Genomic DNA, 61,793 nt, shown 5'->3' on the forward strand with positions numbered 1-61,793 from the left:
AATTATTTTTATAATCTGTGTACTGGTCAGTGTGCCAAACCAATGAGGAAATGATCTTCAGTGTTTTTGCCTTACATTTGATTATGAGATTTCATAATTTTCAACTCATTTTATTAATCATTACACTATATCCTTGAACGCCGGCACATATTTTATAATATACATTTGCATATTCAATATTGAGTCCAATGAATCATCTCAGTATAACTTGTTCACCAACCAAACAACCTCAAAAAAAAATAAAAAAAAATATATATATATATATAAAGAGGAAAGATCTCTAGTGAGACTAAAACATGCACCTAATTGATGCATGTCAAATTGCCCTAATTTTTCATTTAGATACGTGTCTTTCTTACTCAAAATGAGATGGCAACGTGTCATTTTTTAATTTGGTGTTTTGCCAATAAAAACGTATGTAAATCATGCATTTCACTTGAGGTGTTAATAGGCACACATTTTGCATACATTAGATGTCTAATAATAGATAACAAACTTAGTTGAGGTGTCTAAATGAAAATTTGAGTAACTTTAGGTGGCCATCATGTATTTGGTCTTAAAAGATTAATTCCCACACAAGTGCTAATTATTATTGTTAGTCGCTTTCTTGATAGTTACATGAGATTATATATATATATATATATATATAGTTAAAAGTAGTTAAGTTTTCTTGTTGAATCAAACTAACAAAGAACAAATTTTCAGTGGAGGGAGTAATATCTAAGTAGTTGGAAAATGGCTTTCTAGATGCCTCGTATCTACTAGTCAAACCCGTTAATGCTTAGTTAAAAGGGGGTGTCATTAACTTGACTTCTTGGGTTAGGCTGACTTCACTCTTACGCAAATTTAGAAAAATTGTACTAATACTTTATTGAATTTACTTATACTACACTATTGATGTTATTTAACACGTTGTAGCGGATTGGCTGCATTATCTTTTATGTTATTGATTCCACTACGTATGTAATTTAAATTTACGAAATTATGAAAGCTATCATTCTCCACAATTGTCCACTATACAAAATCTGCAGATGAAGCCACAATATTATCACTGTTAGGGTATTCAGGCTTCATTGTTCCTTTTTCCATTGTGCAGACTATCAACATGGAAAAATATTTACTTTGCATTCAGTATTTGTATCAAGTCAATAAATTCGTGAAATATGTCATTTAAAATTCAACATTGCCACGTATATCAAGTTTTGTCTGACCTGTAAGTCAAGCTGTTGATACATTCATTATTTAAATAGAGTTCATTGGATTTGCTTTCATGAGAATTGATTTTATTGCAAAGTATTGGTAAACGGAATTGTTAAGTAGGTGATAACATATAACATATTGAATAGCTATTAGAAGAATAAATTAGGAAGCTTTGATTGGAAAGATGACTTCCTTTTCATTTTAACTCTACTGAAGTATCAAATACACAGGAACAAGTGTGACTTTTAACTCTATTTGGGTGCTAACGCCTAACTTCGCCAATTTTGAGCCTTGTTCCTCCACACAACTTTGTTATAATGGAATTTTTACCTTCATAAATCCTGCATTATCGCGCAACAGTACTAGCTCATTGAGTTAGCAACTGCCTTTTATTTTCCCTTCATCCGGGATGATTCATACCTTTATTTGAAAAGGTGTTAATAATAGAAGCATCTCAAGTTCAATAACTCTTTTACTCAACTTCTGTTTTTTACTTTGGGTGAGCAGGAGGTTTTGGAAGCTATCTGTTTGCGATGAGTGAAGTTGCTGCCAAACAGTCAACTGAAGCTAATAATGCATTTAATATTAAGAATCCTTCTTTGGGATGGATGATAGGGTTTCTTTTCGTTGTTAGCTTTCTTGGCCTTTTCTCAGTTGTTCCTCTTCGTAAGGTATTTTCTTTTCTCAAGATATGGAGTTATCAGTTTTACTTCTCTTTATAATTAAATTCTGTTCTTCTAAACTATACTTGATAATTATGTTTCAGATTATGATCGTAGACTTCAAACTGACTTATCCAAGTGGCACTGCAACTGCTCACCTGATCAATAGTTTCCATACGCCACAAGGAGCTAAGCTAGCAAAGTAAGCTAGTTACACAACTTCAGTAATTTCTTTCAGCATTACAGATAGAATGCTTACAATTTTATCGTCTCTTTCTAATTGATCACTACAGGAAACAAGTAAAAACTCTGGCAAAGTTCTTCAGCTTCAGCTTCGTATGGGGTTTCTTCCAATGGTTTTTCACTGCTGGGGATGACTGTGGATTTGCGAGCTTCCCCACGTTTGGTCTCAAAGCATATGAGAACAAGTAGGTTTTAATTCCAAACTGCCTACATGGTAGAGGTTCAGTTCCAGTCATCTCTTTCGCAATTGAAAGAGATGATATATGTTGATGTGTGGGGTTCAGTAACATCTCAATGTCTCCTTTCAACTTTTGTTTTGCCTATATTTAACATTCTAATTTTTTTTTCCAATCAACCAGGTTTTACTTTGACTTCTCAGCAACATATGTTGGTGTTGGGATGATTTGTCCTTATCTAATCAACATATCTTTGCTACTTGGATCTATCCTTTCTTGGGGTATAATGTGGCCTCTGATTCAGGAAAGAAAGGGTCATTGGTTCCCTGCAGATCAGAGTCCCAGCAGCCTTCATGGCTTGCAGGGCTATAAGGTAATCTCCTCATTATTTGTTTAAAGCAGAAAGACCAAAATGAAGCACAGTTTTAACTCTTAAGATATATTTTCCATACTTCTCTTCTTTTGCAGGTCTTCATAGCAATAGCCATGATCCTTGGTGATGGTCTCTACAATTTCTGCAAGGTATTTGGACGAACATTATATGGTTTGTATTTGCAATTTCGCAGTAAAAATGAAGGAGCAGTCCTGCCAGTTGGTGCTCCTACAGAGCCTTCCATGTCTTTTGATGACCAGCGACGAACAGAGCTTTTCCTCAAGGATCAAATTCCAACATGGGTTTCCATAGTTGGTTATGTTGGCATTGCCGTCATCTCTACTATAACACTTCCACACATTTTCCCTCAACTTAAGTGGTACCATATCATCGTGATTTATATTTTTGCACCGGTATTAGCCTTCTGTAATGCTTATGGTTGTGGTCTAACTGACTGGTCTTTGGCATCCACCTACGGAAAGCTGGCAATCTTTACGATTGGTGCATGGGCCGGGCTTTCTCATGGAGGGGTTCTTGCTGGACTAGCCGCATGTGGTGTCATGATGAACATAGTCTCCACTGCATCTGACCTAACGCAGGACTTCAAAACCGGTTACATGACTTTAGCTTCTCCAAGGTCCATGTTCATAAGCCAGATTATTGGCACAGCAATGGGTTGTGTCATCTCGCCATGTGTATTTTGGCTCTTCTATAAGGCGTTCCCTGACTTAGGTACCCAAGGTTCAGCATACCCAGCCCCTTATGCCTTGGTGTATCGTAACATGTCTATCATCGGAGTTGAAGGTTTCTCAGCTCTTCCGAAGAACTGCCTCACCCTGTGCTACGTATTCTTCATAGGAGCAATTGTAATCAATGGCATCAGAGATCTCGCAGGAAAGAACAAGGCAAAGTACATTCCTCTCCCAATGGCTATGGCTATACCCTTTTATCTTGGATCCTACTTTGCTATTGATATGTGTCTCGGTAGCTTGATATTGTTTGTTTGGACAAAGATTAACAAGGCCAAGGCTGATGCATTTGGCCCTGCCGTGGCTTCTGGTCTGATTTGTGGTGATGGGATATGGACCTTACCCAGTTCAGTTCTGGCTTTGGCAGGAGTGAATCCACCCATTTGCATGAAGTTTCTGTCTAGGAATGCTAACGCTAGGGTCGATAGTTTCTTAAGTTCTTGAACTCCCTTCTAGACTAGTAGGTGTTTATCATTCTCTCTTATTCTGTTAGTATTGTCAGTGTAAATCTGTTAGTATGGTCACATTTACACTGAAACTGTTGGTGTATATATCTAGTGCTACAATTGTTTTAAATCATGTCAGATCAATTTGAACAGGAATGCTATGCTGACTTAATGTGCCCCTAAAATATACAAGCACAGAAAGGCCGCACCCCCCACCCTCTCCCCCCCTCCTTTTTTTTATTTTTTTATTTTTTTATTTGCAATGACTAGCATATATACTTCTTAAATTTCATTGTATTTTATCCATTCTCATTAAATGGTTAACTATGGATTGAAGGATAATATTACAGACCCCAACAAATCTATGTTACTTAAAGCTGAAAAATAAGCATTGAAGAAAGAAGAAAAGATATTAAAGAAAAGCCAACCTTACCTTATTTCTGTATAAACTTTATTTATTATTATTTGTTTTTGTTGGATTGATAATTATGTTGTTTCTTTACTGTTGGAAGGACAAATAGGAAAAGCGAATGCTATCCAGAAGCATAAATAAAAGATTGAATACGTCAACACGTTTTATTCTCGAGTCCCTTCCTTCTAGATATTACTACTTAGCTTTTTCCAGATTCCCATATATTTTTTGTGAATATATATGTCTCCTTTGTCTTAATCCGACAACCCCACCTTTGTGGCTCTATTCTGGTGTTCTGTTCTGCCATATCTTTGTTACTTCCTAGTGATCTAAGCTACTTTATTGTCAACCTGCAAGTCAATAGACACCCATTAAAAAGAAGAAGAAAAAAAGAAAAAAGAAAAAAAAGGTTTGCTGCTAATCTTGAATCAGAGAGAAGGGAAGGTATACAAAGAATAAGCTGAAGATGTGTTTGGTGTTTGTATGTGATGAAGATGAGAGGGTGTTACAAAGACAAGCAGCTCCAGGGGCTTGTCCTTACTGTGGAGGGATGGTTCAAGCCTTGGATGTGGAGAGCCAGTGGAGATTCTGCTTTCTCCCTCTTTATTTCAAGACTAAACGCAGATATTACTGTACCCTTTGCACTAGGCGTCTCATCATCCAATAATTTTCCCTATCATATGACATAGGGAAAAGGCTGTGTATATGTTAATCTAAGTTTTTGTAGTTTGATTTATGAAATGATCGGCAAAAGATTGTTTTGGTGCAACTGAGCAACTGTTCTTGTTATATCAAGACTTCGTTCTTCTTTTTTAATACGTTTAGTTTTCTTTTCTGAATTCTTGGTTGGTCATCTGTAGACTACATACTCTGTTCTGGTTCCAAAATCTTTACTCACGGGGTAAATTAAGGCTTAGAGTTTGTCTTTCCTCGCAAACATGCCCTTCAAAAAATCACAGGAAAATTGCTGTGGTTTGGCTGATATGGTGGAAGCCACATATGGGTATATTTGTTCAAACATATTGTCTAGAAAACTAATCCAAATAGACAGCAGTTCAGCATACTCTTGAATTTTTTTAAACTAATTTGCTTGAGTTAAACCTTAGTAAATAGTATAAATGAAGGGCGAGGGTGGAGCTGAGGGAGGTTATGAATGATCGATTATAATTGTAACTAGCAAAGATTATAAGTAATTTTTACTCAAGTAAAAAGTGAATATTACCAAGATTCCAGTGGAAAATGACTTAAACCAATAATAATATTAAGCTGTTCTGGTGTAAAATATTTTCCTCTTAACAATATCAACTATCAAATACCATAATTAGAGCATTTTAGTTGCTAGAAGTATACCCTTCTCCATTTTCCTTTTGGAATCGTTATATTGCATTCCTATAAAAGAAAAGGTCCAAACTTGGATATGGTCTGCACCAGGAATCTAAATCATCCAATAACTGTTCCAATCTATATGAGATGAGGTTCTTTCCATCTTTGCCTTTGCACTTTCAGAATAAAAAAAAAAAAAAAAAAAAAAAAGATGATCGCCGTGTATATTGTTAATTCGTTATCTACGTATATTTGTTATAGAAGCTTTATTTTGTGAAAAGATTTTATCAGTTGGAACTTATAGTAGCATGATTTTGGTGCAATTATGCAGTTGCTCTCATTATTTTAAGACTTTCTTTCCTCTTTTCCATTTATTTCTTAGTGTTAAGTAACGTACGTACTCTCTTTTGGTTCCTAAGTAGTCACCGTTGAAGTGTCCATTTGGTGTGTGGCAAACTAAAATGTTTTTATTGGAAAGGATAGATCTTTGCACAGAAAGTAAATGAATATTATATTACATTGATGTTACTATCTGCGCTATATTATACACGTAAAATCTGGCGAAAGTATTTAGTTTCTGCAGCTGTACATTGGAAGTAACGTTGCTTAGGCCTCAATCAGTTCTCTAATTGGTTTACTCTTTATGTTATCTGATGGGATATTAGTAAATTCCGAGAGTATCGCTCTGAACTCATCTCCTGTAAGAGTCTCCCTTTCTAGCAGCAAGTCTACTAATTTATCGATTGCCTCTCTGTTATTCCTTATGTGGCTCTTGGCAATTTCATATGCTCTTTCAATTATGTGCCTTACAGATGCATCTATGTCTTCTGCTAGTTTCTCCGACATTTGATTCCTCGCTAGCATTCTCATCACCAAATCGCCACTTTGTGATGCTGGATCCATTAACGCCCATGGTCCTATCTCAGACATCCCAAACATTGTCACCATCTGCTCAGGATACAGAAACATTGAAAAGTTAATACTTGTGAGCATTCAACTATGTTCTTTTATTTGGTGCGACGAGAAAATGTGTTAAGTAAATACCTGTTTTGCTATTTGAGTTATTTGTTGCAAGTCTGCTGCTGCACCAGTAGTGATCTCTGGTTCACCAAAAATTATTTCCTCTGCTGCTCTACCTCCTAAGCCTCCCACTATTCTAGCAAAAAGTTGCTTCTTAGAGACTAAGGTTGGATCTTCACCAGGAATGAACCATGTAAGACCGCGAGCTTGCCCTCTTGGGATCAATGTGACTTTTTGTACTGCATCATGGCCCGGGGTCAATGTCCTACAAGCACAAGAACTCACTATTAGTACTTTGTCTTTTGATTACAAATAACAAACTGAAAAAACAAATAAACAGCAAACTACTCCCTTTATTTGCTTCCTGAAAAGTAGTCCAATTTTGATGAAAACAATTTTAATGATTGTTAACTTACGCGCTGACAGCATGTCCAACTTCATGGTATGCTACTAAAATCTTATTCTTTCCATCTGTCATCTTTGTTCCTTCCATACCAGCAACAATTCTATCGATGGAATCATCTATCTCTTTCGAGGTAATCTTATCTTTTCCTCTCCTTCCAGCTAGAATGGCAGCTTCATTCATAAGGTTTGCAAGATCAGCACCACTGAATCCTGGTGTTCTCATTGCAATAACACTTAGAGACACGTCTTTATCAAGCTTCTTGTTGTTACTGTGAACCTTCAATATTTCTTCCCTTCCTCTTATATCAGGAAGTCCAACACTTACCTAGTGAATTACAACATAAATGTAACATCAATATTAGTGAAGTCTATCCTAGAAACTGTAATCTTTTTGCTTCAAATTTTTGTGAAAACTCATTTCTTACCTGTCTATCAAACCTTCCAGGTCTAAGCAAAGCTTGATCAAGAATTTCAGGCCTATTAGTAGCAGCAATGACAATGACTCCAGTATTTCCCGTAAAACCATCCAATTCAGTGAGAAGTTGGTTAAGAGTCTGTTCTCTTTCATCATTTCCTCCACCAATACCAGTTCCTCTCTGCCTTCCAACAGCATCAATTTCATCAATAAAGATTATGCAAGGCGAATTTTGTTTCGCCTTGTTGAACAAGTCCCTAACTCTAGAAGCTCCTACACCAACAAACATCTCAATGAACTCTGAACCAGATAGAGAAAAGAATGGCACCCCTGCTTCTCCGGCGATCGCCTTAGCTAGCAATGTCTTCCCTGTCCCTGGTGGCCCTACTAAGAGCACTCCCTTTGGTATATTTGCCCCAACTGCAGCAAACTTTTCTGGGGTCTTCAAGAATTCAACAATTTCTTGAAAATCTTGTTTTGCTTCATCAACTCCAGCCACGTCATCAAATGTTACTCCTGTATTTGGTTCCATCTGGAATTTGGCTTTGCTCCTGCATTGTTCACAAACAAGTACGTAGTTGATACTTGTTAATAGTTATGAAGATCAATTCATTAAACATACGGTGTGCTTGGTATGGAAGAAAACATTTTCGGGAAGATGGTTTCCAATTTTCTTATTTGAATGGTCAAAACAAATTCTCCGAGAAAACAAATTCCTATAGGGAAAACAAATTTTATAAGTGACCTTCCAAGCTCATTGTCTTCTACCCAGCCCCAACAGCCTCTAACCCCCACTCCTAACCATCCCACCCCCGCCATCCCCAAATTCCCAATCCCCATCCCACCCCCTTAGTGTTTTTCTAGATTACATATAAATGCACTTGGAACAATATTATTTTGCTTACGTGCCAAACACTCAGAAAATAATCAAGCAACGTGCTCATTTTTCAAGAAAACATTTTCCTTCAGACCAAACACAACCATATGTTCAATCTTGATCATGTTTATAGAATTTCTATTGCAGCATACCTTCCTAATCCAAAAGGCAAGTTTGGCCCTCCAGGGGTATTTAAAGAAGAGCTTCTCAACAGCAAAGAGCTGAGTAATATCAAGGGAAAAGCTAAATTCCCAAGTAAATCAAGAAGGGGTCCAATGACCCTCATCTCAGGGAGATGAGCATCAAAATCTACATCCTTGTCTCTAAGTTTTCTCACCAATTCTGGTGGCAATCCTGGGAACTGAACTTTAACTCTCTGGACTTTGTTAAGAGCTGGATTGAATATCTCAGCAACAGCAGTATTCTCAAACAAGTCAACTTTCTTGACAGCACCTTGATTCAAGTACTCCAAGAATCTTGAATATGACATTCTACTTGAAGTCGCTTCAACTGGTGCTTCAGTCTCAGCTCTTGCTGGCTTAGACAAAGTCCCTGCTACAAGGCTCAAACCACTAGTACTTAACAACTTCCTCCTGTTTATTCTGGTGTCTGAATGCGTTTTCTGACATGGGGATTTTTCTTTATTGGAGATTTTAGGATTGTGAGTATCCTTAGGAAAGTCTTGGGATTTGCATAAGGGAAATTGAGAGGCAGACAAAGAAAGGGCAGGTGACATTTTCTTTCCCTTACAGCTTAGGCTTTTGTGTTAGTGAATTATATACTTGCACTTTTGGGAAGTTGAAGGCAGTTGACAACTTTGGATGGTAAGAATGTTCTACTATAGTTAGTTTATATAGGATTTGAAGGAGATGATTCTAGGCCTATTTTGTTTGGAATTATGTTTGGTGATATTTTTGGTAGTATGCACTTGCTCATTCATGAAGGCTCTAGAGTAAATGACTTATGGCTTATATATTAGGAGATAAGATATAATGTAATGATGTGATGGAAATAGAGTTCTTAACAGTTCATGCTTGTAATTAGAGAAATTATGCAAGTCTCGAGTTTAACCACAACGACCATACACTTGGATAGATTGTGGTCTCTTGTTTGGACAAATTCTAGTGGGCACCTTTACATTGACTTTGTTCTTCCAAAAAGGTTGAAGTTCAAGAAGCAATTTTTAGCTTATTCAGGAGGATGTATATGCTGGGCGTGGGATTTTTGTCTTGTCCGCAACAACTTCCTTCTCAATTCTCATGTTTAAACAGTTCTACTAATGTTATTAAATGAGATCCTAATGTCATCTAAATCTAACTATAATAATCCATTCTTCCCTTTCTATTTATATAACACTCTTTCCATTTTGAGATATTATAAAAAGTCTTAACATTATTATCGAACTTTTTAGTTTTGGATTCGTTAATGAAATAGATGATTCTTTTTATTCAAGTGAGATAGATGATTTAAACAATAGTAAAATACTGTCACGTTAGTTAAGTGGCTGAAAATATAACTTGAGCGTATTAAGTCACTCCATGTGTGAAATGAAAAAAAAAAAATGACTTTGATCTTAAATGACAAAAACATAATTACTTTTCTATTACAATACCAAATAAAAAATGATTTTCTTAGATAAGTTTTGTTAGTTGAGTGACTCTCTAAGTAAGCAACTCAACTCTGATGAATCTATTAGGAGCAATAGCGGTCAAACAAAATTAACTTATAGAGTGTGTCACATCCTAAAAAAATACTCCCTTCATCTTTTTATTTGACCCATATTGACTTGACGCTCCTCTTAAGAAAATATTAATTATGCTTTGAAAATTTAATTTTAACTACTAATATTTTATGTAGTTACTTAATAATAAAGATAATATTAAAAAAAAAATAATGAAACTCTCTTGATTTGCTAAAATAGACAAGTAAAAAATTATTTTTAATATAAGAAACGAGCCAAGAAAAACATAAAAAATACTCTCTCCGTTCCATTTTAAGTGTCTTACTTTTCTTTTTAATCTGTCTTAGAAAAAGTGTCTCTTTTTATATTTAGTAAGTTGACAATTCAAACATTCTACGTGACAAATTTATGACCACAAAATTCAAAGAACATTCTACATATCAGACATTTTTAATTTAGGATCAAAAAATTTAAAAAAAAAAATTATTTGTTAAACTTGATATCTAATCAAATTAAGACATTTAAATTAGGACGGAGAGATTATTTTAAAAGGATCGGAAATTAGATATTGTAGCATGTACTGTCCACTTAGTAGTGGGTACCCGAAGAAGGTTTTATAATATCGAGAAACGGACAAAGAGCCTTTTCATGTCGCGCTTTATGGTCAGTTGACACTGTACGAGGAGTTTGATTTTGAAAAGAAGGAACAAACTCATTTATTAATGTATTCGAACTTTCCAGCTTTACTCTTCTTTTGTCTTTCCATTTTCCTGGAAGTTGTAAGCAAAGGAAAAATGGAACAAGCTAAGGAAGAACTGGAAATTTTGGAAACTCAGCATCCAAACAAGTTTGAATATCTCAAGTTGGAACTAAGATCCTTCATCTCTCTTCTTGAATCTCACTACTCTGAATCTGTTCCTTCTTCTTCCTATGTTGCTACTCAAGGTTAGACCTTCTGTCTGTTTTTGATGTCATTTGTTTGTACTGTTTATGATTATAGGTGGCTTTTTAAACAACCTTGTTTATATATGTGTATGTGGGTTGTATCTCGGACAATGTTAGTTTTATTTCTGCAATTCTTGTTTCAAATTGATATTTGCTTTGTAGTATGTTTTTAAGCATTGGCGGTCTATTTCATATATAAGTATTGTTTAGCCTAATAATAATGAAAATAATGAAAAATGGGCAGTTCAAATGACAACCAAGTTCTTAAAATACTAGTAGGTAGTCCCTCCGTAACACTAAGTTTAATAAAGAAAGGAAGATTTTTGAAATTTGTGGTTCAAAATAAGCTTTAGCCATTTGTGTGGACTCAAATCATCTCATAAAATTATATTATTTTCAAATATGGAAAGGTGTCATTATTTTTGGGACGGATTAAAAGGAAAGAGTGTCATATATAAAATGGGACTGAGGGAGTAATATTTTTTCATTTACGTAAGTGTTGATGGACAAAGCTACGTGTTATCTGTATTGGTAAGAGGTGGCATGTACTAACAGTTGAGGTGTGTACACAAATCATTTAGGACACTTTGGAAAGGTTGAGCGTAAAGAATTGTCCGGATTAAAGAGGTGTGTAAAGGAATTTGACCTCAAGGTCAAGGGTAAACTTTGTATGAACATCAACATACCTAATGTAATCCTATAAATGAGGTTTGGGAAGGGTAGAGTGGAGAACTTACTCCTATCTTAACAGGGAGGTAGAGAGGCCAGGGGTAAACTTTTTATCCTGCCTTTAAAATAGTGGTAAAATCATGTGTGCACCAGTGGATGATATGTATTGGCCGGTGTTCCCCCTAATTTAAATTCCTGAATTTGCCTATGATTGTATGATATTTGTCTAGTTAGTTTTCTATGCTGATTTTGATGAGTTTGCTGTTTCTGGGGTTTGTATAGAGTCATCAAGCAACAGGAAGAGGAAAAATGGAAGCTTTGGTAGTCCAGAAGAACCTAAGAAGAAACTGCAAAGGGTAGTGCAGGAATCTGTGGGTTGTACCAAGAGGAGTAGGATTGATGTTGTCATGGAGAGGGCTCAGGCATGTCTTCAGAAAATTCAACAATTCAAAACCAGTAACTAGTAATTACAGTGTATCTTCTCTATGGTTTCAAATAAGAGGGACATGGAAGAAGTGCTAAACTCCAAAATGGATTCATAATTCCGTGTGGATTCAGATCAAAAGAATTCTTTTGCAATACCTTAACTTTGAAGGTAGAGGCACAGGATATAGATCATTTGCATAAAGTAACCAGTGTCGAATCCAAGATCTAGAGTCAACTATGTTCGGAATGAGTGATCTTCGTATATGTATACAACTTCTTTTTGTTGTATATGTATATATAGTTCAAGTCGAAAGCAATGAATTTAGTCCAATTCTTTTTCCTTACTATAGTCGTTCGAAAAAAAATGAGGGTCTTCGATTATGTTCTACAATTAACAGTCGCTTGGTTGTTAATTTATTCTTGCCCCGTTTCCACTAATGATTAGTAACAAATTAATGCAATATGTCTGCCAATAGTCCAACTTAGTGGAGGAATAGTTGGATCATAACAAACACGGAACACACAGAGGTAATGTTGTGTTAGACAGAAGAAATGATGGAAGTGTCGTCTACCATAAAGTTTCCTAGTTCTACTACATTCTTCGATACCTAAAATGTGACATTGCTCAACTTAGGAAATGTTAAAGGCCATTGCGCTTCACCAGCATAACTTAATAGCAACAAACATGTATATATGTAGTAAAAGAAATCAAGCTGCCACAGTCGCTAGTGACTTATGTCTCTGTGCTTGTCGTTTTCTATTTACTCCTTTTGGTTTTGGTGAAACTTTTCTGATGCAAAACAAGCATCAACGTATCCTTTTCTTTAAGGTGATGATCCTGCATTAAGTAGCTAGTTACAAGGTAAGTTACATGTATTAAATTTTGCATAGCTAATAACATCTTTGATAGTTGGGAGGTAAGTTATTCATCTATTCTCTCTATTTTTATTTATCCCATATTGATTTGGCATATCCCTTAAGAGAGTCATAATAATAATTTTACTACTCTCTCGGTCTCATATTATTTGTCCGCTTTTCTTTTTTAAAAGTCAAATTATATAAATTTTGACCAACATTTTGAGAGAGTATATTTTTTTCACCATATTAATATGAGAAGAATTACAACTTGTAGTACTTTTCATTAAATTATAATTTGAAAATATTAAATTAATCTAATCAAATTTAGCTTCGAAAATTAGTCAACTTGACTCTCGAAAAGCGAAACAAGACAACTAAAATGAGATAGAGGGAGTTATCATGCATAATTATTACTATGTTATCTAATAATTGATGAAAACAATAAAACATATTGTGCGGTCACTAAAAAATTCTTAAACTTTTCAACCCAATAATTAATAATGACGTAAAATAGGTATGAATTTGTAAAATATCTCTTGATTTTTCAAGCTGGACAAGTAAAAATATATAACTATTTTTAGTATATAGAACAAATAAAAAACGGACGGACGAAGAATAAAATTATTACAGTGTTTGATTTGCAATTTCAAAACCCGCATAACTACTACATGGATAAGTTATGAGTGAATCTACGTATATTATATTATGCAGGTAGAACATGGAATAACTAATACATGTATCTACATAATTAATAACTGCATAACTCTAATCAGCTGCCAAATGACCCCAAGTGCTGAGTCTACGGAAAAAAAATCAACTCTAGTGCCCATGGTTCTCTATTTATTAGTCGGCCCTCGTATTATCGGACATGAGAAACCAAAAAAAAAAAAAAAAAAAAATTAAAAAAAATCAAAGACAGCATATATAGTAAATAGTATGATTATAAATTCTAATATTACAAGGTAACTAATCACTCTACACTGTTTTTACCTTTTGTCTTTCCCCTTCATCTTATAAACCCTAAACTGTTAAGCCACATATACAGAAGGGTATTTGACATCATTGGTAATCCTAAAGGCTCTATCTTTTTCATTTTTCTACTCATTTTACATTTTTGTTATGCTGCACTTGTAGATTCTTTAGGGTTTGCTAATTTTAATAGTAAAACTACTAATTTAATGTTCAAAATCTGCTGAAACAGGCTTCTAAGCTTATCTATATGAGTTAGAAATGACCATTTCTTTTTTGTAGTCTTTTTTATTTTTATTTTGAACCCACAAATGTATTTATGGAGTATTGATGCAAGGTGTTCTTTCTATGAGAATGCAGTTTATAAAGAACATTAAGCTATGTTATTACAGAGGCGAATTTACATGTTATATTTGGGGCACGTGAACCCGTGATCGCTTCAAAAAAAGTAGGCATTTTATGTATATATTTTCTAGAATTGGTATAATAGTATCTGCAGTTACCCATGCTACAAAAAGACTAATCGGTGCACTTGGTTGGATGTTGAGTTATTTACCTAGAAGACTAGGGATCAATTCCCACTTAATACATTTTTCCCTTCCTTTTTCAGTGGCGCACTCATGTTCTAGAAATCCTATATTCGCTTCTAATGTTACGTATCCTGTTGCAAATGGAGCTCAAAGCAACTTAGGATTTCACCAATCTCTACTTAAAAAAAAGGGTAGCCGAGTGCACAAAGCATCCCGCGTTAGCAGGGTCCGGGAAGGGTTGCATCCCAAGGGGTGTGATGTAGACTAACAGGGCTTAAATAACACTAACAACATTACAAAATAGTGAGCTAACAAATTTAGAGGCGGAGCAAGGGTTTTAAGTTTTTGGTTTATGAGTTCTTAAACATGACAGTTTATTGGGTTCGGGATAGATTATTTATACTTATATATTCAGTGAAATTTTAAACCTAAATATGGGGTTTGTGCAAAAGTTGTTGGGTTCTACTGAACTCGCAACCCCGTATGTAACAATTTATCCCCCTTAAATAACCCTGTCCTCAAAGTTGGAATATTGAAATTGAAAATGAAGGAGATGAAGCAACTGTTACTTAGTGACAATCAGTTGCTGTTGAATGGCAAGAGATCAATAGCCAAAATACATAACCTGTGGTACCTGTGTATGGAAGAATGCCCATAATAATGGCTGCCCAAGAACACTAAATATTACAGGGAGCTCTGTAGGCTTGCAGGGTAACGCGAGACATATTGAACAGCCTGCAATATTAGCCGATACAGAACAAGCTTGACTGTGTTAAATAAGACATTGTTCCTGAATTCGTTAGTTAGCAACTGCTCTCTCCTGGCATTATGTGATCCCTGTCGCTGATGAGCATGTAGAAGAACAACTTTAACATCTAGCAGGCAATTGGTCTCGACTCTTGACAGATGAAAAAAAATCAAAGACAGCATATATAGTAAATAACATGATTATAAATTCTAATATTACAAGGTAACTAATCACTCTACACTGTTTTTACCTTTTGTCTTTCCCCTTCATCTTATAAAGCCTAAACTGTTAAGCCACACATACACAGGGGTATTTGACATCATTGGTAATCCTAAAGGCTCTATCTTTTTAATTTTTCTACTCATTTTACATTGTTGTTATGCTGCACTTATAGAATCTTTAGGGTTTGCTAATTTTAATAGTAAAACTACTAATTTGATGTTCAAAATCTGCTGAAACAGGCTTCTAAGCTTATATATATGAGTTAGAAATGACCTTTTTTTTGTAGTCTTTTTTATTTTATTTTGAAAACTACAAATGTATGTATGGTGTATTGAAGGCAAGGTGTTCTTGATATGAGAATGCAGTTTATAATGAAGATTAAGCTATGTTACATATCCTGTTGCAAATGGAGCTCAAAGAACCAGAGCTTTTCTAAAGAATAACAGAGAAAAGCTGAGAAAAAAGAAGAAATATGGGGAAAAAAAAAGAGGACAACTTAGGATTTCATTCAGTATGACTACTAATCTCTACTTCCTCCGTCCCATAATAAGTTTCACCTTAGCCAAAAACACGCATATTAAAAAATCAATAATGAAATGTGAAGTTTACTAAATTACCCCTATATAATAAAATAAACTATTTTTTCCTCTTGATTAGAGCATGCACAAGTAGTAAACCTTTTGACATTGGGAATCCAACAATACCAAGTTACTATGTGCTTTTTTCAATCATCATTTAGATGTTACTTTAACTTATAGTTTTTGTCTAAGGGTAGAGTTGGAAAAGTTAGCCAATTTATGTCTTAGTTTCCTAAGGTGACACTTATTATGGGACGGAGGAGTAATGGGACGGAAAAAAAAAAAAAAAAAAAAAAAAGGGGCAGCCCAGTGCACAAAGCATCCAAGGGCAGCACCAGAAGGGGTCTGATCAGGGGAGGAGGGAGGATGGGCCAAGGGGGTTCGGATAGCAAAAAATTACACTGTTTATACATGGTTAAAATTGTTTTTTATGTATATATATTAGACTGGGTGTGATGTAGACTAACAACACTTATCTCTACTAACAGGGCTTAAATAACACTAACAACACTATAAAAGAGTGGACTAACAAATTTAGAGGCGGAGCAAGGTTTTTAAGTTTTTGGTTTATGAGTTCTTAAACATGACAGTTTATGGGGTTCGGGATAGATTATTTATACTTATATATTCAATGAAATTTTTAACCTAAATACGGAGTTAGTGCAAAAGTTGTTGGGTTGTGCTGAACTCGCAACCCCTATGTAACAATTTATTCCCCTTAGATAACCCTGTCCTCAAGTTGGAATATTGAAAATGAAAGAGATGAAGCGACTGTTACTTAGTGACAATCAGTTGCTGTTTAATGGCAAGAAATCAATAGCCAAAATACATAACCTGTGGTACCTGTGTATGTAAGAATGCCTAGAATAATGGCTGCCCAAGAACACTAAATATTATAGGGAGCCCTGTAGGCATGCAGGTTAACGCGAGACATATTGAACAGCCTGCAATATTAGCCGATACAGAACAAGCTTGACTGCGTTAAATAAGAGATTGTTCCTGAATTCGTTAGTTAGCAACTGCTCTCTCCTGGCATTATGTGATCCCTGTCGCTGAGGAGCATGTAGAAGAACAACTTTAACATCTAGCAGGCAATTGGTCTTGACTCTTGACAGATGAAAATATGTTGCTAAATATTGCAATGACAGCAACTAAATTACCACCATCAATTTTTCGAAACTGAGTCATGGAGGATCGGTCTTAATCACTGGCAGTGATTACCTCAAAATTGTCCTCCAAATTATCTCCATAGCATAACTTGATCAGATTAACAACATTATAAAGTACTATGAGGCTGTTGGCAGTAGGGAGATGATCACTGCACAATTAAAGCTTCTCCATTGTTCATCACAACTTCTCCGTCCACACTTTTGCTACACTTATCTAGCTCCCAGATCTTTGAGTAAAGCAAAAGTAACTACATGATCAATGTTACTTCTTATTTTGATTTGACAATGTGAATAGCAGTTCTGTCCAAGTAGTTTGTAGATTTTGTCAATATGCCAGATAGTTTGGTGATTCCTCACTTCGTATTTTTGCTTATTTTCTACAGGTTCTCGGTGATTATTGATTATTATCATCTGATGCCTTCTAAGGGAAGAAATCATTGTCAAAGTTTACCTTCTAACGTCCTTAGCGACCTTCCTGATAATGTAATCGATGTCATTCTGATGTGTTTGCCTTGTAAAGATGCTATAAGGACAAGCATCTTGTCGAAGAAATGGAGGTATAACTGGTGTAGACGTACAGAGTTCACAGTTGATGTATCTCATTGGAAAACTCAAAAGGATTTACTATACCCTACAGTTAAATTTATAAAGATTATCTACCCGCTTTTGACTCTTCATGAAGGACCCATTACTAAGTTTACCCTCGACATGGATATTTTGAAAAGCTGTCCTGAGATTGACAACTTCATATATTTCCTCTCTAGGAATGGCATTCAACATCTTTTTCTTCGCTTTCCACGGTATAATGGACTATACAAATTGTCTTCTTCACTTTTCACTTGTTCGCAGCTGAGGCATCTAACTCTTCATAATTGTTCAATACATCCTCCATCGGCTTTTAAAGGATTTGATTGGTTAATTAGCCTGAAACTGTGTAGAGTCACAATTTCCCCAGAATGGCTCGGAAGTTTAATATCTCATTGCCCGTTGCTTGAGCGGTTGGAGCTGGAGGAACTGATGTCAGAAGTTATAAACATAATTGATATTAATGCCCCCATGCTAAGGTACTTTGATTTCCATGGCAGTATAAAGTCTGTCTGCCTAAAGAACGTCCCTCTTCTGACAGAATTAGCTCTGATGGGTGCTCGTTCTCCCATGGAGGCAAAGAATTTTGATTTGGCAAAGCTTTTCAAGTCTTGTTCTGCTCTTGAGCACCTTGCGTTACACATCCATCATTCCGAGGTAGATGTTGCTTCATGACTTCATTCTTATGCACTTTCACAGATGGAACTTCTTTTGGTCTGAGTGAACTTAATTTTAGTTTTTTTTTTTCCCCTAGTTCCAAGAAGAAGAACCAAGTTTAGTACCAACAAGGCTTCCCTTTGATCTTAATCATGTCAAATGTTTCTACCTGCTTGATCCTATGCTGGAGGAATCATATAAGCTCTCATGTGCTCTTTGCTTGATAAGAAGCTTCCCATATTTAGAATATCTCGAAATTAGGGTTGGTGCTTTTACTTTTTCTTTCTTTCTTTCTTTCTTTCTTATTTAATGTCTTTTTTGCGCACTTTCTTAGATCCTCAACCTGAGAGTTGACTTCTTGTTATCTTTTTTAGGCGGTGAATGATTATGATGGTGGTGCTGATCTTGAATGTCTCAAAATGGAACGTTTCTCAGATGTGACATTTAATCACCTCAGGGAAGTTAAGCTAGAAAGTGGTACAATATCAATGCCTGTGATGCAACTTATCAAGCTTTTGTTAGCCAAGTCTCCAGTGTTGGTGAGAATACTTATCAGGCTAGAATATCCATCTGCTGCTAATGAACGTCATGACTTAAGATTAAAAATACTCGCTAAGGTATCAAATTTTTTGCATGCATCACCTAAAGCAGATGTTGATGTACAATATCAAATACGTTTTGCCTAGCCGTAGTACAACAATGAGACTGGGTGAATATATGTTGGGAACATGTGCAAATCTAAATGGATGTTTTGATTAGTTCTGTAATAACAATGTGCATTACATGTTTTGGGATTTTTATATTTAGTAGCCTGTGGAAGAATGATTTGTGTAATGTGACATACAGATGAATTGGTTTACTATGGTGGTTTATTTCAATATTATGCTGTGGGTGGCAGTGTGTCAAATCTTTACCTGGTGCATGGTTACTGTAAAAGAAAAATCAGTTTAAATTCTCTGCTCACTAGAATTTCCCTTTTAAAAAATGCCAGAGACTTGATTTTATATGATACGCATTCATTATATTAATGAACACTGCAGTATTTTCATACTGTTGTTTTATTTAATAGTGGTTTGCTATTATAAAAGACCAACTGAGTTTAATAAAGTTTGATTGAGTAATATCTCGAATTTATATCTATTATTTTCCAATCAACCATAAAGCAAAAATCAACAAATCCTTTAGATACAAATACAGTTTACACAATCAACTAGGGATGAGTGCAAATTCAGATTAATCGGCCTTGTAGATTTCGGACACAGTACTTGAAGTAAAACATAAAAAATAGGCATTCGACTATCTCACCTTATAATACTTTCTTTTCTTTTTAGGAGAAAGGACACTCTTATAATATTTTTATCATATTTTCAATGATATGATATCCTATATGTATCCATTTACTATACCATTGTCTAGGAAAATTGTTCTGAAACACCTAAATTTTCTACATTGAGGCATTCCAATCCCATCTAATCTTACCTTATCGTCATTCTCCTTACTGACTATACTTGCATTGAATATATTTTAGGATGAAGCGTAAAAATATCCTTAATTTTTAAGAAATTCAACAGATATGCACGACATTAATACTTTGACCCGGTCATGCCCAGATAGTTACCACTTTGGTCCAAATATGCTCTTGAACAATGTGAATTGAACGAATACTCCTTTCGATAATAGTTTGGCCGTCTAGGATAAATAATGAACCATTCGAAAACTACAAGGGCATTTTTGGTCCATCGTCAATTCCGCATTAAGTTTGGTTTTGGGGTTTAATTTTGGGTCATCTTTCTCATTTTGTTCTCTCCCTTGTTTGAAAAATGTCTAAGAGCCTGTTTGGATGGGCTTAAAAAAAGTTGTTTTAGATAAGTTAAGCTAAACAAACCCAACTAATTTTTTGGGCTTATTTTACATTTTTTTGCACGGATTGCCCTTCTTTTGGGGTGGTCTTTAAATTTTGCCCCTCATAATTAAGTGCTCTTTTAAGTTTTTCTTCTCGATACACCTATGCTTAAGTTCGAATTGCTGCATAAAATAAAAAATAAAAAATAAGTTTCGGGGAGAGTGTATCTTGGGATCAAGATACAATCCTTGGAAAAAACCAAAGTTATCCGGAGGGGAAATGAGATTTGCCTTGAGACATTTTTTTTTTTTTTTTTTTTAACTTTTCAAAGACACTTTTAGTTAAGGCATACTTTTGGTTATCTTAATTAAAAGTATGCCCCATAAGGCGTAAGTTCCTTTGAAAAATTTTGGTAAGGCAAAACTAAATTATGCTTGTGAGGAAAAGTTATCTCCGCATAACTTTAGTTTTTCCTTAAGGAAGTTATCAATTTTGCCTTGAGACTTTTTTTTTTTTTTTTAACTTTTCAAGGCACACTTTTAGTTAAGGCATACTTTTGGTTATACCTTAATTAAAAAGTCACATACGCATAATTCCTAAGGAAAAGTTTTGCCCAATAAAGCAAAACTAAATTATGCCTTGAGGAAAAGTTATGCCCCTCCGCATAACTTTAGTTTTCCTTAAGGAAGTTATCTTGCGATGAGACTTTGCCTTGAGACATTTTTTTTTTAAAAAAAACTTTTCAAGTGCACACTTTTAGTTAAGGCATACTTTTGGTTATACATCTTTTAATTAAAAATCACATCGCCCCATAAGGCATAATTCTTTAAGGAAAAGTTTTGCCTAAAGGCAAAACTAAATTATGCCTTGAGAAAAGTTATGCCCCTCCTCAAGATAAATTTAGTTTTTCCTTAAGGAAGTTATCGGGAGGGACAGACTTTCCTTGAGACTTTTTTTTTAAAAACTTTTCAAGGCACACTTTTAGTTAAGGCATACTTTTGGTTATGCCTTAATTAAAGATCTGCTCCATAAAGCATAGTTCCTTAAGGAAAAGTTTTGCTCCATAGCGCATAACTAAACTATGTCTTGAGGAAAAGTTATACCCCTCAAGCATAACTTTAGTTTTTCCTGGCTTAAGTTTATGCGGGAGGTTCAAAGTCAGCTTCTGTTCTTCAACTTATGTGAACTCGTTTTTTATTAATCAATTTTTAGATGTATTTCAATAGAAAATTTTTAACTTTTTATTTGACATCCTAAGAAACAGTATGCAATCTGTGGTTGTTTGATTTAAGGACATCAGTTGGTTATCCTGGCAAGTGGCAACACGAATTCTGCTACTCTTGAAGGTTTATAAGAAAGCTGAATGTAAGAGACTGAAAGAACACAGACTAATTGAAAGCATGCTATGAAAATGGAATGGAAGAGGGGGAATATCAAATATAGGAAATATAACAAATAACTCCTAGGGGGTGTATCATATGTTGCATCCTTCCAAAATCAAATTCCAAAATTTTAGTTTACATTCTTCTTCAAGTAATATCAGCTTACGTCTCAACTCAGACATAAAAAGGAGGGAAGAAAGACCCAAAGGTGGTGTCCGAAATAACTTGCATGCACCTCGACCATCTCACTAGGTACCTGCTACCTCCTGCCGGCAAAGGTATCAAGGCTTAGGCAGATGGACAAAAACACCCATGGTTTTGTCTCTGCTAGGATTTGAGAGTAAAGTACAACACAACATGCAGAGCATAATACCTAAGTGACCATGATTATTTGTGAGCAAAGTAAGATACTCACCGACACTTGCTCAAGTATCCATCTGAATTGCTCCTCACCCCAAATCATGCAGGATCTGTACTTCCTTTTCCAAATGATACACTAAGGCTCAGACTCCCTTCACATCAGCTTCTAGAAGTTACAAGTGGAGCTGGTATCTACGTTGGCTAAGTAGATTTGTGACAACCAAACAGAGTCACACATAGTTCAGAAAGCAGGGCACTACAAGCATTACAGCCTCTGCTTCAGCCAAAGATCACAAATTCTAATGACAAGCAACTCTCTTAAAATATCAATTAAACATTCACTTGCTAACTTGCACAGGTCATCATCCATTTCAATGAAGCACGTCTTGGTGTTACATTTGTAATTAGTAAAGGAGACTCGACCTTTTTCTCAGACGCAGGTCTCTATACTACTTGGAGGATAATTTATTCTTGCTGATGATGGTCTCTGCTAATGCAGATGTTACACAGCTCCCTGAAGGTCAGCAATAGGACAAAATCAACGAACCAGAAATACAGCTTATAGCTTTTTTTCTTTCAACATGGAAAAATCAAGAGATGACAGAAATACAGCTTATGGCTTTTTTTCTTTCAACATGGAAAAATCAAGAGATGACTACTAGGACTGTCCTGTCAAAACATGGATGCACATGGATATAGTATCAAATAATACTTGCATTAATCTTTCAACTTGAACTAGCTATATATGCAAACTCAACGGATCAGTCAACATATCATCCTACCATATTAGTTGAAAGGTCGCTAAACATTTAGTTTTGACCTTTATTTCATTCCTAACACATGCATTCATGTTGGGTGAGTTTCATGTGCATCAGATTTTATATATTGGGTTGGTTTTCACTTGGTTAATTTAGACCAGCTTCAAGTGGTAAGATTAGTTTCTTGATCATAACACATCAAAGAAATATATGATCATACAGTGTAGAACAAATGAGAATTTAACTAGTTTCTGCCTCTATAAGATATGATGGGAAGTCAAGAGAATACAGTTTTTTGATAGTATAAAAAGGTGCATTCTGGAAGATTGTAATGAAATGGGTCCGAGTAGAGTTGAATGGTAATAGACGATTAATATAGCCCGATCTCAACTAGTTCGGAATTGAAGCACAGTTGATTGATTGATCACAACATACTGGCATTTGGTCCATCTGAAAGTAAATGAAAACAAATGGCTGTGCTTTTGAATCGAAGGCTTTAAAATCTACCCCCAGAAAATGAACAATATAGAACTTGTGTTCTCAATCCTTACCTCCATTTTGTTCAACACTTCTTGACTTCTATGATCCTTTTCATCAGGGCCTTTAGCAATTGCATAGCATCCTGCATTTAAGGTAGGGCTGCAAGCTCTCGGTAATTCAATCTTCATCTGAATCAGTCTTCACCTCTTCAATACCACCGTCTTCACCCTGGCTCACACCCGTTGGCTCAGAATGACCTCTAGACAACCCACGTCGTCCCAAAATAACAAGATCAAGAAGCTTCCTTCTAGCCTCATACACTGGATTTGGTTCAATCAAACATCCCCTTTCATAAGCCTCCCTTAAAAACACTGTATGTCTATACCCTTTCGTCGACAGATAAAATATCCCTGGATGATCCAAAAACAAGTCCCTTATATTCAAATCAATCCCAAACCACTTCCTAAAATGACTAATCTTCTCTACCTCGACCATTTTCTCAACCGTCAAACTCAAAAACTCATGCACAATCCCAACCGCCCTCTTCTCCATCTCCATCATCCCAATCTTACTCTTCTTCCTCTTCTCTCGAATCTCCACCGCCTCATACGGCCCTACATACTTCAACCGTTGCCATTCCTTAACCTTTGCCTTAAAATTCCTCCTCAACTTCATCCCTGGTGGGTAACTATGCTTAAAACTATACAAAATCTCATTCCTATCAACCCCACAATCCTCTTTACAACATTCCATTACTCTCCAATCATCAACAGCTGCAACTAACTCCCCCTTCTCTACATCCCCAACAAGTTTCAACACATGAGTGTTTGGTTCATTCCCACTATCAAGAACCGCAAAAAGATCAGATCTTTTCAAGATTACACTATCCTCAAAATCATCAGGCAAACCAAGTTCCCTAAAAACCTTAAAAATAGCTCTAAGGGGCAATTCTTTAGTCAACGACATCGACAACAAACGAACTAAACGGTCAACCACAACTTGCAAATCAGCATTAATAGCTGCAGCTTCTTGATGAGTGATATTAAGTGCAGTTTGTGTGAGTGTAGAATAAGGTTGTAGTTTTGTGGGGTGATGGAAAATGTGGAAAATGTGTGGGTATTTACGGAGGAAATGAGTGGCACCACGGTTGAGATGGAGGCGTTGGGATAAACGGTTGAGGAAGTCGATGGAGACGGCGTTAGTGGTGGTTGTGGTGCCGAGGATGAGGTCTTGAATTGAGATGACTTTAAAGAGGTTTTTGTATTTGTCCATTAGTTTTTCGAAAGTTGGGTCACGGTTTCTTGAAGATACGTATTCGGATGAAGTGGTTTTATGGCGGAGGAGGATGGTGGTGATGGTGGGTGGTTTGTGGTTTAGTTTTTGGAGGAGATGAGTCAGCATGGTTGGTGGTTGGTGAAAGCAGTAGTGGCGGTTCGCGGCGGAGGAGTGGCATTTACAGGCGACTTCGTAGAGCTGCACGGGGACGCGTTTGCTATTAGCTCTGGGTCTGAACTTGGATTTAGCCCAGATGATTAATAAGGCTTCTTATGCTTTTTGATACATAATTAGCATAAACTCTTAAAGTGGAACAAAAAAAAGCATGCTTTAATTACAAATAAGACATTTTGAACTGTCATTTACTCCAATAAATCAGGGAGGATTAGTAAATCCGTTCCATTAAATTAGGGATCCACATCCACAATTATTATCTTAATATTTTATTTTAATTCTAGTTTTCAATTCATTTTCTCTTTCTTCTTTAATCAATACACCCTATTATCTCAATTTTCTCTTCTTTTATTTTTGGTGTCCAACTTTATGCTACTGCCCTGTAGTCATTAGGTTGAATCGTAGTTTTTAGATTGAGCAAAATAGATGGGGAAAAAAAAGACTGAGCAAAATAGATAATTATCTATTTCCATTATCATTATTTCAGATTGGTTATATATGTTATACCATGTATATTTTTATTATATCGTATATATTTTTGTGAAATACTGTGTATATTTATGGTATAAATATATTTTTGTGAAAATACTATGCATATTTATGGGATAAATATGCTACATGAAAAATATGTTTCAGTTGAAAAAATACCATGTATATCTATGGTATAAATACTTTTTTTTTATGAAATAACCATGAATATTTATGTTATAAATATATATTTTGCAAAAATACCAAGTATATTTCACTAGTATATGTTACATATAAATATATATATGTTTACGAGTATAATTAGATATATACACAAAGGGTCGACGCTTTTTTATTTTGATCCAAAATATACTTATAGAAAGGAAATGACCAAAAAACTTAAATGATTATTTCAATTATGGAAGATAAATACTCTGTCCAAAAATAGAGGAAGGGTTTCGTATTGATCCTCATTCAACTTAATTCTAGGGATTTTTTTGGGAAGTTGCTAATATTTAATTGTGGGGTGATGAAATGAAAACTAACTAATGTTGCTACGATCCTGGAATTATTTTTCAACTATTGCCTAGTTATGGTTTTTCCCCTAGACAATAAGGAAAATCATTTTTTTGTGCGGAATGTCCTCCAAAGGCACTGGTCCTTAACTTTTGACCCTCAAATTTAAACTCTTTAATTTTTGTCCTTCCCGTAAAAATTTATGGGTTCCGGATTCGAGCTTCCGCTCAGTCAAACACCAAAAAAAAAAAAAAAAGGAAAAAATTACGTAGGGTACCTACTTAAGACTCTTTATTACAAAATATAAAGATAGTTTTTCTTATTTACAAAACATGACGATATATTACAAAACATTAGCGAACTTTTTAAACCCTGAGCAAGATATACACATTTCATACACAAAAAATTGAGCGATTATTTTAAGTCTTGAATGTTGTATCAAAGTTGTATACAATGTTGTTGTAGTTGTATTAATTTGACCAAAACGTAAATCTAACATGAACTTTATACACGAAAAAGTGAGCGAAATTTTAAGACTTGAGCGAGATACAAATTTCATACTATTTTCATACACACAATTTTGAGCGGATTTTTTTTTGGAACTAAGATATAGATATTTCATACATTTTTCATATCGTTTTCATACATTAAATTTTATTGAATTTTTAAGCTTATAGTTACACACATTTTATACAACTTTCATACATAAATTTTTGAGCGAAAAAAAATTAAAAAATATTTTTAAAAAATAAAAAGATAACTTTTTAAAAAAATTATTTTTATTTTTAAAAAGCATGTTTTGTATAGGGTATGTAATGTTATGTTTTGTAAATATAAAACTATCATCACGTTTCGTAAATATTTCTCTTTAAGATGTATATATACGTAGTTGTCCCAAAAAAAAAAATCATAAGGCATAAGTTTGTAGCAAAATTAGGCATATTCGGGCAAACTTAGGCCTATTCAGGCAGAAATTTGCCAACTTTTACCCAAAATTAGGCATATTCAGGAAAAAGTTAGGCCTTAAGGCAGAGGTTTATAAAATTCCAACTAAGTAAAAAAAAAAAAAAAAAAAAATTCCCTGATGCCTACTGGTGAAGGCAAAACTCTAGTTTGAAACTCTGCCTAAGGTAGAGTTTTGTCTTGCGAATTCAAACTCTACCTTGCGATTTTTTTAAAATTTTTTTGACTGAGCGGGGATTCGAACCCGAAACGAAGGGCAAAAATTAAAGACCACCAATTTGAGGGACAAAAATTAAAGACCAGTGCCTTTGAAGGGCAATCGTGCAAATGACCCGGGGATAATTACGCTGACAAATGTCCTATTTCGGGGGAGGTCTTTAATGTTTTACCTTCAAATAGCTAGTCTTTAATTTTTGCTTTATGCAATTTAATTTTGAAAGTATCACGAGATTTTGGGTTCAAACCCGATTTTAGAGTATAAAAAATTAAAAAAAATCGCGGGTTCTTGTACATTTCTAGTAAATTATGGGCATGTTTAGAAACCCATTTCAAAGTAAAAAAAAAAATCGGTAAGGCAATTTTTAAAATTTAATCAAACTATCCCTATTCGGGATAAAGTTATGCCTCTAAACAAGAATATTTAATATAAAAGTTTGTTTTTTATCCGGCATAGTTCATGGATTCTATAAAAGTTATGCCTTAAATTGTTTTATAAAAGTTATGCTAACTGGCGTAATTTTTGAATAGGCATAATTTGCTACGAATTTCTCCTTTGTTTTTTTTTTTTTGGGGCTCTATTGGGGTAAAACCCAGCAATACGGTTTTATAGATCAACGAATAAGGGTATTTTGACTCACAAATTTTCATTAAATGATGAGGTAGGGCCAAAAGTTAAAGACCATCGATTTGACTCACAAATTTTCATTAATGATACCCGCATGTGTATGTTTGGATCTCTATGTCTACCGGGGGAAAAATATTTACACGCTAACTCATATTTTGAGTTTATTAGGTCGATAAACCTCCGATTAGGAATTTTGACATGATACACTCACATTTGTGTATACACATTTTATTTGTTATATATTCTTATACATTTAAGGTTGATATATTGTATAATGTCTTTTATTGAAAAAAAAGTGTTCATTAGATTTACACACCGAAACTCTTAAGTAAATCGTTCTAATCTCCTTATGTATTAAAAAATAGTTAATTTGACTAAAATGCCCCTAATTAAATAGGTATTGAAATTTTGTCAATTAATAACTTAATAAGGAAAAATATGAAAAAGTAAGGTTAATTCTTTATTGATTTTATTTGTGAACACACTTTTAAACTAAAAATAAAGGTTAAGTGAATACTGGTTTTTAAAATGAGGGAGTATAAACTAAAAATATGGCTATGTGACGTAATTTTTTATGTTGGGTCATATTTTTGAAAATTACACGCAATACACACCCTAGTATAATTATATTTAATTTTAAAATTATGTATTTTGCCGTTTGAAGTCGATTTTGAAATAATTAAATTTTAATTTTAATTCCAACTTGAAATAACAATCAACAAAATATTCCAACTTCAAACAACAATAAAAAATGACTAAAATAAGCATATAACACATGGAAGATCAACAAAAAATGACAATATACATCAAATCGCACGCACAATAAAAAAAATTATAAACCTTAACTAAATAAAGAAAATTAATAAGAAATATGCAGGAAAACTTACTTTAATAGGAGGAATAAAACTCAAACAAAAAACTTCAACAGACGAACGTATTTACACAAAGAAAATTACATTGGTTGACATTTTATTCATTTTGGAAAATGGTTAAAGGGTTCTAGGGTTTGAGAACTAGGACTTGTAACAAAATATGAATTTTATGTTTATGATGAAAGGGGTACGTTTTATTTGATAAATTTTGAGAATTGGGGATTTAATTGGAATGGGGTCGGGATTTTTTAAGTCATTGGATATTATTAAATTAGTGGGAAAAAAATTAATTAATTAATTTAAGTTAAATATTAGGTTGACCAATCAAGGATGACACGTGGCTAATTTTTGTTCTACAATTCATGGAAAATTAAACATTTACTTAGCGTCACCTATATTTAACAACTTTAGAGCCCAAACATAAACGTGGAGGGCATTTATGGACCGAAAGGTGAATATATTATATGCCTTAGACCCTTTTTCGATATTTGAAAATGCAATTCTAGGCCCTTTTCCGTTTATTATTTCTTCGTCTTAATTTATTTGTGAGACTTTCTCTTCTCTTTTTTTATCCAACAAAAAAGATGATATTTTCTATATTCACAATGAGTTAATTGTAATATTTTATAGAGACTTCTACATGACTTTTGTAAGTTTCGTGGAATATAGAAAATTTTTAATATTTTATATCGTTATAGTTAGTTTATATGTAAAGTCTTCATTTTAAAAAAATTATGTCTAATCAAGCCCCTTTAAATAAATCATATGGGAAGCATTTGAAAATTCACTGAAATATTTGGGTGATGGTTATTATATGTGTGGCGTATATTTTATTAACATGAAACCTGATTATTTTAATTTTAACACACTTTTAAACTTCTAATTGATTTTGTCCATTTATATGTATATATATCACTATATATATATATATATATTCCCTTTTCTTTTATATATGAAAATATATATATAATATATATATATTTCAAATTCAATTAAAGAAAAATAAAGAAATAATATTTACATCCCATTTTATAAACATTAAAAAAGGGGGATAATAGTGCAAACTTTTAAAGTTTACTGTAATAATAAGATTCAGAATTTTGCAACAATAAATAGAAGTCACTTTATGAAAATATTTCTATCATATAGCTTATCAAAAGTTGAAAATTATGAAAAAGAATTTATTCATTCCATTTTATTTAACATTATTTGATAAAATACAGCTTAAGATGTTAATTTGATATATATTATAAATTATAATACTAGTGATAAGAAATAAGAATATATTGAAATAATTGTTAGAAGTTAAATAAAAAAATACACATGAACACTTTTGAAGTTTTAAGTTGTAATTAACTTTGAAGAACAATCAAAAACCCTCAAGAGTTGTTAAATACTTACTACTCTCTTCGTATTTTCATTTTATTTGTCATCCATTAAAAAGATATCTTATGAAAATAATCACAATTTAAATAATCAAGACATACCTTAAAACTAAATAACGTGAAAAAACTTATGACAAAAAAGAGTAAATTATATTGAGATAACAAAATAAATAAAGTTAAATTAGTTAAATTACTTTTTTTAGTTAATTTTTTTTAAATAAAAATGTGTTAAAAAAAAGACAAGTAAAGATAAGAGAGTATAAAATAAAATAAATTTAATTATTGAGACGGGAAAAAGAGTGTATACATTGGAACTTTACAATTACTTTTTCCTTCTCCGTATTAATACATGAACTTTTCTTTTTCCCACTAAAGGCACTCAACTATCTTGAAGTATTAAACAAAATATCAACTTTCTTGGTATCAATACAACTTCGGTTTACTTTACTGATCACCGGTGTTCTCTTTGGCGTACAATTTCGCAAAGAAAAACAATCAAAGACTATGGTTTGGGGCCTTTTTCCTATTGACCCACTTCCAGGTTCTATACAAGTTTCTCTCTACTTGTAGTATTCTTTCCTTCAAAATTATTGCCTTTAATGCCAAAATCATTTGGCATTAAAGCAATGACACTTAGGAATTTCTAGTATTGATATTGATTATTATCCCTTTTTTTTGTCTTAACACTGACAACCTATAATGGGGTTTTATCTAAGTTTAGAGCATATTTAAAAGCATAGAATCTATATAGGTGATATTTGGGATTAAGCACTCAAAAGTGTGTGACCTAGTGATCAATGAAGTGGAAGGAGAACCATCGTGTCTCAGGTTTAAAATCCCAACAGAAGCAAAAACACTAGGTTATTTCTCTGCCTAAGCCTTGGTGGGCTGTGTTACGGTACCAGTAGGTAGTTTTGCTGGCGGGAGGTAGCAAATGCTCGGTGGAATAGTTGAGAGTCGCGTGCAAGCTGGCTGAGGCATCACCATCATAAAATAAAGAAAAAGATTAAATAAAAGAAAATGATACTAGGATTAAGTCTTAGTTGCTGTTATTATGCTTATATTAGGTTTGGTATTTAACAAGAGTCTCTTTGGTCTGACTAGAGAATTGTATTTTAGTGTAGGATGATTTATAGAATGTTTGCCTTGAGAAGACAAATTGCACCTTGGGGTTTGGCATAATGGTCAATTAATTGAGATGAAAACCAGGGGAGATCAGTTTCAAATCCCATTAATGGTAAAAAAGATTAGGTGATTTATTTCTAACTATCTAAGACGTCGTGGGCAGAGTTATGTGGCACCTGGGCTGGTGGGGTAGTAGGTATCCAGTCGAATTGTTGAGGTACGCACAAGTTGGTCTGGACACCTCCATTATAAGAAAAAGACAAATTCAACTACTAGTATTGGAACCGAACGTGATTGAATATAGCAGGATGGATATCAATATAGCAAGACCCAACTAGTTGGGCTTTGAGGCATAATTGACTGATTGATTGAGTACTTATGTCCTATTAATAAACATATGCACAAACAATCAATTGTTTTAGTCATAGTTACAACACAACATTTCATGTATGAACTAGTTTTACTAATGTGGAAAGTTGAAACAAGTCGTTCATGGCTTTTGTTGATCACATTTTGTTAATGACTTTCGTTGGCTGGTTTCATTTTAGACTAGAATTCTGACTGATTTATCATCTTATTAATCTTTTGGTATTGTCAATGCACTGATACACTGCTCGTTGTTTATGTGACAGGTGAAGATAATTACTATTTTTTCAATAAAGGTGCATATAAAGTGGGTCGAAAAGGTAATCATTCTCAATTATGCACTCTCATAAAATTTTCCTAATTTCGAGTTTCTACTCTTAGAGCCTGTTTGGATTGGCTTATTTTAGGTGCTTCTAAGCCAAAATAGCTTGTAAGCACTTTTATAGTGTCTGGGTAAGATAAAAAAGTGCTTTTAAGCACTTGTTTTTAAGCCAAAATAACAAAAATAAGCCAAAGGCCATTAGTTAGAATTCCTAACTTATGACTTATGCTTATAAGCCCATCCAAACAGGCTCTTAGCTTGGTTACTCTGGGATGCTGTCACTGCTTACTTTTCTGATTAATCTTGTTGATGAGATGACTTAGATGTCTCACTTTCTGATGTGATCTGAACTTGAGTCCAATTCACGGGTCATGACAATAGCATTTAACATGCCATAGTTGGTGTGCTGATGGTTCGTTGTAGTTAGGCTTAATACATACTTTACCCCTAACCTGTAACATAGTTCCTTCGAGACACTCTCCTTCTTCACGGGCAAACTTCTACTCATCAAAACTGTCCCCAACCGTGTCTAACACACACCACGCTTGCTCAGTTGGCATGCACATTTTTTACCAACAAATGAAGCGCGTGAACAAGAGAAGTTTAGTATCAGATGCATTATTTGAGTGACACGTGTTTTTATTTTTATTTTAATTGGGCCATCTTCTTCCTTATTTAAACCCACATTAGTTCTGCCATGGCTGCTCCACCACCCTATCTCTCCATCACCCAGTACAATATTATGTAAAAATCACCAATTCCTCTTGGCATACAATTCATAGCCACACAGTTAGATACAATAAGAGATCTTAGTTGCCAGAGGTTAAGAGTTAACCCTCGCAAGCTGGAAATTCTGAATAAGAGCAAAGCCTGGCACTTTCCAGTTTTCAGCTCCCATGGTCTCCAGAAAGTGCAACGAGTTGGGTTAAAATCTTCCCCCACGTAAACCTCCGGTCATAATTGTTGGCAGCACTCACAGGGAATGATTGGGAAGTAATTACTGGCTTATAATCCCAACTCTGTTGCTACGCTACTGCTTAACTCACATTTTGTCAAATCATCTAGCTTTTGCTGTTTTAAGTTGAAACGTTTGATGCGTATGGTCTCCTCCTCTACCATCTCTCCTATTTTTATCTGCCATGGCTTCTGGGAAGACAAAAGAGAAAATGCGGGGGTGGTCTTCTGCCATGGAGATGAAGATGGGGAGATGGGGAAGATGAGGCTGTAATTGTAATTTTAAAATGTTATCCTTTTTAGTTAATGATATGTGTCACAGACTCATTGGTGCGTGACATACACTTGTTTGAAAAAAGTGATAAAACACTAATTTGTTTTTAATTTTTTAATTTTTATTATTATTATACTTGGTTATCAAAAAGACACAAAAGATAGTAAAATCCAAAGGGGTGTGTCACGTTACAAGTTCGGAGGGGAAAGTATGTATTAAGCCTTGTAAATACCATGGTATGAAAAGAAGATGGAGGCAGTCAATGCTCACCATGACTAAGTACTAATTATCCTAATATCTTAGTAATATAATGATGTGAAGAACATCAACAAAAGAAGTGGCTTAAATAGTCAATTGAGCAGTGAACTCAAAGAGCTTGCCTGGAATTAATTCTGCAAAGCCTTTGCTACTAATATCTGAAACAAAGCTACTTTTTCCATTCTAGATGTTCCAAGAGCCACCAAATTAAGTGTTGTTCTTTTTCCCTTTACTTGGGAATAGGAGACACAGGTTGTCTGAGCAATGCATTAGATCGACTTTTGCATAGAGGTTCTTTGTAAAGAAACTCTCTCTCTCTCTCTCTCTCTCTCGTGGGACATCTTTTATTCGAGAGCAGCAGTTTTGCCATCAGGCCAAGCCTCTCAAATGTCTTAACTGAGTGTTTTTACCCTTTTCCTATGATCTGCCTTTTGGTACTGGAGATTGAAAGTTTCTTATAGACTCAAATGTCTTAACTGAGTGTTTTTTTTTTGACAATACTGATTAAAGAGTGAAAATTGCTGGTACTCTTGTAACAAGGTGAATGGCTGGCTATCTATTGATCAAAATGGATGAGTCATCTTCTTTGAAGTTTAGTCAATAGTGAGTTTTGGAAGGGGACCGTTGGATGTGATGATGTAACTATTTCCTGGTGGTTGCTTCTTGTTTCCAGCTCACACGGTGTTCTAGTTGGAGAGAAAAGCATAGGAGCACTAAATGGATAATTCTTATGCCATAAATAGACAGATATTTACTGATCCAAATTTAATGGCTAATAGGACCTTGCGGTGCTGGGGTTGTAATATTCTCCGAGTAAGAATCAAGAAGCAAAACATTTGATATAGTCAAAATTTGTTAGCTGTCTTAGTGAAAGAAAGATAAGAAATGAATGGAGTACTTAAAAAATAAAGAATGGAAAACTGGTAGGAGTCTGTGTATACACATAAAGAACGAAGACAAGTGGTGAGGGAAATGTGATGGAAGGATAAGATTGTGTGAGAGATGATAATCTTTTTTGGCAGTTTCTTGATCTGTAAGCATAGGCGGACCTACATATGAGGCTTAGCGTGCCTTGGCACCTGTTCCTGCTCCAGAAAGTTTCAGTATATGTATGCACATTTACATCTAAAAACTGATATATAAAAGCTTTGGCACCTGCCATCATAGCTGACAGAGGGAGGCCTGTTAATGTCTGTTATGCATCCTACCAGAGTTTAGAGTACCGGAATTTGAACTTGCCATGAACTGAAGTTTTCAATTTTTTATCCTCCAGCGGACTCACCTTCTCCTTTTTCCTTTTTTTTTTCTTGTTTTTTTCTCAACCCGGACCCCTCTATTTATGCCTTCACTTTTTCTTGATCTCTTGTTACCTCTTTTTGTTGTTTTTTGTAAACAAGCAAACTTTTATCTCTTATTTTCTTTTATTCTTTTCTTGTTTTTACTTTATTCTACTCAAGACTCCATTGATATGTAACAAAACAGACAGCCCCTTTTCAGTTTGTTGGAAAAACATAATTTCTTTCGAATTGAGATGGAGAAATATATAAAAAATTCAAAGGGCAACTAATGTAATTAAACAAAGACATATTGAAGTTTAGTAACTCTTTTCATCAAATTATCTAAGTGATAAATGCCCTTTCTTGCCTTGTTGTCATTTTATTCATTTTTCTCTAATTTATTTAGTATATGTGAATTAAGAGAGAACAAACCAGACTTATTTTCATCTTGTGAAGATTACCCTAGTAATACAGACTGAAATTAATCCAAAACTGATGAACTGACCAAATACACACTATTATTCGGTCAGTATGGTGATTGACATATTTACATTAAAGGCGGTGGTACACCCGGGGCTTTCAAATCCTAGGTCCACTTTTCTCTGTAAGCTTTTGAGAATCTTAATCTCGACAATTCATCTACGGTATTGTACCATTGCTATTTGTAGGCTATTTTACATCTATGTTGTGGGATTTGAGAGGCATTGTTGTGCCTTACCTTCCGTCACTTGAAAGTGCATATTTTTCAGATAGTATTCTTAAGGTGTTAGGCTTGAAAGGTAACCTGTACTGCCCTTAAATGTTTTGTTTCACAGGATGTGATGTCATTGTCAACAAGGATAAAGGAGTTTCAAGGATCCATGCAGAGATTTTAATAGATGAGATGATTTCTTTGGATCATTCGTTGAAGAAGCCCTCAAATATTCTGTCTAAAGTACGTATAAAAGACTGCTCAAAGTATGGTACATTCCTCAACAAGGATCTGGATTCAAAGGAGAAAGTTCATGAGTTTCCAAATAAAGAAACAATGCTTAAGGATGGGGATCTAGTTTCTTTTGGAACTGGTAATGCAACTTACAGGTGATTAAAGTTACATATTGTAACTCTTACCTCCTATATAGTACCTCTTAATTAGTGGACCATCAAGCCCACTGAACAGCAAATTGATGTGATGATTTATATTAAACAGATTCTCCTATGTGTCCTTCATATTTTTCATTTGCTCCCCAAAGCATTCAAAGACAAATCAACTTATTACAAAGAAGGTGTCATCAATAGGTGAGTGATCATTTATGCTATGTACATAAATATCTGTTCAGATGGTTATGCACTTTTGTGTTTCAGGCTGCTTATAATATTTCCAGTGTGATCTGTTGAATTCTTGATGCGTCTTTGTTCAATTTTTTTCTTCTGCTAATGTTAAACGATTGTTTCCTATGTGGTGGAGAAAATGATGCATGGAATGATCACAATTCAGAAGCCAAAAATAAAATAAAGATTTGATGTGAATCATATTAGTCTTCGATGCACATATTATGTTGCTGTGGTCAAAAGGACCAAAAACTACAAGAGAATATCAAAATTTGACCTCATAGATGACCCTCGAGACCAGATTTGCTACTTGTTTTAGTGTTGTTACATTAAAAGAATAAATACCTATATATTATCAAAAAAGATTAAATACCTATATTATTTGTCTGTACAAACACAGAAAGTATCTTGAATGCTTTCATGCATTTTAGCATGCCGTGATCATAGTAGTCTAAAGTTGAAAAAGCACAAGGAACAGGGAATACCTAGATTATATTTTAATATCAAAATTCAGAGTGCCAATTCTTTCTGCTATATGTATATATATGCGCAGAGGATATCGTATTCCTAATATTATCAATCTCATTGCAGGCGCCACTATAACTAAAAAGTGGAGTTTGGACTGCTCACATGTGCTTGTAGATGACTCCTTTCCACTGACTGAGGATCTGATTGATGCTATTGTCGCTAGAAAACCCTTGGTTCAATATAGTTGGGTTGAGGTATTCTTTGTATAAATCACCTAAGATTTTTGCAAGTATAATCTGCCAACAAACATGTCTATTTGCATTTAGAGTTGCTGATATCTAGATCAAAATTGTAGTTTAAAGTTGTGAGACTGTAACCGAATGTAAATAAGATTTACTAATGTGAGGAATATGATTTTGTTGTTTCATGATTTGCTTTTCCTACCTTATATTATGTCAGATCTTTGTCCTTTCCCTTCGTTAGTCTGAAGATTTGAGATAGTTATTCAATCTTCCAGAGAGATCCAAACATAAACATGTGGGTATCATTATTTTTGGACGTCATAATTTGAGTGATATAATCAATGGTAGCATTATGATTTTATTTCTGTGATGTTCAGTAACATCAGATAATCCTCTGTTCCCATTGCATCAGGAAAAAAATGGGTTTAGTTTTTTTTTTTTTTTAAAAAAAAAAAAAAAAAAAAAAAAAAGATTAAGCACAAGTGTGGTCTGAAATATTATCTCTATGCATTGTGTTTCTTAAGAAGCCAAAGATTCTTTGAAGGAATTAAAAATTCCCTATATAGGTTGCAGTTGTCAAGTGGCTAGCCGACTGTGGAGAGTGGTTCTTAATTGGTTTGGGGTGCGATGGGTGATGCCGAGGACAGTAAGGAGGCATTGCATAGTTGGGGTTACAGAAGGGGCAAGAGGAGTCCTTGGGCGTGGAAGGTTGCCCCACTAGCACTGTTGTGGGTTATTTGGAAAGAGCGAAATAGGAGAGCGTTTGAAGGGGCTGAACTAGATATTGTAAAGTTGCAAAAAATCTTTTGTTTCTAGTTTGCTTTTGGTGTTCCCATGAGACCCTTGTTTGTATAGAAGATTGGGTCTCCTTTTTTGAGAATCATGTCTTGATGTATTTTCTCTCTCTTTTGTACACGGCTTGTATACAGGGTCTTTCTCCCCCAACTGTTAATAAAATTATTACCTTATCAAAAAAAAAAAGGTTGCAATACTTTAGTTTACAGTTTCAGCTTTCTGGTGCAGCTTAAAAAGCGTACATGATATAAATGTTTTCTTGGATTTGTGGCTCCCTACCCTTTGAAAAGGGACCTACGTAGAGAAGTTCTCTTGGATTTGTGGCTCCCTACCCTTTGAAAAGGGACCTATGTAGAGAAGAAGCACAAGTGTGGTCTGAAATATAATCTTTTTCGTTTCGAGAAAGGATCTGAAATATTATCTTTCTGCATCATATGGGTTATATGGATTATGCATTATATGGGTTATATAGAAGAGAATCCAAATATTCTTTGAAGGAATTAGGAATTCCTTATGTAGCTTGAAACACTTTTACTTTATAGTTCAGCTTTCTGGTGCACCTTCAAAAGCGTGCATGACATAAATGTTTTCGTGGATTTAGTGGCTCCTTGCTCTTTGAAAAGAGACCTACATTTTTGTACCTTTTGTAATTTTGAGCTGTTAACTTCATTTTGCCAAGTTGTTGAAATGGATACTCTTTACTCATTCAGAAAACAGAAGAAAAGTGAACTTAGCCCTTAGCTCCTCATTTCTTAGCATCAAGCTCTTACAATATCCAACCATGAAGAAAGTTATTTTCCTCTTGTTTATTATTTTTTTCATTCAAACTTGAGATCTGAAATCATTTTCTAATTGGTTAACTATGTATTTCAGCTAATTGCAGGGAATAATGTTTGTACCGATATTCCAAGCTGCAGCTCGTAAGTACTGCATTAAGATTAATCACACTATGCTTTGCTGCTCTGAAATGCCATGTACAACATTCTCTTTTAAATGCTAACAAGATTAGCTGTGCTTGTTTTACCCAGTCATGCACCAAACTTGATGCTGGAAGGAGTGTCCGTGAAAGTGGTAGACCCTCAGTCTAGGGAGTGTTGTTTGAAAGGATATACTTTTTTGTTGGAACCAGAAAACAAGGTGATCGTCTCCTTAGTTCTTCTAGCATTCCAGTTTCTGTCTTGTGGGTTCAGTTCAGAGTTGTCTATAGCTTTATCTTGATTTTTGTTGTGATGTAGTTATGCATAATAAGCTTAACTAGTTATCCCATTAGTTCAGCTGAGAGTCAGAAGTAATGCTGCAAAGTTTTGATTTCTTTGCGTTTATTCAGCGTCTTTGCTACTGTTTTGCTATTACATCAAGCAAGTCATGCCAGATGACTTGATTGGTAATTACTTAGATATTTGTGCTTGACTAAGATCATTATTCCCTTGTCCTTGCAGTATAAATTTGAGGGCAGGTTGCAGTCCATACTGGAAGTTGGGGGTGCCAATGTTTCTTCTGCTGAAATGGTCTGTCCTAATGGCCTGTGTTATTGTTGCCTGCTCCCCCTTCCCCGCTTTCCTCTGTTTTCCTCTCTGCATCTTCTATATAGCTCATCCCTTAAGATTGAACTAATTTGGTAACTCCTAGCATGTTTGAGAAAGGTATATGGCGCAACCCCTTGAATGATGTATTTCTTAATGGATAGGGGGTCAAGTTCGTAAATCAGAATGCTTGTTGGAAGGGGGAACGACAAACATTTTGAGGATACAAATTGCCTAAACAAGCATATTAAAAACTGTCAACTAACATAAGTTCATCCTTGTTGTCCTTTTCCCTTTTCGCATAGGACTTGGTAAATGGCACCCTTTGTACTTGTACCAGAAAATATATTACTTTTAGTATATAAAGGTGTCTTCAACAGTCAGCAAAGTGTTGGTAATTTCTTTTGGGATTACACTGGGTTGTTGTTGTTGTTGAGATGATTCGAGGATAGAAAAGTGAAAAAGGTTAACAGTAACTCACAAAGGTGCATAAATAGTAACACAAACAACAACAGTGCAATCCCACAAGTGGGGGTCTGGGGGTAGGATGTCAACATAGAGAGTAACACCTTAGTAAAATACCCTGACCACAAGGCTTGGGATAGTTAACTGTGGCTGCCTCACTTCCTGTGGGGTGTTTCCTAATTTTTGCTTCATTAAGTCAGACATAATGGCTTACTAAGCAAACTTATACTAAAAATTTGTTTCAGTGATTAATTCTCGGAAAGGTGAGAAACTCTCTTAACATGGAGTGACAAACCAAGTTAAGAAGTGAAGGCATAAAAGCGAAGAGGTTCTTATCCTCAAAAAAAAAAAAAAAAAAAAAAAAAAAAAAAGAGGAGATAAAGAGAGAGATAGAGAGAGAAGATGACCTATTATGGGAATGGCTAAACACAGACGGATGAAACTTTGGATTCATACAACTCCAAATATACTACATGAGTCTTGGTTGTTGAATCATACCTTTACATTTCCATTTTTGTGATTTGATGCCAAGTTTCAACTTCTCTTTCTTTTTCCTTTTTCGTGGTGTTTTCATGGGGTGCTCATGTTTTTGGTATTCAAGGTGCAAATTATAGAGACTAGAGATGTTTGCTTATGGTTTTGCGTGCAAGATACATACTGTTTAGTATTGAGCCACAAAAGATTGTAAGTATTACTGTTTAACCTTACTGCCTCATTTCATCTACTTTTAGGCCTTGGAGAAAAATGGAAATGACCGTCTGGTATGTGTAGTTCCAGCAGGATCAAGCAGCTTTAAGTGTTTTTCTAACCAAAGTTCCTTGCCTTCGGTGAGTGAAATAGATCTGGTTTCTGCGGTTCTATCTGCATACTTGGATCCTTCTCTAATCACATCCCCACCGGGTGAGTGTAGTTTAACTTCAGGATTTATGTCTTTTCCTTTGCGTTTGACATGTCAATTGGGCTTTCTATGCACATACATTTCTATTTTCTCCATTCCTGTCTTCCTTTGCTCACTAATATTCCCTTGCCTCCTTCCCAACCCTTGACCCCCCATCTCCCCCTTCTTAATTTTTGGTTTGAAACTTTTACCAGTAGATTCGGACTGCAAAACATGATATTGCTCAGGTATTGACCACTAATTTACAGAGGATCGTCATTTTGAAGCTTGTTAAACAGATTATGAACCATTGACTAGCTTGGGTTTAACCTCATGATTTTTTGAGGTGGTCAAGGATCAGATCCATTTATCACTGTGCCTAATGTTGTGCAAAAGCAAATGAAATTGCTGGTTAGACTAGCCAAGAGGTTTAAGAGTGTGGCTTTAGACAGATTGATAAGGTCAACTAATCGTGCAATGAAACTTTTCATAAAATCTTGCACCACCTCTTTTTATGCTGGTTGAGTAGATTTTTGACTAGGGGAGATTCATTATTAGTGTGACTTACCGATCCTCATTAGTTAGATAGAAACTCGCTACTCATGAGCATCGTAATTGGTCATTGATCTTGCAGCTGGTAGTGTCTTTAGGCTTGGTCATAATAAACAGAAAGGCACTTGTCACAGTAAGTTTTTTAATACTTTAGTATTTGCAAAATCCCTGCTTTATATCATTTACTCAAATGGATCCAAGAAGTTTCTGACACAGAGAAAATTGATTGTAGAATGGAATTGTGAGATGTTTTTAACGTGTGAATAGGTTATTTTACTTTTCTGACTTCAAGTAGTACATGAGCAGAATTCATTTTTTTAATGAAGTAAGATATATCATAAAAGGCATTAAGAAGATGTAAAAAGATTACAAAAGAAGTGAAAATTCACTGGTCTTTATCAGGGCATTTTGGTACAACTCAGTGCTGATAAGATGTGCATTGTTATGAATCTATGTTCTCTGCCAATTATTTCTAAATAATTGTCCTCTGCAGTGCTCGTTACATCTTCATGCTCCACAGATGAGACAGTGGTTGCAGACTCAGATGCAGAAACAGAAAGTGCAAAATCAGATCACATTGCTGCTGCTGTCTGTTCAATAGAATCTTCAGAGCATGAAAGCAAGAGAACAACTTCTCCACACAAATTAGAATCTGTTGAATATTATAACGAAAATAAGTGTTCTGTTCAAATAGTTATACCTAGTGATAATGCATCCATGAGGGACACATCTCCCAGTTCAACAAAACCTGGTAAACGTGATGGAGGTCACATACCCCATGATGATGCTACCATCCATGACCCTGAAGGTGGTTACATCAGGCGTTTAGGTGTCAAAAGTGATAATACAGTGGCAAAAGAAGATATCACTGATGAGCGGGAAAATGGGAAGTTGGACATCATATATAGCCAAGATTTAATTGTTAGAGATTCTATCATGTCATTACCAGTCTCTTCTTCAACAAATGGTGGAGTTACAAACTTTAAGCGCTTCCGTAAGGTTTGTATCCATTGCAATGTCTTATATGAAATATATTCATACCAGAGAGCGAAAATTTCCCACTTCACTTTCTTCTTCAACATGCTTTTCCTTTAATGCTGAAATGTCAGAGTTCAATCAGCATCAGAGTTCAGCTAGCAATTTCAGCTTGATCTTGTCCTATTAACTGTCTAAATTAGCGCTGGAAAGCTAATATTGGCTATGATGACGATCCATGTGTCCGTTTTACTTGTCTAATATGCAGGCGGTCAAGTAAAATCCTAGGTTTGATTTGATTGCAAGTCTAGGAAGCATATCAATCTGTAGATATAATATTGCTTAGTGAAGGTCCTTATTAAAAAAATTGCTTTCTAAAGTTCTCTGTAACTTTATTGCTTCTGTAAAGTACATTAAGTTCTGTCCATGAATTGCAATTCTAAATTGATGCAACTTCACTTTAGGTTTGGTTCCTCTTCTTCTTTGGTCAGCGGATTTGATCATTATGCTACACTTTAAATGCTAATCTATGCTGTTCTTGTGGCCTAATTTTGTAGACAAATGCTCCACCCCAGAATAGCTTTGAGATCTTCATTCCGTTCTCCAAGTATCCATATCAGTAAGCAGCTAAGTCGATCTCTGTTATTTATAGTCTTTATGGCGTATTAGATTCCTTCGATGTTGATCTGTGATCATGGTGGCAGAGAATCTGAGTGTAAGAATGAGGATGTTGCTGAATCAATTAAAGAAGAGAAAAAAAGAAAACAGATGGAAGCTGTCGCCGAGGACCTGTTTAACAGTGAAAAGGTCAGTAAATATGACTAGTATTATTGTAGCTAAAATAGAAGCAAATATATCTCTTAAGCCAGTGCTTCTATTTCTATATCATAGGGAAGACGACATGGTGTAGCTGGTTCCTTGCATGGGTTGTTTGCTCGTAGATAATATGGTAAGTTTCTTTACAGAGCTGAAGAACTATACCTTCTTTTCCTTAGATGCAAAGCACATGCAGCTTTGTGCTTTGTGGAGGGAGCGAAACGCTAGATGCTTCAGAGATAAAGGAAATATTATTCAGAAGATCAAAATAGATTGTTTATTTTTGTTTTATTTTTGGTGCAAATAGAACTTTGTTAGTGATGATGAAGTTGTTATAGATCTTATTGTATCCCCTTAAGAATGGAAAGGATTTTTTTCTTTTCTTTCTTTTGGGCAGATTATAGATTATTTTGACAGCACTTTCTTGGTGCTTTTATTTAATTATAAAACACTTACCATTTCGAAAAGGTTCTGTTCGTATGAATTAATTTGCTGACGCGGCCTAGCATCTTTGATAGAGAGCAGAGGCATATAAATAATATTATCATTTTTGGGGACCAGAAATAGCATTGAATACAAGCATAATAGCTGTTTAGTGCATGGAGTTGATTTCTGTAAGCATCAGATATAAGAAATGTGTCATCAGCATAAAGAAAATGAGTCAAACAGATTCTCTGCCATCTTCACCAGAAATGCAAAACCCTCTAATCCAGCCCAATTCTTCAGGTCTCTTAAGCTTTAAGCTTAGGGCTTCCATGCCAATCACAGAAAGATAAGGTGAGAGGTCTCCTTGTCTTAGGCCTCTTTGAGACTTAAAGAAGCCTTCAGGGCTTCCATTAATGAGAACTGAAAGTCTGACAGTAGAGATGCAAGTATCGATCCACTGTATCCACCTATCCCCAAAAGTTCATAAGTCTCATGACTTTCAATAGAAAAGACCAGTTTACATGATCAAATGCCTTTTCTGAATCAAACTTGCATATTACTCCAGCCTTCCCCTTTCTCAAGTAGTAGTCAAGACATTCATTTGCAATTAATGACACATCTACTGTTTGTCTACCTTTAATGAAGGCATTTTGGTTGCACCTGAAATGAGTTTGCTTATCATTTGTCTTAAATCTTTCGGCAAGAACCTTTGCGATGAGTTTGTAAATGCTACCAAGAGGCTAATAAGTCTATAGTCTTAACCTCCATTGCCCCTTTCTTCTTAGGAATGAGAGCTATGAAAGTAGCAGTGAAGCTCCTCTTGAATGTGCCTGATAAAAAAGTGCACATGTTTTCATTTATATCATTCCTGACAGTGGACCAACATTCTTGAAAGGACATGTTGAATCCATCAGGTGCAGGGGCCTTATCCCCTCAAATTGCTTGTGTTCATCAACTACTTCTTCCTCTGTAAATGACCTTGAATCCACTTGCATTCTTTGGCCTTAAGTTTTTTGGAGGCAAGCAATTGACTAGTGAAACAAATTAGCACAAGAGAATATTTTTGGTGTAGAAAGTCTCAAATTCAGGATCTTCCACCGTGCGAATTTCCTGAGAAATGAAGTCATAGGCGATTCAAGGCTAGACCAGCCACTCCAAGAGCGCTCATCCATAAACCGAAAGGTGAAAAGCACTAGATCTTTCCTCATGGTTGGTTTACTAGGGCGAGGCACGCCCCTTTCCATCTCTAAGTAGTGGTGTTGGTGTGACTCGTTTTGATCATTCTTGTCAATCCCTTTCCTATATTAACTTTTGGCTTTATTGTTAAAATAATTCCTTTGGAATTTTCTTTTGGGATACCTAAAAGTAGTAGACTAGTGGCTACAATTTGGAATATGAATGATTTGATAATTGCTTAGGAGAAGACAAACTTATGGATGTGTTGTTTCCCATGTGGATTTTGTTAAGCTTCATAATTTCTTTTGTATTACATACATATGGTGTGTGTTTGATCATTTTACTGTTTTAGGATTAGTGAACTGAAGAGCTCTATAGAGGATCAACTATCCGATCATTCTCATGGCTTCTACACTTGCAAGCAACAAGACTGGAATTGGCTCAACTGTGATTTTACATGCATGATGATTAGCAGCCTACAATGTGAGTTTCCAGAACTAGGATCAGCCTACTTATATAGAAAGGTTTCTATTTAGCCAATGGCTTGAGGTATATCCCTACTGCTGCAATAAATAGTATAATTATATTACTACCCTACTATTCAGTGATTAAAATTGTTTTGCTTGCTAATCGGCTCAAAGAGACTCGGACACCCGGTGCTTAATCAAAAAAAAAAAATAGTATAATTATATTACTACCCTACTATTCAGTATGAGAAGCATATTTGTGAGAGCAAAGTGAACCGAAGGGAGAAAAGTGTTGACCCGATGATCAAGCATATTTTAAGCTGTTAAATTCTTCCGATGGTGGAAACAGATTTATTGGGTTTTGGTAACAAATACGGTTGCATTTTGGTGTTATACTTGGCCCAAAAATCCTTACCACCTAAAGATGAAAGAAGTATAAGATCAAAGCTTAGCTTATGAAGTGCATCCGATGAGCAAGTTGCATTATGCAGAGATGTTATTGTCATCCAGTTGTCAAATTTCTAAGGAAGAGAAGGTTTCATGTTAGTTTGAATTTGATGAAATTACCTTAAGTTTACTTGATAACTGCCCATCTAGGGTATAATCCAAAAGTGCCAGGTGTTCTCTGCAATTGTTATGATCTATGCATATATTACGTTAGCAGCATGATTTGTTCCTGGAATGCTAACATACCAATTTTGTGTTTCCAGATACCAGAGATATGCAGATGTACTGGTTCGAACAACACAAACATTTTGGTGGTATTGCTATTTTCTTAACACACACTGTAGATAAGACACACTTTTCTTTTCCCCTTGTATGAGATGGGAAAGTCATCTATGTTTTCAGGATGATTTGTGTTGAGCTATTGTATCGCGTGATTCTTGAAACTAATTTTTCTTTCTAGTTTCTTTACACTTTTCTTTAATTTGTTTCATTCTTAATGCTACGTCTTATTTATCTTGATGTGAATCAGCAAGTGGAAAAAGAAAGAAAGAAAAAAAGAAAAAAAGAAAAAAAACTTTCTGGCCCCTTTAGCTTTCGTGGAAAATCATAGGATTTACTCCTGGTAGCTTATCCTATATGTGCTATTTAAGCGCTATATTCAGTTTTTCCAAAGTATATAGTGTTAGCAAATTTAAGACAAAAGGCTCTCCGCTAGTCTTCCGCTTTATCTTTGTTTCATATCCATATATCCTGAACCTGCCATCTCTTTTGTTTCCGCATCATCTGTGCCAAATCCTTTGTTCTTGTTTTTAGGAATCACCACTTGATTTCACTCAAAATTAGTATGCTTTCAGGTCTGCTCTACTCTTTTTCCTTTTCTTTTTCCCTTCTTAATTTAAAACAGAGGAAATGCTGATATTTGGGACATGATTTCTAATTTTGGAGGATGCAAAATATCTGAAGTTTGCTTGCTTCCAAGTTGTTTGACCCGTACGTCTGAAATTTGCAATGTCCGAATCAGATTTCTTCAACTTAAGTTCCGTAGGTCTGAAAGTTGATTATGCAGTGGTTAAACTTACAAAAATCTATTATCTTAGGTTATGGTTCATCTATCACATGCCCAGGAACATTAGAACGTATTTTCAGCTCTGTGTCCAGTAGTGATGCTTTGAGGAGTACTGGGTGTTACTGGATAGGAAAGAAAAAGGAAAAGCAGTGTTAAATGAGTACGATTTAACTAGTCGCATGCATCTTGGTTGCCCTAAAACATGGCCAAATTTAACTACACACTCTTAGGAATGTTGGTTTGATCCGGCTCTCCACCCAACTGTGACGACATATGTTTTTCAATCAATTTGGACGATAAGCTATTATAGCGCTTCAGCCTTGTCTAGAGGAAGGTGTCAAGGGCAGAGCGTAGTGTTTGATCTCTCGCTTTTGAGTACCAAACTCAAAACTCAAACTACTTGTGATTTCGACATTCCAAACTCGAAAAATGGCCTAATAGAATTTGATAGATCTAGTAGCAAAATAAAAGTGGCAAAAGGAAATGTTCAAGGTTGGCCTTGAATGATAGCACTAGATTCCTTCCTCAACCGGTCTGGGTTTGTGTCAAATGAAGGAAAATATGTACCTCCCTTGATAAATAACTGAGTGAGTCTAAATTATCTGCCACATGATTTGCCTTCCTGTAGCAATATTGATGATCAAGGCATTTTTGTTGACAAGTATCTGAATTTCCTTGACAACAGTGGCAATCTCCATGGTATATAGTCCATTCACTTAAAATGCAGCTTGCTAGAAGTTAAAAATCGATCTTCCCTATCACCAACCCAAATATGTCTTCTTTCAATGAACCATTTGAGACCAAAAGAGCACACTCTAGCTTCAATCTGGTTACTAGTACGATTAGAGATCTCCTAATAGTACTTTGCCCTGACTTGCCTGACCATTATTATTTGAAAATGAAAGCTTGACATATGTCCTCAAGTTTGCTCCCCTCTTTTCATATTCATTAGATGTTAATTTAAAAAAGGAGAGAAGAATGGAAATAAAGAATTCCTTTTTATCAAAATGGCAGCAAATAGTGGTTCATTATTTGGATCATAATAAGGCGCTGAAATGGCTCATTATCAGTCGAAGATTTTTGTTGTGAGGTCATTACCTAATATAACGTTGTTATTCGCATTCTGCATCAGGTAATGGGCTATACATTTACCCGCAAATGCAGAAAAGGAACGGAAATTTCTATGTGATAAAGTGGACAGTCATTCACTGCAACTGCCCTTTGCATAACTAGTAAAACAGTAATGATAATGCCTCAGTTCCGAAACACGTCGGGTCGGCTATATTTGTCATCTCACATAAACATTACATCAACTGTGAATCAATCATGACATATATCTAATTCAATGAGATTATCAACAGAATTTTCTAACAAAGCCATTGAATCAGACGAAAACGTCGTGGAACTTTCCATCTGATGAAACGGAGCAATTGGTTGAGATTGAAGAGGCTGAGGAGGTACTTCTAGCACTTCAACTTCACCTTCAAGCATTTCTACTACTTTACTCATTGAAGGGCGTTGTACCGGATTTGTTTGTATGCACCATAACGCAACTAAAGTCATCTTTCTAGCCATCTTCTTTTCATCATCATTTGTTTCTTCATCCACCACTATCTCCTTGCCCTTGTTCAACTTATCATAAACCCAAGAAGGAAAATACTGGCTAGAATTGTCTTCATTTGCAACTACATTTCTTTTCAAGTCAAGCATTTCCATTAGCAGCATTCCAAAACTATAAACATCAGCTTTATAAGAGATTGCTCCAATGCTCCTACTAATCAACTCAGGAGCTACATATCCAATCGTTCCACGAGCAGCTGTGAGAGTCACAATGCTATTATCTGTTGGATATAATTTCGCAAGCCCAAAGTCAGAAATCTTTGGAATGAAATTCTCATCCAGAAGAATGTTGTGTGGCTTGATGTCAAAGTGCAAAATTCGTACGTCACAGCCTCGATGCAAATATTCGATTCCTCGAGCCACTCCAAGAACAATGTCATACTGCCTCTGCCAACTTAACAGAGGACTTCCTTCTTGACTAATGTACTTATCAAGTGATCCATTGGGCATGAAGTCGTATACAAGAGCACGCTTTGTTCTCTCAACACAATATCCTACGAGTCCGACCACATTGACATGATGAATCCTTCCAATGGTAGCTACTTCATTCATGAAATCTTGACCACCAGTTTTAGGCTTGCTCAACATCTTCACTGCTACATCTCTTCCACTTCGAAGCTTTCCTTTATATACACTGCCATAGCCTCCCTCGCCTAATTTTTCTTTGAACCCTCTGGTCATTCTCTTTATGTTGGAGTAATTATATCTGATTGGCATGAAATTATTTTGTGTTTGCAAAAAGCCTTCAATCGTATCGTACATTGATAAATGCCTCCTTTTGAATTTGAACACCAAAAATGCAATTATGAATGGAAGGCCGATTACAAATTTTGCTCCCGAATACACTGCACGTTTGAGATTTCATACAAATTAACTTCCCTTAAGCCAACATAACATATAGATGAATGATGATCAGGAAAAATAAAAAAATATTGACAATTGCATTGTTAAGTCTCCCACATTAGTTGAGGGAATGGATGTTTATCTGTCTTGGACAATCCTCATCTCATGATTAGCTAGCTTTTGGGATGAACAGGGCTGGCTCTAAGGTAAGTCAAGTGAAGCTTTTGCCTTAGGTACCCAATATTAAAGGCCCCTATTATATACGTACAACATATGACGATTTTATTTTTCTAATTTAGCTCAGTTTCTCTGAATCAACTATTTCGTTTTGTCATATTTAGTAGGCGTTTGGCCATAGAAACCAAAAAAAAAAAATTCACTTTTTTTGGAATTTGGAGTTTGAGTTGGAGTTGTGTTTGACTATCGTTTTTGCAAATAGATTTTTTTTTTTTTTTTGGTTGAAATGTACTTGTTTTGGTTGTGAAAAAGGTGAAAAACTTGAAAAACAAGTCTTTCTTGTTTTTCAAATTCCAAATGAAATTTCATGGACAAACACTAATTTTTGAAAAAAGTGAAAAAAAAATCCGAAAAAAAGTGAATAATTCTTATGGCCAAATGGGTCCTTAATTGATCCATACATCAGAAAACAAGTCCTATTGTGTCTCATCTTTTTTAACTAAGAAATCTCCGAGGCAAGTGTCACAAGGTTCGAAATTCGATGGATAATAGGCTCACCCTACTTTTTCCCACTTAAATATCATGTTTTTATATGTTAGAGAGTTCCATGCCATGAATTGCGCCTAACGTACACACCGCGCCTTGCGCTCTCACCGCTATATCAGTGCCTTGTGCTTCTTTTGTGTCTCATTATAGTATGAATTTTATGAAAGAAAATTTAAGGGTCTTTTAATATATTTTAGCTTTAGGCCACTAAATCTGTTGAGCCGCCCCTAGGAATGAGTTAGGTCCAATGTCTATTTCTTATCATACATCCGTATAATCTTAAGGATTGAACTTTTTAAAAATTGCAAATAAATATTTTTACAAATATTGCTATTAACATCCTTCTTAACTTGACACTATTATGAAATATCAAGGATTTGGAAGAAAACTATTTTAACAAAGATTGCAATTAACAGAGTTACTAAAATTAACAATATTTCGAATTATTCAATTTTTATCTTGTGCTCACTTGTGTTCGAGGTGTGTTTATATTTAAACCATCACAGTAGGTCATTAAGTTTAGTTTATAGGTTACAGAATTAGGTTTATTATACATAGTTACATGTTTCAGTAGGTTACTTTAACCTGATGTTGTAAACACAGAGGTTAAAACTCTTTTTCTATTCTCCATCCTAAGTTGTTAACCAATTGACGCCCGAATGTAGATATGCGAATTATTCTGACAAGCCAATCGATATAAATACAGCTTGCTAAAGTAAAAAGAGCTTACTCATGAAATACGTAAGCGGTGTTGTCATATACCCTGGTTAGATTAAAGTCCAACGATTAGCAGATTTAGAATGAGAGATCAATGGAGAATTTATATTATGTAGAGAAAAGATGAAAAGTTTAGAGTCCTCACATGAAAATCCGGGCTAAAATCCATTCAATAACACCTACAAAGACATGAAGAAATTAAATTGTAGTGAGTGAATCCATTGTTTTCCTAATATTTTATTTAGCCAGGATAAAAAAGAATGTTACTGAAGCATATATATAATAAAAAATAATTGAAGAAGTAAACAAACATGTAGTCCTTACGCCATGGTCGTCCAAGTCGTATTGCTGGATAATAATAAAGCTCAAACCCGTAGATGATAGCTTGATGAAAATCAGATAGGGAAATGTTGTTGTCATCTTTAATATTAGGCCAAGAGGTCGTGGCTATAATTTCCACTCTGCATCCATCACTCACTTCCGATGCAATCATTTCACCCGTCTTTAAATAAGTGTGTCTGCTTAATTCACAGGCAGTAATTTCCAGATATGTCGAAGTTGTATTAATAGCAGATGGACAGTTGAGCATGAAAATGCGCTCTGACATATCGGAAAAGGAGACACCATCGTATTGGTTAAAGATAAGCCGAGAAGGTATTAGAGAGCATAGATCTTGTGATTGTAAAGTTGGATCTACCAGGCGAATTGTCTGATTATCATAGTCGATAGCTTGAACGTGCAACTTCTTGGAGAATACCGATTGCAACTTCTTGGAGAATACCGATATAACCGTTTGGTTACCTTCACAAGCTAATTCAATTTCTGGATTTCCGCAATATTCTGTCTTTAAGTAAAAAGGGTAGCTTATGTTACGGATACTACCACAAGCAGAAGGGGAACAGTTGTTTTTACTCTTCCTAGCATTGCATGTTTGAGAAATCTGCAGAAATATAAGGAGGATCAAGTATGGTATTGTGAAATATGTCAGCAGAATTGTTCCCCTACACATTTTGAAAAGTGAGTATTGCAAGAATAGAAAGATGAGGCCCTTGAAACCTACACAAATAACTAAGACTTCATTACTATGAATGAGGGTGTTTAAGTATAGTATTGTGAACTAGCTAGTTGCTTCAAACTTGAAGTGTGGCTTTTCATTAACAATATTACTCCTACGGTCCCACTTAATAATTTTTGGAAAATTGAGTTTGTTTCAATATATTTGACACTTAGAGAAACAAGCTATCATGTATTACATTTGTCCTAATTTACCTTTAGTATTGGTCCAGCTAGTGTCGTGCTAATTAAGTGAGATATTTAAGGTAGATAAAGAGTATTCTATGTAAATACTAGTAAGCTTAATGCGATTAAATGTCTCTTTTAAAAGTGTACAAAAATATTAGAAGACAGCTAATATGAACCGGGTGGAGCATGTTTCAATACTTTTCTTTGGTCCTTCGTGATAAAATTCCAACTTGAAGGGCCCTCCAGAGGAAGACTTTGCCGTTTACCTATTTATTAATGATGGAGATGGATATGTCATGTTTCAGTGCTCATGACTAAAGGATATGACCTTTCTTATGTCCTGTTCCCAGTCAATCAGTTATTGGATTTTTGGGCTTGAGTTTTTCTTCTCACATTAATTTACAATTAGCAAACAAGGTAGCCTTGGGAGACTGGTCTAGTCCACAAGTTCCGTAGTTTTGAAGAAAATTAGATCACCAATATTCATTTGTGTGGAAAAGTCAATATGGAGAGTTGGAAAATGTTGCCCATCCTATATAGCAGTAGCAGCATCAAACTAAAGAATGCAATTAATGCCTCATGAGTACTTCTGGTTCCCAAGTACATGCAAAACTGTTTCCATGGTCATCAACAAAAACATTGTGTATTTTGGAAAAATAATAGTAAAAAGATTTCCTCGAGCTTCCCTCGTTATTTCTCTTTATGATCTGACGAATTGCATGCGAGTTATCACAAACTGAATTTATCACAATCTAAATGGAAAATATTTTCTTCTCTGTTACTTGGTTCCATGTCTTGGTACTTCTGGTGAGTGGAAAACATTTTCTGGAAAATAAATCCCCATGCTTTCCTATGCTCCAACCCCCCACCCCCTCTCCCGCCCATGCTCCAAATCAAGAATTCACATACTGATATTCTATCTTTCCTCAAACAAATAAAATTAAAATGATCACAAAAAGGTCGTAAACCACAAAGCATGGAAAATGAAACAAAATTTCTCAGATCTCATTTTATAGTCCAATATGAACCAATTGCACTATGAACTAATGCTAGTATTTACTATTCCAATTCATATTGGACTACAGATTACGAGCTGCCATACATCACCTATTCAAGCCACTGTATTTCGCGCAAGCAAGTTCCTTTCACAACCAAAATGTTGAGTTTTCCAGGAAAGTTAGCTAATACACACCATACGATCAGGTGGCTATTCTCTCTGACATTTTCTCCTAAAAATAGACCCTAGCACATCTTAGAATGAGACTAGTACTACGCACATCAATTGTTCTGAAGGAAACCCCTCTTTCATCAAACAAACAAAATTAGAAATAGCAAGAAAATATTAAAAACCAAGCTGGAATCTTGAAGCTTCAAATAAAAGTGAGAATAACAATTGCTTCCAAATCCTATCTAGTTACGCTCTTCTAACCAACTTGTGTATTCTATTGTTTTCTCTTGAATCGGTCCAACTACACCTTGCGAAGATTTTGGTTTTTTGCCATGAATGCCTTAGCTAAAGTGTCACTTTGCACCAAATAATCAAAAGTGTCACCTAAGAACTCTTCCTCGTAACCTTTCATTGCCATAATTTCTTCATACAACCTTGTCACATCTAGGTCGGCTATCAGCTATCTAACTGATTGCTGCCGCCACTTCTCCAAGCTTTGTTGATATATCACCTACCACGTCTTGCGCATCATAAGAACGATTTCTTTTGCGACTTGACTTGACTTGAGACGAAGTTTACAAACATCATCTTTTTTCTTAGATGAACCTTCAATGTCAATATCATCATTACCTTTCTCCAAGCTGCAATCCAAGTTTATATCATCAAATGACCTAGCACAATCACCCCTAGCTCGATCGTTCCCACACATAAAAGACAATTCTTCAAACATATCAATCTTCTTGTTGATGAACTTATCATGAGTAGGATGCGCCTATAATATGATTATTAAAAAAAAAGAAACGGAGTTGAGCCAACCAATTCACAATGAAACAAAAGAGAAAAGCAGCAAAAGAAATGGCACGAAACTGGACAGATTATAATGACAGGTCAAACTGGACAACAACTATTTTAAAACTAAGCAAAGTTACAAAAATTACAACCAATAAACACCAGATTCCACTCTTTTTTTTTCTTCTGCCAAACCAGTAACATAAACAAAATCAGCAGCAGTTATGGACAGTCACAGCTGCATAACCCTTTCTACATATGTGTCTGCCTATACCATATATATCTATCAAGCAACCAATAGAAATTAGGCGCAAACACATTGTGATGTACTTATCAGAAAGAACTAAGCATGACTACTATATATAAACCAACACATAGGATTAAAGAATCACCGTACCTGAATATGGAGAGCATAGACTCTAGGACTCGCAGTAATCATCTTCAAGTTGTCATCCCATCCAAGACCACTTTTGTTTAGTAGAGTTTGTACGGTATTCCATGTGCTTTGTAGTGTTTTAAGATGATTCTCCACATGTTTAGCTGAACAGTCCATTCCAAGTTGTTGATTAATGGCATCCGAAACACGATTGAATGAGGTGGCCTTAAACTGATTAGTTGATTTGTTTCCTTGCTTCACTTCATCAGCTATGATCTCCAACATCAAATATTCCATTGGTTTTGACCACCTAAACTGTTTCTCCCCCCTTTTCCCCATTTATTTACTGTTACAGGAAACATTCAAATAAGAATTAAATTTGAAACACAATCCTGGTTGCAATAGCCACTATAAACACCAAAAAAACACAAGGAATCAAGCACATAATGACCAATCCTGGCAGCTTCATTGGCACTCTACATGGCCTTAGAGCATAGCAGCCAAGAAGAACATAGCAGCTGTGCAAAAATATAGTAGCAGCTGTGCAAAATTCAGCTGCAGCGGCCAAGAACATAGCAACTGTGCAACTTTCAGCTGCAGCAGCCAAGAACATAGAAATATGCAATTACAAATATGCAGCAAATAGTAAATACTAGCAGTTTTAAAGCAAAAAGTAATTACCAATATGCAACTCCAAAAAACTCTAGTAGTAGCTAAGCAAGAAAATCTGAATATATGATGTACCTAAAAGCTAAACTTTGTAAGGTTTCATAGACTATATCTTATCACAATCGAAAAGCAGAAAGCAATAAATATGAAATACACACAAACACAATCGATAACTGAACAGAATCTCAACTCAAGCATATGAAATTACAAATCATAGAACTTACAACATCGACGAGTAGCTCAAACATCTCTAAATACACTAAAGTCCCCTATTCCTCCTCCTATCATAGTTTGTAAACATGGCATGAGTAATGGCATCTCTTTTTGACAACCATTCTCTAGCCTCTTCACGTCTTTCTCTTTTTGTCCGGTAGCTTTGACTCCCTTGAGAACTTTGAGTAATTTGAACATTTTGAGGTTAAATTAGCGGCTCCAAGTCTACTTCTTGTATTATTAGGTCATTTGGCTCCAAATCAATTATGTGATTGTGCAAAATGCATGCCGCTAATACAACATGCACTTGTGTTTTAAAGTCCCAAAAGGGTTCATTATCAATCACACAAAATCGTCTCTTGAGAATAGCAAATGCACGTTCAACTGAAGATCTCAATGAGGCATGACAGAGATTAAATAATTTTTTTTTTCATTTTGGGGAGGACGATCACTAGTATACTCTTGTAAGTGATAGCGTACTCCATGATATGGAGGAATAAACCCCTTATGAAGCCCATATCTGGCATCTACAAGATAATATTTATCTACAACGCAAAAATAAAGTGAATTAACATACATTATTAATCTATCTCTTTCCATAAACTACTTTAGATTGAATAAAATACCTTGGGATATTTGAAACCCTTGTGGTCTCTCCAATGCATCATTTAATATGCGAGAGTCATGTGTAGATCCTTCCCAACAGGCAAGCACATACGTGAACTTCAAATTAAAGCTAATGGCAGCTAATACATTTTGTGTTGTTGCGCCTTTCCGGCCATGACATCTACTTTGTTGCTCAATAGGAACAGACATAAGCACATGTGTGTCATCTATTGCTCCTACACAATCCTATATACAACGTAAGTTAATATTATGTATTATTTTTCAATAATTAACTAAAATTTAAAATTTTAGTATGTAACTTACAGCAAACCAAGGATAATACCGATAATTGCTCCTTATCTCCGGTTGGACAGTTCCATCTGGTGATTTTACAAGAATTGGATAGAGCTTCAAAACTGCTTGAAGTACAGTGTGGAAGCATCGATGGATAGGGTCAATTGACCTATAAAAGTGTGACCCAATCTTGCGAAATCGTTCATTAAAACCAACAATTTCTAAGAATATCAACACCTGTTCTTGAAAAACATATTTTTGGTTGAGCGCAACAAACTAGTACTTATAAGAGCATTACATAGTTCATAAAATACATGCTTGCTCATTCTTATCTGACCTACACAATGAACATCGGTTCCATTCAAAATACTATTCATGTAAAATTCCCTTTCTTGGTCTTTATTAGTTTAAGGTTCTCTAGGAATTCTACTTTGATTTTCGTAGGCTAGAATAATTGCAGCCCTAGAAGCTAAAACATATGTGGTTGCAGCTCCAACTATAGCATCATTTTATCTTTGTTAGTCGAATCCATCTCTCGCAATCTAACATGAGTATTAGAATGTTAAAATACTGAAATTCTATAAGGAGATGACAAGCTTCACAGTGCCAACTTCATTTTCCCAAAACAAAAAGTAGAGGTAAACAAATGCCAGTGCCATTCAACGTCTTTTACAGCAAAAAATTACTTTCGTTAACAATCTATAACAAAATACACACTGATTTATGCTACAAATTTAAAGAAATTGGTAACAAAAAATGGTAAAACTATGATTATTGTAGCAATCGAAAAGTTTATTCCCAAGTTGAGAGAACAAATCAACTCAAAACCACATGAATTACAACTGTTCAACCAGAAATTCAGAGAAGTGAAAGATTAAATTTTGAAGAAATTACAAACAACAACAATAAGAACATACCCACTGAAATCCCACAATGTGGGGTCTGGGGAGGGTAAAGTGTACGCAGACCTTACCCCACCTTGAGAGGTGGGGAGGCTGTTTCCGGAAGACCCTCGGCTCAAGAGAAAACAAGGCAAAAGAGTCAGATAAGGACAAGCATATCAAAATAATGCGAAAAAATAAGAAATAACAAGAGCGAGGAGCCAACAAATATAAGAAGAAATCAAAGAGCAATAAACGAAAGAGCAAAACTACGACCACTAGTGCGAGAGAATAAGTGAGACTACCTACTAGCCTTCTATGCTAATCTGAGTCCTCCACAAAAATAACTATGGAGAATAAAGCAGTACTATGATTATTAAAGCAGTGATTATGGAGAATACCTTTGAATCTTTGCAGAAATAACTATGGAGAAAGTAGGATGAAAAACCCTAGAGCTCTGGAGAGAGAGAGGGGACGAAATTGTGGAAATAACGTTTAAGTGTGGGGCGGGGGGGGGGTTATATCCGTAGCTGCATGGGGGATGGGGTATTGCATTTCGCGTCTGTAGCGCCAAGTTTTTAATTCTGGAAAGTTACTTTCCTTGGCCCGTCATGTTCTCCAAATTTTAGAAAAACAACTTGCTTTGAAAAATATTTTCCCAAAATTTTAGTTCAACCGAACAAGGGAAAATGAGAAAACATTTTCCTCCATACCAAACACACCCTAAGTTAGGTTTAGGGTTTAATTTTGGGTCATCTTTATCATTTTGTTCTCTCCCTTGTCTAAAAAATGTCTAAATGCTAGTACCTCTTATGGGTCTACAGGGAGGTATTGCTGTGGAGTTGTAAATTGGGACGGAGGGAGTATCATATTGTGATGGATTTAATGGAGGTCAACCCCATTGTTAAAAAGCAAAGGGCAAAACACTTTCCCTAGTTTATTAGGATAAAATACTTGAAAACAGTACAAATATTGCTTTAAGTGCTAAGTTAGAAGACCTGGTTCATACACCCCCACAAAAAAAAATCAATTCTATGGTTCTCTATTTATTTATTTTACGACATTGAGGTGTAACATAAAAATGATTAAGCTATGGACCAAACAACTTTAACTATCATTTGGTATTCTAAAAAACAGCATGCAATCAGCGGTTGTCTGATTTAAGGACGTCAGTTGGTTATCCTGGCAAGTGTCAACACGAATTCTGCTACTCTTGAAGGTTTATAAGAAAGCTGAATGTAAGAGACTGAAACCACAAATACTAATTCAAAGCATGGTATGAAAATGGAATTGGAAGAGTGGGAATGCAAAATATAGAAAATATAACAAAAAACGCTTAGGGGCTGTACTAGACCCCATGTTAGGATCGGGAGTCCGGGATAGTGCGGAATTAGATAAAGCAGTCAATATAAAGACAATAACAAGGATAATAGGAGACAAAGATTTAACGTGATTCGGTCAAATTGACTTACATCCACAAGCAAATTTACTAACACCAACGGATACAAAAGAGAGTACAAACAACAAAAGAAAGTACAAAATTAGAGTAATTAAATACTCTAATATCCCAAAAAACCTAGGAAGAATAACCTCACAAGATCACCCCAAAGAAGGGTTCACACAAGTGTTTTTCAACACAACTCTCTTACAAATACTCTCTATAGAAGAACACAAACTCACTAAGTTCTTCTCAAATTGGTGTATTTCAAAGGAGGAGAAATGCCCTCCTTATATAGGGGCAAAACTTGGCCTCCAAGTTGTGCAAAAAGAAAAGAGAAAAATTGCTAATTTTTCCCCTCCACCAAACTTTGGCTCCAAGAAACAATCTCTACCAACAGATTTCCAATTAGGCTCATGCTTATTACAAAGGTATAATGAGCCAAAAGATAACCATATTACCAATCTCAACCTTGGTTGAATTTTGGCTGATATAGTAAATTTGCTCCGCCTTCTCTAAAACACCCCATGGGGCATATTTCAAAATTTCATGATGTCAGAATCAGGCGAATCTCCGTCTGATGTCGAAACAGTAGCAACACCTATAACAGCAGATCCCAACAACGTATACAACGTCCTAGACTTATGTGTCTTCATAACCAAAATAGCACCTCCACCTTCGTCCACATGAAATGTGTAGAGCTTCTGCTTCAAGTAGAGTCTATTTTCTACTGTCCTTTTCATATACAGGTCTTCCCACATGCCTATAGCAGTGGTCTCTGAAGCTACTTCACATAATACATCATCAGAGAGATTTAGTATAATACTAGATCTCGCCCTTTTATCAAGGCTGACAAACTCCTCGTTCATAATTTTTTTTTTTTATTTGTTCTCCTTTCCTTGCAGCGCCATATCTGAACCAGGATAGCTCCCATTTTCAACAGCCACATTCCGAAGTTTGCACTTCGGTCAAATTTCTCAACATAATTCTTTGTTATCGTCATGACGACTACTAGAACAAAACCCGAATTAACTAGGCTCTGATACCAATTTGTTAGAATAGGGAATCCGGGATAGTGCGAAATTAGACAAAGCAGTCAATATAAAGACAATAACAAAGATAATAGGAGACAAAGATTTAACGTGGTTCGGTCAAATTGACCTATATCCACAACCAAAAGAGGAGCAAATTTACTAACACCAACGGATACAAAAGAGAGTACAAACAACAAAGAGAGTACAAAATTAAAGTAATTAAATACTCTAATATCCCAAAAAACCCCAGGAAGAATAACCTCACAAGATCACTCCAAAGAAGAGTTCGCACAAGTGTTTCCCAACACAACTCTCTTACAAATACTCTCTATAGAAGAACACAAACTCACTAAGTTCTTCTCAAATTGGTGTATTTCAAAGGAGGAGAAGTGCCCTCCTTATATAGGGGCAAAACATGGCCTCCAAGTCGTGCAAAAAGAAAAGAGAAAAATTGCTAATTTTTCTCCTCCACATCACCAAACTTTGGCTCCAAGAAACAATCTTTGGCTCCAAGAAACAATCTCTACCAAGAGATTTCCAATTAGGCTCATGCCTATTACAAAGGTATAATGAGCCAAAAGATAACCATATTACACCCCACCTTGTAGTATTAACTGGGTATGTAGTTGTTGAACAACTCCTAGGGGCTGTATCATATGGTGCATCCTTCCAAAACCAAATTCCAAAATTTTGGTTTACATTCTTCTTCAACTAATATCAGCTTACGTCTCAACTCATACATAAAAAGGAGGGAAGAAAGACCCAAAGGTGGTGTCCGAATCAACTTACATGCACCTCGACTATCTCACTCGGTACCTGCTACCTCCTGCCGGCAAAGATATCAAGGCTTAGGCAGATCGACAAAAACACCCATGGTTTTGTCTCTGCTAGGATTTGAGAGTAAAGTACAACACAACATGCAGAGCATAATACTTAAGTGACCGCAATTATTTGTGAGCAAAGTAAGATGCTCAATGACACTTGCTCAAGTATCCATCTGAATTGCTGCACACCCCAAATCATGCAGGATCTGTACTTCCTTTTCCAAAATGATACACTAATGCTCAGACTCCCTTCACATCAGCTTCTAGAAGTTACAAATGGAGCTGGTATCTACGTTGGCTAAGTAGATTTGTGACAACCAAACAGAGTCAGACATAGTTCAGAAAGCAGGGCATTACAAGCATTACAGCCTCTGCTTCAGCCAAAGATCACAAATTCTAATGACGAGCAACTGTCTTAAAATATTAATTAAACATTCACTTGCTAACTTGCAAAGGTCATCCATTTCAAATAAGCATGTCTTGCAGCGATGTTACAATTGTAATTAGTAAAGGAGACTCCGCCTTTTTCTCATACGCGGTCTCTATACTACTTGGAGGATAATTTATTCTCGCTGGTGATGGTCTCCGCTGATGCAGATGTTACACAGCTCCCTGAAGGTCAGCAACAAGACAAACTTAATGAACCAGAAATACAGCTTATAGCTTTTTTTCTTTCAACATGGAAAAATCAAGAGATGACTGCAAGGACTGTCCTGTCAATGAAACATGGAAGCACATGGATATAATATCAAATAATACTTGCATTAATCTTTCAACTTGAACTAGCTATATATGCAAACTCAACGGATCAGCCAACATACCATCCTACCATATTAGTTGAAAGGTCGCTAAACATTTAGTTTTGACCTTTATTTGGGTGAGTTTCATATGCATAAGATTTTGTGCATTGGGTTGGTTTTCACTTAGTTAAGTTAGACCGACCTCAGGTGGTAAGATTAGTTTCTTGATCATAACACATCAAAGAAACATATGATCATACAGTGTAGAACAAATGAGAATTTTGAACTGTTTCTGGCTCTATAAAATATGATGGGAAGTCAAGAGAATAGGGAGTTCAGTTTTTTGATAGTATAAAAAGGTATGCTCATCGATAAACGATTAATATAGCCCGATCTCAACTAGTTTGGAATTGAGGCATAGTTGATGATTGATTGATCACAACATACTGGTATTTGGTCCACCTGAAAGTAAAATGAAAACAAATGGTTACGCTTTTGAATCGAGGGGCTTTCAAATCTACTCCAGAAAATGAATAATATAGAACTTATGTCCTCAATCCTTACCTCCATCTTATATTTGCTAAGAATTTGTTCAACACTTCTCGACTTCTATGATCCTTTCAGTCAGGGCCTTTAGAAATTGCAAAGCATCCTGCATTTATGGTATGGTAGCAACCTCTTGGTAATTCAATCTTCATCTGCATTTAAAGAGGTTTTTGTATTTGTCCATTAGTTTTTCGAAAGTGGGGTCACGGTTTCTTGAGGATACGTATTCGGATGAAGTCGTTTTATGGCGGAGGAGGATGGTGGTGGTGGGTGGTTTATGGGTTAGTTTTTGGAGAGATGGGTCAGCATTGTTTATTGTCGTGGTTGTAAAAGGTGGTTTTGGTGGTAGTACTAGTGGTGGTTCGCGACGGAGGAGTGGCATTTACGGGTGGTTGTGTGGATATGGACTGGGCCGTGCTTGCTTTGTCATTCTTTTTGTCCCATTCCCACAAATGCCCCTATTTCGGGGTGGTCTTTAATTTGGGCAATTCGCAGGATTGCCCTTCGCTGGGGTGGTCTTTAATTTTTGTCCCTCAAATTGGTGGTTTTTAACTTTTGTCCCTTAAGGCTCAAATATAGGATTCTATTGTATTTTTTTTTTTAACTAAGCTGGAGTTCGAACCCACAATCTCGAGGTATTACGCAAAGGGCAAAACTTAAAGAAACACCAATTTGAAGGGAAAAAATTAAAGACCATCCCAAATGAAGGGAATCGGCGCAAAAAAAAAAAAAAAAGCTTTAATTTTTACCTAGCAATTTGCACGGTTGTCCTTCATACAGACTGGTCTTTAATTTTTGTCCCTCAATTTGCCGATTTTTAATTTTTTTCCTTCGCTTAAAAAGGTGGCCGAAAATATCCCGAAATTTTAGGTTCAAAACTCAACAGAGTCAAAAATAATAATATTTTCACAAGTCATAGAAACTGTCGGTTTCGGCAGACTTTTAGTTATGCCTTAAGGCAAAGTCTGCCACATAAGACAGCCTTGCGAAATTATTAATTTTTTGACTGAGCAGGGGTTCGAATCCAGAACCTCAACCACCTTTTTAAGCGATGGAAAAAAATTAATAAGGCAAATAATAAAGACCACCCCAAAAGAAGGCCAATCCGCACAAAAAAAAATGATTTTTACCTCTCAAATTTGTGGTCTTTAATTTTTGTGTTTCAGCTTTTTTGATAAGGCATAATCTAGATTTGCAAGGCATCGTTTACGTTTAATGTCGGCATAGGTA

General features: G+C 35.3%; 9 protein-coding genes, 1 long non-coding RNA gene and 1 pseudogene across 27 annotated transcripts in view; 5 read left to right on the top strand and 6 right to left on the bottom strand.

Annotated features, from left to right (window-relative positions):
- LOC132038963 (probable metal-nicotianamine transporter YSL7) overlaps nucleotides 1-4,016 on the top strand; it is a 5,498-nt gene extending 1,482 nt beyond the window's left edge. The window contains exons 2-6 of the mRNA XM_059429472.1: nucleotides 1,708-1,871; nucleotides 1,967-2,064; nucleotides 2,156-2,290; nucleotides 2,465-2,654; nucleotides 2,750-4,016. Coding sequence (XP_059285455.1) covers nucleotides 1,708-1,871; nucleotides 1,967-2,064; nucleotides 2,156-2,290; nucleotides 2,465-2,654; nucleotides 2,750-3,847 — 1,685 coding nt within the window. The 3' untranslated portion in view covers nucleotides 3,848-4,016. The remainder of the gene's footprint in view (nucleotides 1-1,707; nucleotides 1,872-1,966; nucleotides 2,065-2,155; nucleotides 2,291-2,464; nucleotides 2,655-2,749) is intronic.
- Nucleotides 4,017-4,551: 535 nt separating this feature from the next.
- Nucleotides 4,552-5,077, top strand: LOC132038980 (uncharacterized). The gene has a single exon (XM_059429495.1). It carries the CDS (start codon nucleotides 4,728-4,730, stop codon nucleotides 4,926-4,928), a length of 201 nt encoding a protein of 66 aa, XP_059285478.1. The 5' UTR covers nucleotides 4,552-4,727; the 3' UTR covers nucleotides 4,929-5,077.
- Nucleotides 5,078-6,078: 1,001 nt separating this feature from the next.
- On the bottom strand, nucleotides 6,079-9,630 carry LOC132038971 (ATP-dependent zinc metalloprotease FTSH 6, chloroplastic). Its single transcript, XM_059429484.1, has 5 exons — nucleotides 8,454-9,630; nucleotides 7,435-7,975; nucleotides 7,021-7,334; nucleotides 6,629-6,869; nucleotides 6,079-6,532 (listed from the first exon to the last, which is right to left on the bottom strand). Exons 1-5 carry the CDS (start codon nucleotides 9,035-9,037, stop codon nucleotides 6,191-6,193), a joined length of 2,022 nt encoding a protein of 673 aa, XP_059285467.1. The 5' UTR covers nucleotides 9,038-9,630; the 3' UTR covers nucleotides 6,079-6,190.
- Nucleotides 9,631-10,527: 897 nt separating this feature from the next.
- LOC132048093 (uncharacterized) lies at nucleotides 10,528-12,250 on the top strand. The gene is made up of 2 exons (XM_059439028.1): nucleotides 10,528-10,927; nucleotides 11,879-12,250. Exons 1-2 carry the CDS (start codon nucleotides 10,705-10,707, stop codon nucleotides 12,058-12,060), a joined length of 405 nt encoding a protein of 134 aa, XP_059295011.1. The 5' UTR covers nucleotides 10,528-10,704; the 3' UTR covers nucleotides 12,061-12,250.
- Nucleotides 12,251-13,796: 1,546 nt separating this feature from the next.
- Nucleotides 13,797-19,221, top strand: LOC132038988 (F-box/FBD/LRR-repeat protein At1g13570-like). 3 transcript variants are annotated; one of them, XM_059429523.1, is made up of 4 exons: nucleotides 13,797-13,945; nucleotides 17,480-18,338; nucleotides 18,436-18,600; nucleotides 18,713-19,221. In XM_059429523.1, exons 2-4 carry the CDS (start codon nucleotides 17,511-17,513, stop codon nucleotides 19,022-19,024), a joined length of 1,305 nt encoding a protein of 434 aa, XP_059285506.1. In that variant the 5' UTR covers nucleotides 13,797-13,945; nucleotides 17,480-17,510; the 3' UTR covers nucleotides 19,025-19,221. The 3 variants fall into 3 exon arrangements, with proteins under 3 accessions (XP_059285506.1, XP_059285488.1, XP_059285497.1); XM_059429505.1 differs by lacking the exon at nucleotides 13,797-13,945 and adding an exon at nucleotides 14,649-15,452; XM_059429514.1 differs by lacking the exon at nucleotides 13,797-13,945 and adding an exon at nucleotides 16,245-17,340.
- Nucleotides 19,222-21,485: 2,264 nt separating this feature from the next.
- On the bottom strand, nucleotides 21,486-60,721 carry LOC132039062 (protein ROOT PRIMORDIUM DEFECTIVE 1-like). 6 transcript variants are annotated; one of them, XR_009410343.1, is made up of 2 exons: nucleotides 60,582-60,715; nucleotides 21,486-22,437 (listed from the first exon to the last, which is right to left on the bottom strand). XR_009410343.1 is itself a non-coding variant. In XM_059429610.1 (2 exons), the coding sequence occupies exon 1, from the start codon at nucleotides 24,560-24,562 to the stop codon at nucleotides 23,339-23,341; it is 1,224 nt and encodes a 407-aa protein (XP_059285593.1). In that variant the 5' UTR covers nucleotides 24,563-24,569; the 3' UTR covers nucleotides 21,486-22,437; nucleotides 23,233-23,338. The 6 variants fall into 6 exon arrangements, 2 of the variants coding, with proteins under 2 accessions (XP_059285593.1, XP_059285597.1); XM_059429610.1 differs by lacking the exon at nucleotides 60,582-60,715 and adding an exon at nucleotides 23,233-24,569; XM_059429614.1 differs by lacking the exons at nucleotides 21,486-22,437; nucleotides 60,582-60,715 and adding exons at nucleotides 22,844-23,131; nucleotides 23,233-24,569.
- On the bottom strand, nucleotides 23,339-24,433 carry LOC132047622 (protein ROOT PRIMORDIUM DEFECTIVE 1-like). The gene has a single exon (XM_059438641.1). The coding sequence runs from the start codon at nucleotides 24,431-24,433 to the stop codon at nucleotides 23,339-23,341; it is 1,095 nt and encodes a 364-aa protein (XP_059294624.1).
- Nucleotides 30,121-47,108, top strand: LOC132039006 (nibrin homolog). 11 transcript variants are annotated; one of them, XR_009410332.1, is made up of 15 exons: nucleotides 30,122-30,199; nucleotides 31,416-31,469; nucleotides 35,050-35,314; nucleotides 35,424-35,512; nucleotides 36,137-36,267; nucleotides 37,924-37,970; nucleotides 38,079-38,187; nucleotides 38,490-38,558; nucleotides 39,770-39,938; nucleotides 40,961-41,466; nucleotides 42,000-42,061; nucleotides 42,147-42,249; nucleotides 42,334-42,391; nucleotides 44,213-44,343; nucleotides 45,038-45,229. XR_009410332.1 is itself a non-coding variant. In XM_059429546.1 (14 exons), the coding sequence occupies exons 1-13, from the start codon at nucleotides 30,163-30,165 to the stop codon at nucleotides 42,385-42,387; spliced, it is 1,695 nt and encodes a 564-aa protein (XP_059285529.1). In that variant the 5' UTR covers nucleotides 30,122-30,162; the 3' UTR covers nucleotides 42,388-42,391; nucleotides 46,973-47,108. The 11 variants fall into 11 exon arrangements, 9 of the variants coding, with proteins under 9 accessions (XP_059285550.1, XP_059285582.1, XP_059285575.1 ...); XR_009410337.1 differs by having other exon boundaries at nucleotides 44,283-44,343; XM_059429546.1 differs by lacking the exons at nucleotides 44,213-44,343; nucleotides 45,038-45,229 and adding an exon at nucleotides 46,973-47,108.
- LOC132039052 (uncharacterized) lies at nucleotides 37,174-37,502 on the bottom strand. Its single transcript, XR_009410341.1, has 2 exons — nucleotides 37,398-37,502; nucleotides 37,174-37,344 (listed from the first exon to the last, which is right to left on the bottom strand). It is a non-coding gene; the product is annotated as an uncharacterized LOC132039052 (long non-coding RNA).
- LOC132047623 (rust resistance kinase Lr10-like) lies at nucleotides 47,019-50,982 on the bottom strand. The gene is made up of 2 exons (XM_059438642.1): nucleotides 50,006-50,982; nucleotides 47,019-48,321 (listed from the first exon to the last, which is right to left on the bottom strand). Exons 1-2 carry the CDS (start codon nucleotides 50,750-50,752, stop codon nucleotides 47,161-47,163), a joined length of 1,908 nt encoding a protein of 635 aa, XP_059294625.1. The 5' UTR covers nucleotides 50,753-50,982; the 3' UTR covers nucleotides 47,019-47,160.
- On the bottom strand, nucleotides 52,110-56,376 carry LOC132039056 (uncharacterized protein At2g29880-like; annotated as a pseudogene).
- Nucleotides 60,722-61,793: the final 1,072 nt, after the last annotated feature.

The sequence above is a fragment of the Lycium ferocissimum genome, chromosome 2 (genome assembly GCF_029784015.1).
Source record: "Lycium ferocissimum isolate CSIRO_LF1 chromosome 2, AGI_CSIRO_Lferr_CH_V1, whole genome shotgun sequence".
Taxonomy (NCBI): Eukaryota; Viridiplantae; Streptophyta; class Magnoliopsida; order Solanales; family Solanaceae; genus Lycium; species Lycium ferocissimum.

Coding starts and splice junctions, on each gene's coding strand:
- LOC132038980 (XM_059429495.1), top strand. CDS start 4,728: ATGTGTTTGGTGTTTGTATGTGATGAAGATGAGAGGGTGTTACAAAGA.
- LOC132038971 (XM_059429484.1), bottom strand. CDS start 9,037: ATGTCACCTGCCCTTTCTTTGTCTGCCTCTCAATTTCCCTTATGCAAA. Junction 7,335..7,434: donor CTGGAAGGTTTGATAGACAG/GTAAGAAATGAG, acceptor GTAATTCACTAG/GTAAGTGTTGGACTTCCTGA. Junction 6,533..6,628: donor TAACTCAAATAGCAAAACAG/GTATTTACTTAA, acceptor TATCCTGAGCAG/ATGGTGACAATGTTTGGGAT.
- LOC132048093 (XM_059439028.1), top strand. CDS start 10,705: ATGTATTCGAACTTTCCAGCTTTACTCTTCTTTTGTCTTTCCATTTTC. Junction 10,928..11,878: donor TTCCTATGTTGCTACTCAAG/GTTAGACCTTCT, acceptor GGGTTTGTATAG/AGTCATCAAGCAACAGGAAG.
- LOC132038988 (XM_059429523.1), top strand. CDS start 17,511: ATGCCTTCTAAGGGAAGAAATCATTGTCAAAGTTTACCTTCTAACGTC. Junction 18,339..18,435: donor TACACATCCATCATTCCGAG/GTAGATGTTGCT, acceptor TTTTTCCCCTAG/TTCCAAGAAGAAGAACCAAG. Junction 18,601..18,712: donor TAGAATATCTCGAAATTAGG/GTTGGTGCTTTT, acceptor TATCTTTTTTAG/GCGGTGAATGATTATGATGG.
- LOC132047622 (XM_059438641.1), bottom strand. CDS start 24,433: ATGGACAAATACAAAAACCTCTTTAAAGTCATCTCAATTCAAGACCTC.
- LOC132039062 (XM_059429610.1), bottom strand. CDS start 24,562: ATGCTGACTCATCTCCTCCAAAAACTAAACCACAAACCACCCACCATC.
- LOC132039006 (XM_059429546.1), top strand. CDS start 30,163: ATGGTTTGGGGCCTTTTTCCTATTGACCCACTTCCAG. Junction 35,513..36,136: donor AAAGAAGGTGTCATCAATAG/GTGAGTGATCAT, acceptor ATCTCATTGCAG/GCGCCACTATAACTAAAAAG. Junction 36,268..37,923: donor TTCAATATAGTTGGGTTGAG/GTATTCTTTGTA, acceptor TATGTATTTCAG/CTAATTGCAGGGAATAATGT.
- LOC132047623 (XM_059438642.1), bottom strand. CDS start 50,752: ATGTGTAGGGGAACAATTCTGCTGACATATTTCACAATACCATACTTG. Junction 48,322..50,005: donor TATATATATGCTTCAGTAAC/ATTCTTTTTTAT, acceptor TAATTTGTATGA/AATCTCAAACGTGCAGTGTA.